Below are 55,383 nucleotides of genomic sequence, written 5' to 3' on the forward strand. Positions count from 1 at the left end.
TAACCTCAGCGGTGGAAAAATTAGAGGAAATATTCCTCAAGGACAGGATAAGTCTTCATTTGGAAAGACATGGATTAACCAAGGACTGTCAGCGTGGATTTGTTAAGGTAAAGTCATGTCTGACTAACTTGATTGAAATTTACGAGGAGGTAACTGGGACGGTCGATAAGTGAACTTATGATGTAATGTACATGGATTTTAGCAAAGCTTTTGATAAGGTCCCACATGGCAGACTGGTCACGGAATGGAAAAGCCCTTACGATCCAAAACAAAGTTACAAGCTGGAAACAAAATTGGCCCAGAGTCAGGAAGCAAATGGTAATGGTTGATGTTTGTTTTTTGACTGGAAGGCTATATCCAGTGGGGATCCGCAGGGCTCAGTGCTGGGTCCCTTTATTTCCGTGGTATATATCAATGAATTGGACTTGAATGTTGGGGTTATGATTAAAACGTTTGCAGATGGCACTGTGTTTGAAAATGAAGAAGAAAGCTGCAGACTGCAGGAAGATATCAATATACTGGTCACGTGGGCAGAACAGCAGCAAATTGAATTCAATCAGAATAAGTGGGAGGTAATGTATTTGGGGAGGTCTAACAAGGTAAGGGAATACACTTTAATAGTATGACACTGAAAAGTAGAGGAACAAAGGGACCTTGGAGTGCAGGTCCATAGATCCCTGAAGGTAGCAGGCCAGGTAGATAAGTGGGTTAAGAAGGCCTGTGGAATACTTGCCTTTATTAGTCGAGGTATAGAGTACAAGAGCAAGGAGGTTATGCCTGAACTGTATCAAAAACTGGTTAGGCCGCAGCTGGAGTATTATGAGCAGATCTGGTAGCCACATTACAGCAAAGATGTGATTGCACTGGAATGGGTGCAGACGAGATTTAAAAGAATGTTGCCTGGACTGGAGAATTTTGGTTATGGGGAAAGATTGGAGATGCTGGGTCTGTTTTCCTTGGAATAGAGGAGGCTGAGTGGAGACATGATTGAGGTGTATGGAAGTAGCTGGTGCCTAAATAGAGTGGAAGGGAAGGAACTGTTACCCTTGGCAGAGGGATCAACAGCCAGGGGGCATAGATTGAAATAATTGGGGGGAGGTATATGAGGGGAAATTGGGGGTCTGGAACTCATGGCCTGAAAGAGTGTTAGAGGGAGAAAGCCTCACCACATTTAAAAAGTACCTGGATGTGCACTTGAAGTGCCGTAGTCTACAGGGCTACAGACTGAGAGCGGGAAAGTGACATTAGGCTGGAGAGCTCTTGCTCAGCTGGCGTGGACACGATGGGCCCAAATGGCCTCCTTCGGTGCTGTAAATTTCTATGATTCTATGCTGTGGTGCTCAAGGCTCTGGAGTGGGACATGAACTTACAACCTTCGGACTCAAAGACGAGAGTGCTGCCCACTGAACCACGGCTGGCATCTGTTGTGTACCTGGCTGTAATACAGCAATTAACTCGCTATCTGGTTCTTATTAAAGAAAAAACGTAAGAGAATTGTAAAGGAGCTTATATTGCAGAATCCTCATTAAAATGGAAGAAAAAGGAACATTATATTACCTGCCTCCTGCTCTTCCTGAGTCATATGGAAACCTAAATAAGTCACAAGTCTGTAGAGAGCTGGATAGAAACATAGAAAATAGGTGCAGGAGTAGGCCATCCGGCCCTTCGATCCTGCACCACCATTCAACATGATCATGGCTGATCATTCACCTCAGTGCCCCTTTCCTGCGTTCTCTCCTTACCCCTTGATCCATTTAGCCGTAAGGGCCACATCTAACTCCCTCTTTAAAAAATCCAATGAACTGGCATCAGCGACTCTCTGCGGCAAGGAATTCCACAGGTTAACAACTCTCTGAGTGAAAAAGTTTCTCCTCATCTCAGTCCTAAATGAGCAGACAACAGCGTCACCACGAGGCAGCAATGGGAAAAACAGACAAACCGCACCTATTTTGAACCTTGAGGAGTCCCTCTGTCTGCCCGTGCGTCCGTTCACCTCTCTCTCTCTTTTATAATTCGTTCATGCGATGCAAGACCAACATTTATTGCCCATCCCTAATTGCCCCTTGAGAAGATGATAGTAAGCCGCCTTCTTGAACCGTTGCAGTCCATGTGGTGAAGGTTTTTTTATTTCAAAATATACTTTATTCATATAAAAATTTGTACAGTACATTCAAAAGCAGTTCAGTACACTTAGCTGCGGTCAGCAATCCATATACTACATTTGGGTGCTGACGGCAGTTCCGTTCGATACATTTCCCTGCTTTTCAGTTCAAGTACAATTCGGTACAATACGGGATACATTGTAGTACATTCAACAAATTACATTACATGTGTCACTATACAGTACACGGTGAAGGGATTGAAAGACTGCAAGTGGGAGCGTGTGACCTATTGCTGAGACGTCAATACATTGTGCGAGGAATCAGTGCGAATAGCACTTCAACCTGGAGGTAGAGAACTGTAGGGTTTGATAGATTCACATATGTTATCTTAACTATAACTCTGCGTTGCTGACGTTGTGTTATTACTTGCTTTGTACACTGACTTTGTATTATTACTTGTTTGATGAGGCGGAACCGTAACCGCAAGGCAAGATGGAAAGGCTAATCTAATATACTGTATGCACTTGCATTGGTGAATAAGGTTCTGCTGCAGTGTGGTGACGTGGAATGTGCATGACTGTTGCTGAGAGACATGTTTTTCAATGTTAACATTTGTGTAATAACAATGGTAGAGGCAATATAATTCACCTGTACTTGTCTGCGAGAACTGAAGATCCGAACAGAGGGTTGTGAAACCGCAGAGTGGCAGTTAGACGAATTCTGAACTTTGAGTCGCTAGCAAGATCAGAAAACAGGAACCAGCTGTACGAGGTGTACATGCTGGGACATCAGAAGAACAGGAACGAACAGCTTGCATTTATAATACAATCAATTCGACCTAAACGATCCATGACCTAATATGGTGAGGCACCAGCACCTCGAGTGGGGTGTACTTGAGGCTACAGAAAATTGGTGGCACACCAAGAGGAAGAATATCGACTACGGTCAACAGAACACAACAAGAACAGGAGATGGTGACCCAGAGAGTTTGGAAGCTGGAACCGTCGGACTCAAGTCTCGCTGTATATCTATTGCCTTTGTTGAATATTAACTTTGTATAACTTTGTGATACTCAGTCGATTCTCTGGCTTGATTAAAGAACGCGAGTCCGTACCTTGCAGGTCATAATTGGGCAAGAATCCTAGGTGAGACAGTTGGGTGTCCTCTGTATCATAAAGGTTAGTATATTGAGTGTTCTCCAGCGGTGATAACTTAGAATTGTGTTGTTATTCAGGGAACTAACCTCATCCAAGTTCAAAATTGCAACAACGTCCAGGGGTAGTGAATGTGTTGCGCCCTTTGTGCTACAGAGAATCTGGGCCAAGGGGCAGGCTAACACATAAAAAGGTATGTTCGACTTACCAAGAGTTAAACCTCTCTGTGGACTGACGAGGTCAGTAATGATTGAAAGTTCTTCCAACTGTTGAACACGGCCTCACTGCTGGGCCAGGGTCCCGGGAATATCGCCCAGTGTCTCAATCAACTTGGGGTCAGGAGGCGAGTGTCTCTGCACGTGGGATAGAGTGTGGCTGGAAATAGGGACAGAGTGTCTCTGTGAGCTGGGGGTTCGGAGGGAGAGAGGGTGGGATGTTCTGAGGGCTCACCAGCTGCAGCAGCTGTTAGGCGAGAGACGGGTTGGCTAGTGTGTTGTACAGGGATTCAAAGAAACGTCTTTTCTGTTTTGCCATTTGTAAAGATGAAAACTCCATCGCTTGTGAAGAACCAGATGCTGAAATTCTCGTGTGCACTTGCCAGAAATGCGGCGGAGTGGCTCGAGACTTCCTGCAGCCAGTCTGATCTGACGGCCAACCGGCTCCAAATGCCAGGGAGAGGGCCAATAGTAGAACAGGGATGGGAACCCGCAGTGTCAGTGTTTCATCCACAGGGGGCCATTCCGTCAGTCGCCCGGGACTTTGGGACTAAAAATAATATAACTGGGTGGTCCTGGGAAAACTTCCTTGTCGTTTTATTACAGCAAACCGACTGAAATGAGCATTGGACCCCCCGGCCCCCGCACTGCTGAAATCACTACATTTACTCTAAAGATTTTATTATTTGTTCTCGACAACAACAACAACTTATATTGATACAGGCGCCTTCAAAGCAGGATAACTTCCAACGCTCGTGACAGAAGTGTAATTAGACAAATATTGATTTAAAGCCACAAAAGGAGACATTAGGAAGGGTGACGAAATATTTGCTCAAAGCGGTAACTTTTAAGGAGCGTCGTGCAGGAGGAAAGGCACGTGGAGAGGGGAGAGGTTCAGGGGGAGGAAATGCCGGAGCTTAGCACCCAGGCAGCTGAAGGCATGGCCGCCACTGGTGGGGTGAAGGAAATGGAGGATGGGCAAGAGGCCATAATTTGTGAGACACAGATTTCTCTGAGTGTTGCACAATTAGAAAAGCAAATGGGATCTTAGACTTTATTACAAAAGATTTGGGGTGTAAGTCTAAAGATGGCTTACTGCGATTATGTAGGGCATTGCTGAGACCACACCTGGAGGAGGGTATAAAGATAGGGAGTGGTAAGGTGATGGAAAGATTTGAGCAAGTGAATGTGAATTTTAAAAACGACGTTTTGCGGTACCGGGGGATAAAATCGGTCAGCGAGCACACGGGTGATGAGTGAACCGTGCGAGTTGGCAAAGGGGCAGCAGCGTTTGGGACGCGCGCAAATTTACGGAGTGGGGAAGATGGGGAGGCTGGTCAAGAACACGTTGAAATACTCAAGTATAGAGGCAACAAAGGCAAGGGCGAGGTTTTCAGCCGCAGGTGGGCAGAGGCAGAGGAGTCGATGTTATGGAGGTGGAAGTAGGTGGTCTTAGTGATGGGCTGGATATGGGGTCGGAAGCTCCGCGCAGCGTGAAATAGAATGCGAAGTCTGAGAACAAATTGGTAGAGCCTGAGAGAGTGGCCAGGGAGCGGGATGAAATTAATAGTTCGGCAACACAGTTTGTAGTGGGAGGCCAAGGCAATGTCTTTTATTGTTGTGAGGAGGACGCAAAGAGGCTGCGCATGGACCCATAGAGTTTAAGTGAACGGAACAAGGGGTAATTTGAAGAGGTGAATTGGAGCAGATTTCTGCTTATCCAGGACTGGATATTGTCAAGCAGATTACCAACTCACAGGTAGTGGAGGCGTCGAGAGCATTAATGCTGTCGTCAGCATACACGTGGAACCTAATGTCATATCTTCGAATGGTTTATCTGAGTGATAGTATGTAATGAAATACATACTTCCTTAGGAAAGGAGTACTCAGTACTCCAGGTGTGGTCTCAGAAATGCCCTGCATAATCGCAGTAAGCCATCTTTAGGCTTATACCCCAAGTCTTTTGTAATAAAGTCTAACATACTATTTGCTTTCTAATTGTTTAACTTTGTGATTGATTCGTGTAGAAAAACTCTGAAATCTCTCTGAATAACAAGATTTCCCAATCTCCCATCTTTCAACACATATTCTGCTTTTCTATTTTTCCTACAATATTGGACAACTTCACATTTTATTCCACCGGCCATGTTCTTGTCCGTTCACTTAAAGTGTCTGTACCCAGGTGCAGCCTCTTTGCGTCCTCCTCACAACTTACTTTCCCACCCAGCTTTCTATTGACAACAAACTTGGATGCATTACACTCGGTCACCTCATCTAATTCATTGATATACATTGTGAATAGCTAATCCCAAGCAATGATTCTTAAGTTACCATACTAGTTACAGCCTTCCAACCAGAAGATGATCCGTTTATTCCAAGGGTCTATTTTCTGTTCGTTAAGCAATCGTCAATCCATGCTAATATATTAGCCACAATCACACGAGATCTAATTAAGGATAGTGTTAAAACCAAGGAAGAGGCATATCAATTGGCCAGAAAAAGCAGCAAGCCTGAGGACTGGGAGAAATTTAGAATTCAGCAGAGGAGGACAAAGGATTTCATTAGGTGGGGGAAAATAGAGTATGATAGCAAGCTTTCCAGGAACATAAAAACTGACTGCAAAAGCTTCTATATATATGTGAAGAGAAAAATATTAGTAAAGACAAACGTAGGTCCCTTGCAGTCAGATTTAGGTGAATTTATAATGGGAACAAAGAAATGGCAGACCAGTTGAATGAATACTTTGGTTCTGTCTTCACTAAGGAAGACACAAATAACATTCTAGAAATACTGGGGACCGAGGGTCTAGTGAGGAGAAACTGAAGGAAATCCTTATTAGGCGGGAAATTGTGTTAGGGAAATTGATGGGATTGAAGGCCGATAAATCGCTGGGGCCTGATAGTCTGCATCCCAGAGTACTTAAGGAAGTGGCCCTAGAAATAGTGGATGCATTGGTGATCATTTACCAAGAGTCTATCGACACTGGATCGGTTCCTATGACTGGAGGATAGCTAATGTAACACCACTTTTTAAAAAAGGAGGGAGAGAGAAAACAAGTAATTATAGACCGGCTAGCCTGACATCAGTAGTGGGGAAAATGTTGGAATCAATTATTAAAGATGAAATAGCAGCGCATTTAGAAAGCAGTGACAGGATCGGTCCAGGTCAGCATGGATCTATGAAGTGTAAATCAAGTTTGACAAATCTTCTGGAATTTTTTGAGGATGTAACTATTAGAGTGGGCAAGGGAGAACCAGTGGATGTGGTGTATTTGGACTTTCAAAAGGCTTTTGACAAGGTCCTACACAAGAGATTGGTGTGCAAATTTAAAGCACATGGTATTGGGGGTAATATACTGACGTGAATAGAGAACTGGTTGGCAGACAGGAAGCAGAGAGTCGGGATAAATGGGCCAGAATGGCAGGCAGTGACTAGTGAGGAGCCGCAGGGTTCAGTGCTGGGACCCCAGCTATTTAGAATATGCATTAATGATTTAGATGAAGGAATTTAGTGTAATATCTCCAAGTTTGCAGATGACACGAAGCTGGGTGGCGGTGTGAGCTGTGAGGAGGACACTAAATATCTGCAGGGTGAATTGGACAGGTTAGGTGAAGAAGGCAAATGTACAGAATACTCCAGGTGTGGCCTCACCAAGGCCCTGTACAACTGTAGCAACACCTCCCTGCCACTGTACTCAAATCCCCTCGCTATGAAGGCCAACATGCCATTTGCTTTCTTAACCGCCTGCTGTACCTGCATGCCAACCTTCAATGACTGATGTACCATGACACCCAGGTCTCTTTGCACCTCCCCTTTTCCTAATCTGTCACCATTCAGATAATAGTCTGTCTCTCTGTTTTTACCACCAAAGTTGATAACCTCACATTTATCCACATTATACTTCATCTGCCATGCATTTGCCCACTCACCTAACCTATCCAAGTCGCTCTGCAGCCTCATAGCATCCTCCTCGCAGCTCACACTGCCACCCAACTTAGTGTCATCTGCAAATTTGGAGATACTACATTTAATCCCCTCGTCTAAATCATTAATGTACAGTGTAAAAAACTGGGGCCCCAGCACAGAAGCTTGCGGTACCCCACTAGTCACTGCCTGCCATTCTGAAAAGTCCCCATTTTCTCCTACTCTTTGCTTCCTGTCTGACAACCAGTTCTCAATCCATGTCAGCACACTACCCCCAATCCCATGTGCTTTAACTTTGCACATTAATCTCTTGTGTGGGACCTTGTCGAAAGCCTTCTGAAAGTCCAAATATACCACATCAACTGCTTCTCCATTGTCCACTCTACTGGAAACATCCTCAAAAAATTCCAGAAGATTTGTCAAGCATGATTTCCCTTTCACAAATCCATGCTGACTTGGACCTATCATGTTACCTCTTTCCAAATGCACTGCTATGACATCCTTAATAATTGATTCCATCATTTTACCCACTACCGATGTCAGGCTGACCGGTCTATAATTCTCTATTATCTCTCTCCCTCCTTTTTTAAAAAGTGGGGTTACATTGGCTACCCACCACTCCATAGGAACTGATCCAGAGTCAATGGAATGTTGGAAAATGACTGTCAATGCATCCACTATTTCCAAGGCCACCTCCTTAAGTACTCTGGGATGCAGTCCATCAGGCCCTGGGGATTTATCGGCTTTCAATCCCATCAATTTCCCCAACACAATTTCCCGACTAATAAGGATTTCCCTCAGTTCCTCCTCCTTACTAGACCCTCCGACCCCTTTTATATCCGGAAGGTTGTTTGTGTCCTCCTTAGTGAATACCGAACCAAAGTACTTTTTCAATTGGTCGGCCATTTCTTTGTTCCCCGTTATGACTTCCCCTGATTCTGACTGCAGGGGACCTACGTTTGTCTTTACTAACCTTTTTCTCTTTACATATCTATAGAAACTTTTGCAATCCGTCTTAATGTTCCCTGCAAGCTTCTTCTCGTACTCCATTTTCCCTGCCCTAATCAAACCCTTTGTCCTCCTCTGCTGAGTTCTAAATTTCTCCCAGTCCCCGAGTTCGCTGCTATTTCTGGCCAATTTGTATGCCACTTCCTTGGCTTTAATACTATCTCTGATTTCCCTTGATAGCCACGGTTGAGCCACCTTCCCTTTTTTATTTTTACGCCAGACAGGAATGTACAATTGTTGTTGTTCATCCATGCGGTCTCTAAAGGTCTGCCATTGCCCATCCACAGTCAACCCCTTAAGTATCATTCGCCAATCTATCCGAGCCAATTCTTGCCTCATACCTTCAAAGTTAGCCTTCTTTAAGTTCTGGACCATGGTCTCTGAATTAACTGTTTCATTCTCCATCTTAATGCAGAATTCCACCATATTATGGTCACTCTTCCCCAAGGGGCCTCGCACAATGAGATTGTTAATTAATCCTCTCTCATTACACAACACCCAGTCCAAGATGGCCTCCCCCCTAGTTGGTTCCTCGACATATTGGTCTAAAAAACCATCCCTTATGCACTCCAGGAAATCCTCCTCCACCGTATTGCTCCCAGTTTGGTTAACCCAATCTATGTGCATATTAAAGTCACCCATTATAACTGCTGCACCTTTATTGCATGCACCCCTAATTTCCTGTTTGATGCCCTCCCCAACATCACTACTACTGTTTGGAGGTCTGTACATAACTCCCACTAACGTTTTTGCCATTTGTTGTTCTGCAGCTCTACCCATATAGATTCCACATCATCCAAGCCAATGTCCTTCCTAACTATTGACTTAATCTCCTCCTTAACCAGCAATGCTACTCCACCTCCTTTTCCTTTTATTCTATCTTTCCTGAATGTTGAATACCCCTGGATGTTGAGTTCCCAGCCCTGATCATCCTGGAGCCATGTCTCCGTAATCTCAATCACATCATATTTGTTAACATCTATTTGCACAGTTAATTCATCCACCTTATTGCGGATACTCCTTGCATTAAGACACAAAGCCTTCAGGCTTGTTTTTTTTAACACCCTTTGTCCTTTTAGAATTTTGCTGTACAATGGCCCTTTTTGTTCTTTGCCTTGGATTTCTCTGCCCTCCACTTATCCTCAACTCCTTTCTGTCTTTTGCTTTTGCCTCCTTTTTGTTTCCCTCTGTCTCCCTGCATTGGTTCCCATCCCCCTGCCATATTAGTTTAACTCCTCCCCAACAGCACTAGCAAACACTCCCCCTAGGACATTGGTTCCGGTCCTGCCCAGGTGCAGACCGTCCAGTTTGTACTGGTCCCACCTCCCCCAGGCATTTGAATCCCTCCCTTCTGCACCACTGCTCAAGCCACGCATTCATCTGTGCTATCCTGCGATTCCTACTCTGACTAGCACGTGGCACTGGTAGCAATCCCGAGATTACTACTTTTGAGGTCCTACTTTTTAATTTAGCTCCTGCACCTATTTTCTATGTTTCTATGTTTCTAATTCTGTACATTAGCCTCTTGTGCAGTTCACAGAAACATAGCAATACTACTGTTTGGTGATCTGTACTTAACTCTCACTTGCGTTTTCTGCTCTTTAGCGTTCTGCAGCTCTAGCCATACATATTCCACTTCATCCAAGCTAATGTCCTTCCTTACTCTTGCGTTAATCTCCTCTTTCACCAGTAATGCTACCTCACCTCCTTTTCCTTTCTGACTATCCTTCCTGAATATTGAATACCCCTGGCTGTTGAGTTCCCAGCCTTGGTCACCCTGGAGCGATGTCTCCGTAATCCCAATTACATCATATCCATTAACAGCTATTTGCGCAGTTAATTCATCCATCTTATTACAAATGTTCCTCGCATTGAGCCACAGAGTCTTCAGGCTTGTTTTTTAACACTCTTTTTCCTTTTAGAATTATGTTGTAATGTGGCCCTTTTTGACTTTTGCTTTTGATTTCTCTGCCCTCCACTTTTCCTTATCTCCTTTCTACCTTTTACTTCTGCACCCATTTACTTCCCTCTGTATCCCTGCATAGATTCCCATCCCCCTACCAGATTTGTTTAAACCCTCCCCAACAGCACCAGCAAACACTCCACCCAGGAAGTTGGTTCCGATCCTGCCTAGGTGCAGACTGTCCGGTTTGTACTGGTCCCACCTCCCCCAGAACCGGTTCCAATGTCCCAGGAATTTGAATCCCTCCCTCTTGCTCCATTCCTCAATCCTGCTATTTCTACTCTGACTAGCACGTGGCACTGGTAGAAATCCTGAGATTACTACCTTTGAGGTCTTACTTTTGAATTTAACTCCTAGCTCCCTAAATTCAGCTTGTAGGACCTCATCAAGTTTTTTCCTACATCGTTGGTACCTATATGCACCACGGCAACTGGCTATTCACCCTCCCCCTTCAGAATGCCCTGCAGCTGCTCTGAGACTTCCTTGACCCTTGCACCAGGGAGGCAACATACTATCCTGGCGTCTTGATTGCAGCTGCAGAAACGTCTATCTATTCCCCTTACAAAGGAATCTCCTACCACTCGAGTGCTCCCACTCTTATTCCTGCCCTCCTGTGCAGCAGAGCCACCCATGGTGCCATGAACTTGGCTGCTGCTGCCTTGCCCTGATGAACTACCTCCCCCAACTGTATCCAAAGTGGTATATCTGTTTTGTATGGAGATGACCGCAGGTGACCCCTGCAGTACCTTCCTACTCCTGCTCTGCCTGATGGTCACCCATTTCCTATTTGCATTTGTAACCTTTGCCTGTGGTGTGACCAACTCACTAAACATGCTATTTATGACATCCTCAGCATCGCGGATGCTCCAGAGTGAATCCATGCGCATCTCCAGAGCCACAATGCGGTCTGACATGAGCTGCAGCTGGATACACTTCCCGCACATGTAGTCATCAGAGACACTGGAAATGTCCCTGATTTCCCACATAGCACAGGAGGAAGGTGAGAGTGTGTTGGGTGTGAAAGAAGAGTGGACCAAGGTGTCACAGAAAAAGTAGTCTTTTCTGAATGCTGAAGGTGATCTGGGCTCTTCTGCCATGACTTAATCCTTAAATTAACACGATTTGGCAATAATACCAAAGATTTCTTACTGATACTAAAAGAAAAAAGACAAACTACTCACGAATCAATCAGCCAATCGCTTACCCTCTTGACTGTGATGTCACACTTTTTGATTTCTTTTTACTTCTTTGTTTTACCTTCGGCCTTGATCTCCCGCTCTCGAACAGGTGCTCCTCCTCTCGAGCTCTGTGCCCTTCTGTGAGAGCTTCGATCTCCCGAACTGCTGCTCCTACTCCCGAGCTCCGTGCCCTTCTACCAGGGCTTCGATCTCCCGAACTGCATTTCTTCCATGAATACCATGATGCCATCACTGAATATATATTCCGCCCCCTCCCCTTTTCGATACTTTATGAAAATACAAATACACCAACGTTACTGGTTCCTCCTTATCTACCCTGCTAGTTACAAACGAAATCCTCTAACAGATATATCAAACAAGATTTCCAATTCATAAATCTGTGTTGACTCTGCCAAGTCATATCATGATTTTCCAAGTGCCCTTTTTCCAGGTCTTTAATAAAAGATCCTAGCATTTTCTCTGCTACTGATGTCAGGATTTGGTTGGTAGATAGGGAATGGAAACTTTGGTGGGAAATGAAGACAATGGCATTGGTCTACCCAATATTTCTATGACTCCCCTTATCCTCACCTTCCACACCACCAAGCTTTATATTCAGTGGATCATCCTCCAGCATTTCCTCCATGTATATCATGATGCAATCACTGAATATATATTCCCCACCCCTCCCCTTTCAGCATTCAGAAAGGACCGCTTTTTCTGTGACACCTTGGTCCACTCTGCTATCACACCCAACATACCCTCCCGTTCCCCGTCACCTTCCCATGTAAGTGCAGGAGATGCAGCACCTGCCCTTTCACCTCCTCCCTTCCCACTATCCAGGGCCCCAAACATTCCTTCCAGGTGAAACAGCAATTTCCTTGTACTTCTTCCAACCTGTTATACTGTATTCGCTGCTCACAATGTGATCTGCTCGACATTGAGGAGACCAAATGCAGATTGCTGATCACTCTGCTAATCATCTCCATTCAGTCTAAATATGTGACCCTAGGCTTCTGGTCGCTTCCTGCTTTAATTGCACATCGCACACCCACTCTGTACTCCCTGACCTGGTGTTCCTAAACTCTTCCAATGCAGCTCAATGCAAGCTCGAGGAACACCATCCATCGATTCGGCACATTCCAGCTTCTGGCCTTAACACTGAGTTTTGCAACTTTAGATCTCAGCATCCACTCCCATTTTATCTCAGACAGGATGAAAGGGGAGTAGAAGAGAGACGGAGAAATTAAGCTACAAGAAACCATAGGCCTGCCTTAGTTTGGGCAATAGCTTGTGTGCAGTAATAGTTTGGGCTTGTGTGGCAAAAACAGGGAGCAAGGCTACAAGAAGTAAAGCAAAACGTGTTATTGTTAGATATACTGATCTCACTGCCAATATCGTATAATAGTTGAATGCAACACATGTGGGCCAACGGTTAGGTCAACTGTGCTGACAACAACTGTATGAAAAGTGACTGAATAACTGATATATAATGCTAACTGCAACTGCCTAATGTCTGTTATCTAAAATAAGGTGGTAACAGAAATGTCAGCTAATATTGTAAGATTAAAAGGAATGTTATAAGAACATAAGAAATAGGAGCAGGAGTAGGCCATTCGGACCCTCGAGCCTGCTCCACCATTTAATACGATCATGCCTGGATCGATTATGGACTCAGGTCCACTTCCCTGCCCACTCCCCATAACGCGTTATTCACTTATCAGTTAAGAAACTGTCTATCTCTGTCTTAAATTCATTCAATGTCCAAGCATCTACAGCTCTGTGAGGCAGCCAATTCCCCAGATTTACAAACCTGTGAGAGAAGAAATTCCTCCTCATTTCAGTGTTAAATGAACGGCCTCTTATTCTAAGATGTAAAAGATCCCATGGCACGATTTCGAAGAAGAGCAGGGGAGATATCGCTGAAGTCATGGAAAATATTTATTCCTCAATCAACATAAATAAAAACAGATTATCTGGTCATTATCACATTGCCGTTTGTGGGAGCTTGCTGTGTGCAAATTGACTGTTGCGTTTCCCACACTCCAAAGGTTTCTTCATTTTAAAAATCACTTCATTGTCAGTAAAGCTCTTTGGGACATCCAGTGGTCGTGAAAGGCGCTATGTCAATGCAAGTCATTCTTTCCTATCATTGTTTGTATTTCCACAGTTTACTGATACTATCCTGTGAGTGGATTGTATCATTTTCCCTCGACAGAATATACTATTGGATTGCGAACATATGAGATCACCAAACAGAAAAGATTGTCACGCCTTTCCACACATATCCATGCCGTTTTGGTTCCTAAAGTTTCCATCACATGAGAACATAAGAAGTAGGAGCAGGTGTAGGTCATTTGGCCCCTCGAGCCTGCTCCGCCATTCTATAAAATCATGGCTGATCTGATCATGGCCTCAACTCCATTTCCCTGCTCACTCCCCATAACGCTTGACTCCCTTATCGTACAAAAATCTGTCCATCTCCAACTTAAATATATTCAATGACCCAGCCTCCACAGCTCTCTGGGCCAGCAAATTCTAAAAATTCACGACCCTCAGAGAGAAGAAATTCCTCCTTTTAAATGGGCGACCCCGTATTCTGAAACTGTGCCTCCTAGTTCTAGATTCCCCCACGAGGGGAAACATCCTCTGTGCATCTACCCTGTGAAGCACCCTCAGAATCTTATACGTTTCAATAAGATCACCTCTCATTCTTTTAAACTCTAGGTATTATACTCCCAACCTGCTCAATATTTCTTTATCAGTATTCAACATCGTAAACCTTCTATGAACAGCCCCCAATGCAAGTCTAACTCTCCTTAAATAAGGAGACCAAAACTGTACACAGTACTCCAGGTGTGGTCTTACCAATGCCCTGTACAGTTGTAGTAGGACTTCCCTACTTTTATACTCCATCCTCCTTGCAATAAAGTCCAACACTCCATTTGCCTTCCTAATAAATTGCTGTACCTGCATGCTAACTGTTTGTGTTTCATGTACAAGGTCCCCCAGATCGCTCTGGACCTCAGCATTTTGTAATTTCTCCCCATTGAAATAATAATTTGCTTTTTTATTTTTCCTACCAAAGTGGATAACCTCACATTTTCCCACATTATAGTGCATCTGCCAAGTTTTTGCCCAGTCACTTAGCCTGTCTATATCCCTTATTGGAATATTTGCGTCCTTCTCACAACTTGCTTTTCCACCCATCAATGTAACTTCAGCAAATTAGGCTACAATACATTCGGTCCCTCCATCAAACTCATTAATCTAGATTGTAAGTAGTTGAGACCCCAGCACTGATCCCTGTGGCACCCCAATAGTTACAGTTTGCCAACCTGAAAATGACCGATTTTTCCCTAATCTCTGCTTTACAGAGACACTGCAACCCACAGGGAATCACATAATCTCCTGTGAGAGGGAATAGGGGTGAGAGCACCAGAAAAATTCCTCTTCAGTTCCTTTCGGTGATGTAAAGTAACCTAGGAGCTCACACTGTTCCTGACCTTCAGGGTAGCTATCTCTGATACGCGACTGTCCCCTCCCCACCTAGAAACATGCGCAGCTCTCTCCTGAAGGAATACCACTAATCAGCGCCCACCGTAAGCGGGCACCTTAATTCACAGGTCTACGTTCTCTGGGAAGGAAAGAAACGCTTAACCTCCAATTGGGAAATCTCCACACACACAATGCTCAATCTTTTCCCTCATGTGTTCGAATGTGGGAGTTTACACTTGTGCACTGATAAACATCTCAGTGCTGAAGAGGTACGTGCCGAAACTCGCTCGGGATCCACCCTTTAACAAACATCGAAACTCAGTTCGAATGAGGAAGTGCTGGGAGTGAACATGGCTTCCAAACGGCAGTCGGAGAGTTTGGCCGAGGAGGCAATTTGTCTCATTTGTCTGGATTTCTTCACTGACCCGGTAATACTGGAGTGTGGGCACAACTTCTGCCGCTCCTGTATCACACAGTGTTGGGAAAAGAAGGAGACAAACTCCTGCCCGGAATGTAGAGAGGAGTTTCCGGAAATAAACCTCAGGGATAATCGGGCCTTAGCGACTCTGACCGAGAAAACTCAAAAACTAACCATGAATCCGGAAGAGAAGAAATGTAAACCTAGTAGTGAGGAACTTCAGAAAAAACTGACGCAATTTAGTGAAACTGACAAGAAACTGATCTGTTTGAGGTGTCTGGTCGCGACAGAGGGACGGAGTCACAAGACCCACAACTTCATGCCGATAGACAAGGCTGCGCAGATGTACAGGGTAACATAGAGGGTACAATCTCTGGCAACATTTTTAAATTCTGTTTTGTGTTTAAACTTTACATTCAGTTAATTTCTAATTCCAGGATAAATTGACATTATCCCTGGAATCGGCTACAAAGAGAAAGGATTCGGCTCTGGACACCGCACTGCGGCAGAAACAGCAGATTTCCGGAGTTCGGGTAAGATTTCCGTGAGCTGATTTTCGGGGATCTCGGTTAGTTTTGTTCCCTCTATCGCGGTACATTAATTATGTTTCACATTTCATTTGATAGAAACAGTCGAGCAGTCTGCAGACCCACATCACATCCGAGTTCGCTAAAATGCACCAGATTCTCGCTGAGAAAGAGCAGCGTTTGATCAGCGACCTCAGGGAACAAGAGGTGAAGATTCTAAAATCAATGGAGGAAAATGTCCGTGGAATCCAACAGGAGTTAGATTGCATTAATCGAGAGATATCAGAGTTAATGAGACAGATGGAGGAGCAAGACACAGTCTCATTTATGAAGGTAATACCTTGTTTTATTTAAACACATTCTTGCCCTCGGTGACATCATCCGAAAACACAACGTTATGTGTGCTGACGACACCCAGCTCTACCTTATCACCACCTCTTGCGACTGTCTCTGATATGTCACTTTGCTTGTCCAACATCCGTATTGGATGAGCAGAAATTTCCTTCAACTAACTTTCGGGAAGCCCGAAACCATTGTCTTTAGTCCCCGCCACAAACCTCGTTCCCTAGACTCCGACTCCATCCGTCTCCTTGGCTGCTGTCTGAGGCAGATCCAGACCATTCACAACCTATTTGACCCTGAGTTGAGCTCTGTACCAATATCTGTGCCAGGCCCAAAACCGCCTCCTTCCACCTCCATAACATCACCTGTCTCAGCTCCTGCCTCAGCTCATCAGCTGTTGAAACTGTCATCCATGCCTTTGCTACCTATGGACTTGACTATTGCAATGCTCTCCTGGCCGGCCTTCTATTTTCCAACCTCCATACCAATCTCCGTGCTCTTGAGGTCAGGCAAAAGGCTGCTGCCCATATTTGAACTTTGACCGACTTCTGCTCACCCATCACCCCGGCACTCACTGACGTTCATTGGCTCCAGGATAAGCAACATCTCAATTTTAACATTCTCATCCTTGTTTTCAAGACCCTCCTTGGCCTCGCCCCTCCCCATCTCTGCAACATCCTCCATTCCTACAACCCAGCAAGATGGCTGCGCTCCTCCAATTCTGGCCTCTTGCACATCCCCAATTTGAATCGCTCCACCATTGGCGGGCGTGCCTTCAGCTCATCCATTGTTTGTTTCTACAATCTTGTCAAGATTTAAATAGTCAATGATGTGCCATCATATTGTCCCATAATTATATATTTTTCAAAAGAAAATTGCCCCATATTTTTAATCTGTCTTCATATTTGCATTTCCTAATAGCAATATCCTCTGTAAACCCACAATATCGTCGCTCTAGCGTGGAGCCCAATACTGCCCCATTCACTCTGGGATTTTACATTCTATACATCTTGTCATACAAACTATTATGTTGATAGTTTTAGATAACGAAAGATGGGAGAAGGCTCGAGTGGAGTATAAACGCCGGCATGGATTGGTTGGGCCGAATGGCCTATTTCTGTATCATACAATCAATGTAATCCTATTTAAACAAGAAGCCTATCAGTTTCTTTAAACAACCTTATCAACCTGTGGAGCTGCTTTTAATGCTCTGTGAACCTTTACCCCCAAATCCCTCTGCTCTTCTACCGCACCGAGCCATTTGGAGTAGAATTCCTGCTGTTAGTCCCCCTGTCTCAGCCCACACTTACTCGTAGATAATTCTGTCGACCAAGATTTAGCCCATCCCCTCATCTTATTAATATCCCTTTATCGCTTCCTTTGGTCTTCCAAAAAATCATTTTTAACATAGGCAGTCCCTCGAACTCGAGGGCGACCACTCAAAAGTGAGTTCTCAGGTGACTGTACAGTCCAGTGCGGGAATTACAGTCTATGTCACAGAAGGGGCAAACAGTGGTTGAAGGAAAGGTTGGGTGTGGAGCCTGGTTTGCCACACGCTCTTTCCGCTGCCTGCGCTTGATTTCTGCATGCTCTGGGCGATGCGACTCGAGGTGCTCACTGCCCTATCGGATGCTCTTCTTCCACTTGGGGCAGTCTTTGTCCAGGGATGCCCACCTGGTGCCCGATTGCCATGTCGGAGATCCAAGTAGAGCGCCTGCTTCGGGAGTCTTGATTGGGGCATGCGGACGATGTGGTCTGTCCAATGGAGCTGGTCGACCGTGGTCAGTTAACCTCCAGAACGGAACCCTGTGGGACCCTACTACCTACCTCTAATCACCCTGAAAACCAATCCTTAATCCCTTATCTCTGATTTCATCCTTCTAACTAATTTCTAAATCAGTTTGTTATCCTCCCCGAATTCCACACCGCATGAGCTCCTTTAGTAATCGCCTGTGTGGTACCTTATCAAGGCTTTAGTAAATCCACGTACACTGCATTGTCCCATCTACCATGCCTATTTTCCCCTCAAACAAATCTCTGATATATTTCCAGCAAGATCACATTTTTTTAAACTGTGCTTTAATGTCATTTGGTTTCTTGCTTCATTATTGTTCCAAAACTAACCTTCTAAAACTACTATACCTTCTTAAAACTACAAGCAGTTTCCTTCTTTTTACCAAAATATACTTATCCTATATATTCGGAATCCCTTGTTAAATACATAATTAAATATGATGCTCTTCTATCCTGTGTATTAATGTCTTCTATCACCTCACCTTGGTTAGATTGAACCTAATTTCACTAAAATCTGCCTTACTCCATTCTCATTTATTACTGACCTTAGAAACATAGAAACATAGAAAATAGGTGCAGGAGCAGGCCATTCAGCCCTCAAGCCTGCACCGCCATTCAATGAGTTCATGGCTGAAGATGAAACTTCAGTACCCCCTTCCTGCTTTCTCGCCATACCCCTTGATCCCCCGAGTAGTAAGGACTTCATCTAACTCCCTTTTGAATATATTTAGTGAATTGGCCTCAACTACTTTCTGTGGTAGAGAATTCCACAGGTTCACCACTCTCTGGGTGAAAAAAGTTTCTCCTCATCTTGGTCCTAAATGGCTTACCCCTTATCCTTAGACTGTGACCCCTGTTCAGCCATGAACTCATTGAATGGCGGTGCAGGCTAGAAGGGCCGAATGGCCTATTCCTGCACCTATTTTCTATGTTTCTATGTTTCTATGTTTCTGGACTTCCCCAACATTGGGAACATTCTTCCTGCATCCAACCTGTCCAAACCCGTCAGAATTTTAAACATTTCTATGAGGTCCCCTCTCACTCTTCTGAACTCCAGTGAATACAAGCCCAGTTGATCCAGTCTTTCTTGATAGGTCAGTCCCACCATCCCGGGAATCAGTCTGGTGAATCTTCGCTGCACTCCCTCAATAGCAAGTTAGGAGACCAAAACTGTACACAATACTCCAGGTGTGGCCTCACCAAGGCCCTGTACAACTGTAGCAACACCTCCCTGCCCCTGTACTCAAATCCTCTCGCTATGAAGGCCAACATGCCATTTGCTTTCTTAACCGCCTACTGTACCTGCATGCCAACGTTCAATGACTGATGTACCATGACACCCAGGTCTCGCTGCACCTTTCCCCTTCCTAATCTGTCACCATTCAGATAATAGTCTGTCTCTCTGTTTTTACCACCAACGTAGATAACCTCACATTTATCCACATTATACTTCATCTGCCACGCATTTGCCCACTCACCTAACCTATCCAAGTCACTCTGCAGCCTCATAGCATCCTACTCGCAGCTCACACTGCCACCCAACTTAGTGTCATCCGCAAATTTGGAGATACTACATTTAATCCCCTCATCTAAATCATTAATGTACAATGTAAACAGCTGGGGCCCCAGCACAGAACCTTGCGGTACCCCACTAGTCACTGCCTGCCATTCTGAAAAGTACCCATTTACTCCTACTCTTTGCTTCCTGTCTGACAACCAGTTCTCAATCCACGTCAGCACACTACCTCCAACCCCATGTTCTTTAACTTTGCACATTAATCTCCTGTGTGGGACCTTGTCGAAAGCCTTCTGAAAGTCCAAATATACCACATCAACTGGTTCTCCTTTGTACACTTTACTGGAAACATCCTCAAAAAATTCCAGAAGATGTGTCAAGCATGATCTCCCTTTCACAAATCCATGCTGACTTGGACCTATCATGTCACCATTTTCCAAATGTGCTGCTATGACATCCTTAATAATTGATTCCATCATTTTACCCACTACTGAGGTCAGGCTGACTGGTCTATAATTCCCTGCTTTCTCTCTCCCTCCTTTTTTAAAAAGTGGGGTTACATTGGCTACCCTCCACTCGATAGGAACTGATCCAGAGTCAATGGAATGTTGGAAAATGACTGTCAATGCATCCGCTATTTCCAAGGCCACCTCCTTAAGTACTCTGGGATGCAGTCCATCAGGCCCTGGGGAATTATCGGCCTTCAATCTCATCAATTTCCCCAACACAATTTCCCGACTAATAAAGATTTCCCTCAGTTCCTCCTCCTCCTTACTAGACCCTCTGACCCCTTTTATATCCGGAAGGTTGTTTGTGTCCTCCTTAGTGAATACCGAACCAAAGTACTTGTTCAATTGGTCTGCCATTTCTTTGTTCTCCGTTATGACTTCCCCTGATTCTGACTGCAGGGAACCAACGTTTGTCTTTACTAACCTTTTTCTCTTTACATACCTATAGAAACTTTTGCAATCCGCCTTAATGTTCCCTGCAAGCTTCTTCTCGTACTCCATTTTCCCTGCCCTAATCAAACCCTTTGTCCTCCTCTGCTGAGTTCTAAATTTCTCCCAGTCCCCAGGTTCGTTGCTATTTCTGGCCAATTTGTATGCCACTTCCTTGGCTTTAATACTATCCCTGATTTCCCTAGATAGCCACGGTTGAGCCATCTTCCCTTTTTTATTTTTACGCCAGACAGGAATGTACAATTGTTGTAATTCATCCATGCGGTCTCTAAATGTCTGCCATTGCCCATCCACAGTCAACCCCTTAAGTATCATTCGCCAATCTATCTTAGCCAATTCACGCCTCATACCTTCAAAGTTACCCTTCTTTAAGTTCTGGACCATGGTCTCTGAATTAACTGTTTCATTCTCCATCCTAATGCAGAATTCCACCATATTATGGTCACTCTTCCCCAAGGGGCTATGCACAATGAGATTGTTAATTAATCCTCTCTCATTACACAACACCCAGTCCAAGATGGCCTCCCCCCTAGTTGGTTCCTCGACATATTGGTCTCGAAAACCATCCCTTATGCACTCCAGGAAATCCTCCTCCACCGTATTGCTTCCAGTTTGGCTAGCCCAATCTATGTACATATTAAAGTCACTCATTATAACTGCTGCACCTTTATTGCATGCACTCTTAATTTCCTGTTTGATGCCCTCCCCAACATCACTACTACTGTTTGGAGGTCTGTACACAACTCCCACTAACGTTTTTTGCCCTTTAGTGTTCTGCAGCTCTACCCATATAGATTCCACATCATCCAAGCTAATGTCTTTCCTAACGATTGCATTAATCTCCTCTTTAACCAGCAATGCTACCCACCTCCTTTTCCTTTTTTTCTATCCTTCCTGAATGTTGAATACCCCTGGATGTTGAGTTTCCAGCCCTGATCATCCTGGAGCCACGTCTCCGTAATCCCAATCACATCATATTTGTTAACATCTATTTGCACACTTAATTCATCCACCTTATTGCGGATACTCCTTGCATTAAGACACAAAGCCTTCAGGCTTGCTTTTTTAACACCCTTTGTCCTTTTAGAATTTTGCTGTACAGTGGCCCTTTTTGTTCTTTGCCTTGGGTTTCTCTGCCCTCCACTTTTCCTCATCTCCTTTCTGTCTTTTGCTTTTGCCTCATTTTTGTCTCCCTCTGTCTCCCTGCATAGGTTCCCATCCCCCTGCAATATTAGTTTAACTCCTCCCCAACAGCACTAGCAAACACTCCCCCTAGGACATTGGTTCCGGTCCTGGCCAGGTGCAGACCGTCCGGTTTGTACTGGTCCCACCTCCCCCAGAACCGGTTCCAATGCCCCAGGAATTTGAATCCCTCCCTGCTGCACCACTGCTCAAGCCACGTATTCATCTGCGCTATCCTGTGATTCCTACTCAGACTAGCACGTGGCACTGGTAGCAATCCCGAGATTACTACTTTTGAGGTCCTACTTTTTAATTTAGCTCCTAGCTCCTTAAATTCTTTTCGTAGGACCTCATCCCTTTTTTTACCTATGTCGTTGGTACCAATGTGCACCACGACAACTGGCTGTTCTCCCTCCCATTTCAGAATGTCCTGCACCCGCTCCGAGACATCCTTGACCCTTGCACCAGGGAGGCAACATACCATCCTGGAGTCTCAGTTGCGGCCGCAGAAACGCCTATCTATTCTCCTCACCATCGAATCCCCTATCACTATCGCGCTCCCAATCTTTTTCCTGCCCTTCTGTGCAGCAGAGCCAGCCACAGTGCCATGAACTTGGCTGCTGCTGCCCTCCCCTGATGAGTCATCCCCCCCAACAGTACTCAAAGCAGTGTATCTGTTTTGCAGGGGGATGACCACAGGGGACCCCTGCACTATCTTTCTTGCACTACTCTTCCTGCTGGTCTTCCATGTCCTATCTGGCTGTGGACTCTTCTCCTGCGGTAAGACCAACTCACTACACGTGACACTCACGTCATACTCAGCATCGTGGATGTTATGGTTTATGTTTATGGTTCGAAATTGCACCTAATGATAAGTTGTGCACCAACCTTTGGCTCATATACCTGGTCAGTTCTTACAACCAGAGCAGGAAAAATGGCAACAAACTGACTTTCAACACACTGAATCAAAGCAGTGTGCGATCCCCAGGGAGAAGTTACTCTCTCGGTGCTACCTGCAAAGTGTAACTTCTGGTGGTCCAGATCAAAAATTGCTGAGGAGGTTCTTCCATCTCTTGGTTAGTTTGTGTAGCAAGTACAATCCATCACTTTCTAGATACCGTGATGTTATCTCACTGCACCTGAGACAATTTGTATGTGTATGGACAGAGAAGTAATCGTGCTTTGGTGTGGAGTCCCATTATATTACAGTCCACAGCTGGCCGACTGCAGTTGTGAAGCTGCTGACTGCTAACCCCACATTGTACAGGGATAGAGCACACATGCACAAAACTATGCTGTTGATAGGTTGCCTTATAAAACCAGGCGAGAGGCGGCATGCATGCAAGCTCTCTGCTTGCATCATTCTATCTTCTACTATGTAAGATATTTAAAATGTTCTGCTCTATCTACCATTATAAATTGCTGTGTTCACACCTATATTGGCATTGTATTAGGTAGACATGTCAGGTTGAGCAGAGCAGAGCAGAGCCGTGTTTTAGGTAAAAATAAGCGGAGTGGATCAGGAAGTGACAGAGAGAGTATCAAAGATAATAGACCATAACTGACGAAGGTGACATCAGGGAAAAATAGAAAGAAGTCAAAGCTAAGTGGACTATATCTGAATGCACAAAACATTCACAACAAATTAGATGAATTAACAGCGGAGCTAGATATTAATATGTTTGATACAATAGCAACCATGGAGACGTGGTTCCAAATTGACCACTGTTGGGAAATAAATATTCCAGCATAGATAACTCTTTAGAAGAGATAGGCAAACTGGAAAAGGAGGAGTGGTATCTCTGATAATGAAGGATGGGATAAAGAAAGTAGAGAAAGGATGTTAGTTCAGAAAATCAAGAGGTCGAATAAGTTTGACTGGAACTAAGAAACTGTAAAACATTGGTGAGGTTTGTTTATAGGCCTGTAAACAGTAGTGGTAATATATGGCACAGCATAAATCAGCAAATTAGAGGTGTGTGTAACAAACTCATGGGGGACTTTATTCTACATATAGACTGGGCATAGTAAATTTACAGTAATATTGTGGAGGACGAATTCATGTAATGTATAAAAGATGGTTTTCTAGATCTGCATGCTGAGAATCCAATTGGAGAACAGGTTATTTTAGATCTAGTATTGTGCAATGATAAAGGGTTAATTAAAAACCTTCTTGTAGAGGGGCACTTAGGGAAGAGTGATAATAATAGAATAGAATTTTACATAACGTTTGAAAATGATTTAGTTAAATCCGAAACTAGGGTCTTAAATCTAAACACTTGAAACTATATATGAACATAAGAACATAAGAAATAAAGCAGAAGTAGGCCATATGGCCCCTCGAGCCTGCTTTGCCATTTAATACGATCATGGCTGATGTGATCCTGGACTCAGGTCTACTTCCCTGCCTGCTCCCAATCGGTTAAGAAACGGTCTATCTCTGTCTTAAATGTATTAAATGACCCAACTTCCACAGCTCTCTGAGGCAGGGAATTCCACAGATTTACAACCCTCTGAGGGAACAAATTCCTCCTCATCTCAGTTTTAAATGGGCGGCCCCTTATTCTAACATTATGCCCCCTAGTTCTCGTCTCTCCTATCAGTGGAAGCATCCTCTCTGCATCCACCTTTTCGAGCCCTTCATAATCATATACACTGCCATAAGATCACCGCTCATTCTTCTGAATTCCAATGAGTAGAGGCCCAAACTTCTCAGCCTTCCTCATAAGTCAACCCCCTCATCTCTGGAATCAACCTAGAGAAACTTCTCTGAACTGCGTCCAAAGCAGGCATATCCTTTCTTAAATATGGAACCCAAAACTTTACGCAGTATTCCAGGTGTGGCTTCACCAATTCATTGTATAACTGTAGCAAGACTTCCCTGCTTTCATACTGCATAATAATCTTTTGTGTTTCATGCACGAGGACCCCCAAGTCCCGCTGTACTGCAGCACTATGCAATTTTTCTCCATTTAAATAATAACTTGCTCTTCGATTTTTTTTCTGCCAAAGTGCATAACCTCATACTTTCCAACATTATATTCCATCTGCCAAATCCTTGCCCAGTCACTTAGCCTATCTGTGTCCTTTTGCAGGTTTTTTGAGTCCTCCTCACACATTCCTTTTCCTCCCTTCTTTGTATCATCAGCAAACTTGGCTTCATCCAGGTCGTTAATACAGATTTTAAATAGATGGTGTCCCAGCACTGATCCCTGCAGCACCCCACTAGTTACTGATTGCCAACCCGAGAATGAACCATTTATCCCGACTCTGTGAGTCGAAATTAAGGATAGTGTTAAATCCAATGAAGAGGCATATAAATTGGCCAAAAAAGCAGTAAACCTGAGAACTGGGAGAAATTTAGAATTCGGCAGCGGAGGACAAAGGGTTTAATTAAGAGGGGGGAAATAGAATACGAGAAGAAGCTTGCCAGGAACATAAAAACTGACTGCAAGAGCTTCTAGGGAGATGTGAAGAGAAAAAGATTAGTGAACACAAACGTAGGTCCCTAGCAGTCAGATCCAGGTGAATTTATAATGGGGAACAAAGAAATGCCAGGCCAATTGAACAAATACTTTGGTTCTGTCTTCATGAAGGAAGACACAAATAACCTTCCGAATGTACTATGGGACAGTGGGTCGAGTGAGAAGGAGGAACTGAAGGCTATCCTTATTACGTGGGAAATTGTGTTCGGGAAATTGATGGGATTGAAGGCCGATAAATCCCGGGGGCCTGATAGTCTGCATCCCAGAGTACTTAAGGAAGTGACCCTAGAAATAGTGGAAGCATTGGTGATCATTTTCCAACAGTCTATCGACTCTGGATCAGTTCCTATGGACTGGAGGGTAGCTAATGTAAAAGCGGGTGGGACAGATAAAGCGGGAAATTATATACCGGTTAGCCTGACATCAGTGGTGGGGAAACTGTTGGAATCAATTATTAAGGATGAAATAGCAGCGTATTTGGAAAGCAGTCACAGGGTCGGTCGAAGTCAGCATGGATTTATGAAAGGGAAATCATGCTTGACAAATCTTGTGGAATTATTTGAGGATGTAACTGGTAGAGTGGACAAGGAAGAACCAGTGAATGTGGTGCATTGGACTTTCAAAAAGCTTTTGACAAGGTCCCACACAAGAGATTGGTGTGAAAAATCAAAGCACATGGTATTAGGGGTAATGTACTGACGTGGATAGAGAACTGGTTGGCAGACAGGAAGCAGAGAGTCAGGATAAACGGGTCCTTTTCAGAATGGCAGGCAGTGACTAGTGGAGTGCCGCAGGGCTCAGTGCTGGGACCCCAGCTCTTTACAATATACATCAATGATTTGGATGAAGGAATTGAGTGTAATATCTCCAAGTTTTCAGATGACACTAAACTGGGTGGCGGTGTGAGCTGTGAGGGGGATGCTAAGAGGCTGCAGGGTGACTTGGACAGGTTAGGTAAGTGAGTAAATGCATGGCAGATGCATTATAATGTGGATAAATGTGAGGGTTATCCACTTTGGGGGCAAAAACGCGAAGACAGAATATTACCTGAATGGTGCAGATTAGGAAAAGGGGAGGTGCAACGAGACCTGGGTGTTATGGTTCATCAGTCATTGAACGTTGGCATACAGGCACGGCAGGCGATAAAGAAGACAAATGATATGTTGGCCTTCATAGCTAGGGGATTTGAGTATAGGAGCAGGGAGTTCTTACTGCAAATGTACAGGGCCTTGGTGAGGCCTCACGTGGAATATTGTGTACAGTTTTGTTCTCCTAATCTGAGGAAGGACGTTGTTGCTATTGAGGGAGTGCAGTGAAGGTTCACCAGACTGATTCCCGGGATGACTGGACTGACATATGAGGAGAGACTGGATCAACTGGGCCTTTATACATTGGAGTTTAGAAGGATGAGAGGGGATCTCATAGAAATATATAAGATTCTGACCGGAAGGGACAGGTTAGATGTGGGTAGATTGTTCCTGATGTTGGTGAAGTCCAGAACCAGGGGACACAGTCTAAGGATAAGCAGTAGGCCATTTATGACTGAGATGAGGAGAAACTTCTTCGTTCAGAGTTGTTAACCTGTGGAATTCCTTGCTGCAGAGATGTTGATGCCAGTTCAGTGGATATATTCAAGAGGGAGTTAGATATGACCCTTACGGCTAAGGGGATCAAGGGGTATGGAGAGAAAGCAGGAAAGGGGCACTGAGAGAATGATCAGCCATGATATTATTGAATGGTGGTGCAGGCTCGAAGGACCAAATGGCCTACTCCTGCATCTATATTCTATGTTTCTATGTTTTCTGTTAGTCAATCCTCTATCCATGCTAATATATTATCACTAACCCTGTGAACCTTTATCTTGTGAGTAAACTTTTATGTGGGACCTTGTCAAATGTCTTCTGGAAGTCCAAATACACATCCACTGGTTCCCCTTTATCCACCGTTATCCATCATTACATCCTCAAAAATTCCAGCAAATTTGTCAAACATGAATTCCCCTTCATAAATCCATGCTGACTCTACCTGACTGGATTATACTTTTCCAAATGTCCTGCGTCTGCTTCTTAATAATGGACTCCAACATTTTCCCAAATAGAGATGTTAGGCTAACTGGTCTATAGTTTCCTGCTTCTTGTCTGCCTACTTTTTTACATATGAGGGGAGAATTGGAAAACGATATTAAATGCTATGATGGTAGACAAGCAATGACTAGCATTTAAAGAAATGTTACATAATGTACAACAAAGATACATTTCTTTCACAGGAAAAGTGGTCCAACCATGGCTAAAAAGAGAAGTTAAAGATGGTGTTACATGAATGAAAGGGGCTTATAATATTGCCAAGAAGAGCAGTAAACCTGAGGATGTGGAGGAAATTAGAATTAAGCAAAGGAGGACCAAGAAATTGACAAAGAAATGGGAAATAGAATATGAGAGTAAACTAGCGAGAGACATAAAAACAGACTTTAAAAGCTTCTAAAGGCATGTTAAACAGGAAAAGATTAGCAAAAGTAAACCTGGTTCCCCCGCAGGCTGAGACAGAAGAAATTATAATGGGGAATGGCAGAGAAATTAAACAAATACTTTGTGTCTATCTTCATGGGGTAAGACACAAATAAACTCCTGGAAATAATGAAGTACCAAGGGTCTAGCGAGAATGAGGAACTGAAAGAAATTATTATTAGTAAAAAATAGCATTGGGGAATTTAATTAGACTGACAGCCGATAGATCCCTTGGACCTGATGGCTGACATCCTAAGTTTTGAAATAGGTGGTTACAGAGATAGTGGATGCATTAGTTGACATGTTCCAAAATTCCATATATTCTACAACGGTTCCGCAGATTGAAGATAGCTAATATAACCCTGGTATTGAAGAAAGGGGAGAGATAGAAAACAGGGAACCGCAGATCAGTTAGCCTGACATCAGTAATAGGGAACATGCTAGAATCTATTATTCAGGACGTGGTAACAGGGCACTTAGAAAACAATAACAATCTGATTGGGCCAAGTCAACATAGATGTAGGGAAGGGAAATCATGTTTTACAAATCTGTTAGTGCTTTTTGAGATTGCAACTAGCAGAATAGATAAGGAGTGAAGAGTGGATGTGGTGTTTTTCGATTTTCAGAAGGCATTCGATAAGATGCCACACAAGAGGTCCTTGAACAACATTAGGGCTCATGGGATTGGGGGTAAGAAACTAGCATGGATTGAGGATTGGTTAATGGACAGAAAACAAAGAGTTGGAATAAATGGATAATTTTCAGGTTGGCAGGCTGTAACTAGTAGAGTGCCGCAAGGATCAGTGCTTGGGCCCCAGCTATTCACAATCTATATCAATGATTTGAATTAGGAGAGCAAATGTAATATATCCAAGCTTGCTGGTCATACCACACTAGGTCAGAATGTAAGTGGTGAGGAGAATGCAAAGAGGCTTCAAGGCTAAGTAAGTGGGCAAGGACTTGACAAATGGAATATAATGTGGAGAAATGTGAAGTTATCTACTTTGTTAGGAAAAATAGAATGCAGAGTATTTTTTAAATGGTGTGAGATTGGGAAATGTTGGTGTTCAGAGGGACCCGGCTGTCCTTGTATGCAAATCACTGAAAGTTAACATGCAAGTACAGCAAGAAATTAAGAAATCAAATGGTATGTTGGCCTTTATTATAAAAGGATTTGAGTATACGAGTAAATATATTTTACTACATTTATATAGGGCCATGGTGAGAGTGCACCTGGAATATTGTGTACAGTTTTGGTCTCCTTAGCTCAGGAAGGATATACTTGCCATAGAGGGAGTGCAGCGAAGGTTCACCAGACTGATTCGTGGGATGGAATGATTGTCCTGTGAGGAGAGATTGACTAACCTAAGACTATATTCTCTAGAGTTTAGAAGAATGAGAGGTGATCACATTGAAAAATACAACATTATTACAGTGCTTGACAGGGTATACTCCTCTAGCCGAGGAGTATAGAACCACGGGTCACAGTCTCAGAATAAGGACATAGATGAGGAATACATTCTTCACTCAGAAGGTGTTGTATCTCTGGAATTCTCTACTCCAGAAGGCTGTGGAGGCTCAGTCTTTGAGTAAATTCAAAATAGAGATAGTTAGATTTTTGGATAATAATGGAATCAAGGGATATGGGGATAGTGCAGGAAAGTGGAGTTGAGGTAGAAGATCAATCATGAGCTTATTGAATGGCAGAGCAGACTCGATGGGCCGAATGGCCTACTCCTGCTCCTAAATCTTATGTTCTTATGATGCAATTAGATACAACTACCAGTGGAGGCACTTTGGCACCAGCAGTGGGTGACTGTGTAACGACAGCATGACAGACTGTAGGTATAATTTGATCCTTTAATACCTAAAGTTGAATTAGTTTACATTTGTCGGTTTTAGTGCCGCTTTAATAAGGGGGCACTTGATTATTGTTGCAACTTAAAAATAGTTGCATAGCTTTTACTGTACCTATAGGCGTAGCAAATCATCATAGAAGTGTCAAAATGCACACAAAATGACGGTAAAATGGGGGTTGAAGTAAGGCAGTGCATCCTCATAACTCTTCAAATTATCATGAAGTCACTGTGCAACAAGTTGAAATATCACAGTTAGGGTCTGGTTATTGCCACATTCAAACCTGTAAGTCCCAGAAACCGTACATGGCTGTTAAATAATATATAGTCACACAGCCAGGATTTCAACATTATTCAATATATTTATTCTTCTCAAGTTTGGGGACAACCACCTCACTCACAGTTTTCCACGACTCCATCAGCTGTCGAGATTCAGTTGTCACAGCGCTGCCGCCTAAGGAATGAATCAATAAACTGTTCATGACAACAACACATCTTTACTGAGAAGTATAACCTATCTGACTTCAAGTTTTAGGTTGTGCATTTCCTGAAATAGTAGCTGGTAATGTTCCTTTACCAAGTGTGTATGCGAACACCTCACTCTTTCTTCTGGGCTGTTCCTCCCACTGACACAGCTGAAATATTTCACACTTGGTATCGTGTTGCAATGTGTGCCGCTGAATTCTGAACTTCTGCTCCCAGACCCTCGGTGTGAACTTAGGTCTGTGTTTCTGTTTTATTTCAGGAGGCAGTTTCCCGGAAGAGAAGGTATGAGGTTCTCTCTACTGAAGTGTTATTTAATCTGTTAAAGAAACAAACGGTGAGAATTCTAGAGCTGAATGTTTGCTATTTTCAGGATGAGTGAAGAGAAAAGTGTCCTTTCATTGGACAGCCAGAAACTGCCGCTGGGAATATTCAAAGGCCCCCGACAGTACACAGTGTGGAAAGAAATGTTAGAGAACATCAGCCCAGGTAAAACGTTTTCATCGCCCCTGTTTCAGACTTTGTAAAAGCCTCGTTGTGTGAACGCATCAATATAATGAAATACAGCTACAGTATTCAGACAAAAAAATCATGAAATAATCTCCACAAAGACTTTGAAACTGTTTTGTGAAATCAGTGTTAATGTCTTTCACCCCACATCAGATCCAGGAGTGAGGGTGCTGTACAGAAGCAGTGTATATTATTTCTGACACAGAACAATGTTCTCACCCTTCAGACTGACGGGTGACTGTAGTATCAGAAAAATACCCAGATTGTGAGACACAAAACAGCTTCAGTATATAAGGGAATCAGTGATACCTCTTCCCCTGGCAGTAACTCCCCACCCCCACACCAGGACCCTACACCGCCTTTTAGGGACTCCATCCTATACCCCAACCATCCTCCCACCACGCCGCATCCTGTTCCCTCCTGGGATCCACCCCCGCCTTCGTGGCACCCTGTTTTGCTCCTTTGATTCCTTAACAATGCTTCGATGCCACAGCCTGATGTTTTATTATTGCGCAGAATTTACAGCAAGAACCAGGCCATTCAACCCAACAGATCCACGGTAGTGTTTATGTGCCACACGAGCTTCCTTGCACCCCTCTTCATCTAACCCTATCAGCATGTCCTTCTATTCCTTGCTCCCTCGCGTGTTTACCTAGCTTCCCTTTAAATGCATCTATGCTATTTGCCTCAACTGTTTGATGTGGTAGAGAGTTCCACAGTCTCATCACTCTGTAGTTTCTCCTGAATTCCGTGTTAGATTTATTAGTGACTCTATTATATTTATGATCCCTAGTTTTGGGCTTCTCACAAGTAGAAACATCTTGTCTACAGGTACCCTATCAAACCCTTTCGTAATTTTAATGAAATCTATCATGTCACTCCTCAGCTTTTCCCTTTCTAGAGAAAAATGCCAAGCCTGTTCAATATTTCCTGATATTTATAACCTCTCACCCTTGGATGCTATCATGCTTGTAAATCTATTTTCCAAATTCTCAAACGCATATTATAATCCATTTTATAATTTAAAAACCAGAACTGTTCAAAATATTCTAAGTGAGGTCTAACCAAAGTTCTATACACGTTTAATATGACTTCTCTAGCTATTCAATTCTAGCCCTCTGGAAATGAACCACAGTGATTAATTTGCCTTTTAATACCTTATTATCCTGCATCGATAGTGAATAGTGCTGTGTATCTGTACCCTCAGACCTCTTTGCTCCTCCACCCCATTTACATTCTTATATACAAGGAGAATGTAGCCTCCTTACACTTCCTACAATTCAGCACCTGACATTTATATTTAATGAAATTAATTTGACAATCATATACACATTCTGCAAGTTCATTCATTCTCCTTGTATTGCGTCGCAGTCCTCCTCTGTACTAACTGCACCCACAAGCCCTATTTAGTGTCGCCTACAATTGTACATATTATTCAAGAGTCCAAATCGTTTCTGTAAATATGAACAGCAGTTGTCCCAGCATAGATCCTTGTGGAACACCACTTCCCAATGTTTTGCCAGTCTGAGTAGCTACCCTTAACTCTTTCACCCTGTTTTCTGTTTTGTAGCTAACTTGCTATCCATTCTGCTACTTGTCCCCTGACTCCACATGGTCTGACCTGAGTCACGAGTCTATTATGTGATACATGGCCTGGAAATACCGGCCTCCACTGGTCCATATGGAGCATGCACGGACCCGGAAAGGCATCGCAAAAGCCGGTTTTCAGCGCACAATGCTCCAGCTGGACAGATCCTCCACATCTCCATTACAAGGACATTTGCAGGGGCAAGATTGCAGTAATTACCCATATATTGTCCAGCCAATGTCCTCAAACCTCTTGTGCCTGATTAAAGCAGGCTCATAGGCAACTTTAACAGGTATAAGCATTTTAAAACATACAAAAACACAAAAATATTAAATTAAAAATACATTTTATTGTTAAAATCTCTGCCCACTACTATAAGTTTATTTCAAACATAATTTAAAAAAACTTTTTAAAACTCGGAAATGTTTTTTCTAAGACATTTATAATTTTAATTAAGTGAGGTGTGTTTTTTATTTATTATTATGGAGTTCAGTGAGTTTGTTTTTTCCCCTCATTAAAAACAATGAGAACTCCTAGATACAGAGTCCTCATTGCTATTAATGAGAAAGCTGTGGAATACTGTACCTGATTGGCTGTTCAGTGAAATGTGACTGCACCTCCTGCATTCAAACCTCGAGGACAGGAGCGCGCTTCCAAGCGTGGGCAGAAAAGGCCTCCCTATCGGAATCCCACGCTCCCCTGGGATCACCGGGTACATTCATAAAAATTCCCCGGTCAGTGGTGTTCATCTGAAAGAAGCCTCCACCCGGAATTTCAGGACCATTATCTAAGGAGGTTCAAAAATCCAAATATAGTACATCTACTTATTATCATCATCATCATCATCATAGGCAGTCCCTCGGAATCGAGGAAGACTTGCTTCCACTCTTAGAATGAGTCCTTATGTGGCTGAACAGCCCAATGCGAGAGCCATCGTCGCTGTCACAGGTAGGACAGACAGCCGTTGAGGGTAAGCGAGGATGGGACTGGTCTGCCGCTTGTTCCTTCCGCTGCCTGCGTTTGTCTTCCGCATGCTCTCGCCGACGGGTCTCGAGGCGCTTAGCACCCTCCCAGATCCACCTCCTCCAGCCAGGACGGTTTTCGTCGAGGGACTCCCAGGTGTCGGTGGGGATGCTGCACTTTGCCAGGGAGCCTTTGAGGGTGTCCCTGTAACATTTCCTCTGTCCACCTTTGGTTTGCACATGAAGGAGTTCTGCGTAGACTGCTTGCTTTGGAAGTCTCGTGTCTGGCACGTGGACAACATGGCCCATCCCAGCGGAGCTGAGCAAGTGTGGTCAGTGCTTCAATGCTGGGGATGTTGGACTGGTCGTGGACGCTGATGTTAGTGCGTCTGTCCTCCCAGGGGATTTGTAGGATCTTGCAGAGGAAGCGTTGGTGGTATTTCTCCAGCGACTTGAGGTGTCTACTGTACATGGTACATCTACTACATTATCCTCATCTGTTCTTTCTGTTATTTCTTCAAATAATTCAATACGTTTGGCATCCATTTTCTTATCCATACTGACTAGTTTATAATACTTTCTGTTTCGAGATATTTTTCAAATAATATTTGAGTAAAGGTCTATAGCTTTTCTCTTCCGCCATTGGAAGAAGAAAGAAGCTCAGTGCGTACTGTGACTACATCCGTTAGTATATTGACGGAGTCCTGGGAGATTCTGGGTGAAGCTCTCCACCTTTGTGCAGTCGTTACCAATGTTTGCCTCACCTCAAAACTATAGAACACTGAGAGAACAAATGTCAAAATAAATTTGAGCATGGTCCCTTTCAGGGAAAGTGTGGGTGAAAGTGTGGAAATGGGACATGTTGTCCGCATTGTAAAATGACACCTGTTGCCCTCATAGTCCAGGTACACCCCGATCTTCCGGGGCTTCACACTTACGGTGAGGAGGGTCCATGACGGGGAGCTGGCATGTCATGTCATCAAATGACGTCATCAGACCCTCTGCCTTCAATTGGACGACAAACGCGCTGGGTGTCGCTTAACATGCAAAATCAGCGGATGTCATTTTGGACATAGGGATGGAGCCAGCAGCGAGGTCTGGACCCGCCACTGGCCCGCCGGGGTAGGTGAAATCGCGGCTTAAATCGCTGACTGTGTTATTTTAACTTTCCCCCAGCTCCAGCCTCTCTGACTCTGGATCCGAACACCGCCCACTCCCAGCTCATCCTGTCTGAGGACCGGACCAGTGTGAGATTCGGAGGCAAACGGCAACAGCTCCCTGACACCCCGGAGAGGTTTGACTACTGGGCCTTTGTGCTGGGATCGGAGGGATTCACATCAGGGAGACACTACTGGGAGGTGGAGGTGGGGGACAAGACTGACTGGGGTCTGGGAATAACCGAAGAACCTGCTGGGAGGAAAGGGGCATTCACTGTCAGGCCTGAAGCCGGATACTGGACTGTGTGGCTGAAAACCGGAAGAGACTATGTTGCCGCCAGCTCCCCGTCATGGACCCTCCTCACCCCGAGTGTGAAGCCTCGGAAGATCGGGGTGTACCTGGACTATGAGGGCGGACAGGTGTCATTTTACAATGCGGACAACATGTCCCATCTCTACACTTTCACCCACACTTTCGCCTACACTTTCACTGAGAGAATCTTTCCCTTCTTCTTCCCCGGACGGAATGGCGGTGGGAAAAACACCGCACCGCTGACAATCTGCAGGGTTAAAGGTTGCTAAAGGGTCGGTTTCCATCATTTTCCCTCCAATTCCAGTTTCTGACTCCATTTCCTCCCCGGGTGTGTTTGTGTGATGAACATTTCCATTTGTATCTCAGTCTGTAATCAGTGTTTGACTGTAACCCCAGCAGGGCCGGGTCACTCAATAACCCTCCCATCCTCACCCTACAACATATCACCCCCGCCCAACCTGTACTGGGATAGAGTCTCTCCCCTCCAGGGACACAGCCTGGCATTCCTCTGGAGATATTACCCAGATCAACACTTCACTTTATTCCCTGTGACCTTCCTTTGACTGCGGTTTTAGCGGAACCGTCAACTCATTGAATATTAACAGCTCAGCGCCTTCATTAAGGAGCAGAGAGTGTGGGGTGTTGGTGCAATCTGTGCAGCACTCACTGGGGAACATCACAAACTAGGCCCCGTTCCTAGTACGGGGGGAGTTCATTCTGAGGAGGGAGAATTAGCCCAGAATTCCCGAGTGGGCGAAATCGTGTTATCAATTGGGGGAGAAGCGCATCTTAAGGCGGAAACCAGGCGGATGTAAAGCCGGGCTGAATGAAGCTGGTGTGGAACGGGGAATTGGGGGATCTGGATCAGAAGGGCGATCGATTGGGGTTAGGGAAGTGGCTGCCGCCGAGCGGAACCCGAAAATATAATCTTCACTCTTGAAGCAGAATGGCGAGCCTTTGACCAGAAATTGCCCTCCGGGCAATGTCTAAGTTACGCTCCAGCCGCACCGAGCGAGTTTGGAACAGCCACTGATTGAAAGCCCCCAAAATAGATTCTATACTTTCCTTTCACCCTATCCCATGTTGTAAGATGTACTCACCTGTATGTTGTGACAAGGTTTTAACGTGTAATAATGTTTTTAACTAGTATATGATATAAGTAACTGCAATGTGTGTAGGCTTAGCCAAAGAACAAGGCCAAGAAGCAAAGCATGATGGTAAATTGAGTCAATACAACATTAACTGCTATAAATATGCTGAAGTAGTTTAAAATGCGTGAGAAACACCAGAACATAGCCAAGGACAGGACATTAATTAGCCACAACGTAAGATAATGTGGCTGCAGCATATATCATTTCTTATCGCTAGAGTTGCAGACCATGCTAGGCAGTGAACTATGTGAAGTTGTTTGTGTAGTACCTGGAGAAGAATAGCTTATTCTTAAAAGAGGTAACAGGAAGGATAGCAAGATAACTGTAGACTGTCTTATTGAAGGTCAGAGAATATTTGAATTAATAACTGGAGTGTTGGAATGAGATGAAGTGGGAGCCCAGGCAGCGGCAAGCTGTCACGAGTGTTTGTTCGGGAAAAGGGTATAAAAGAAGTAGCATTGGAAGACTAAAACAGCGCAAACACACAGGAAGATAAGAGAAATTACAGTCAATAGAATACTACAAGGGACCGCAGCATAGTCACTGACAGGGCATCCGCTGAGATTCCAAGAAACAGGCTGTCGACTATCGCCCTGTTAAATATTACTTCTTTGTACTGGATGTAAAGTGCTTAATAAACCTGTTATGCTTATAAACAATCTACCTGTAGCCATCGTGGTTTGTTGTGTTCAGGAACAAGTCGCTTATGTCAGATTAAGCTGAGAAAGTTACATGGTGCTATTGCTGCCCTCTCTAGCCTGGGGACCACCCATGGTCTCTGCCAACATGTGACACTTGCTCTATCCTCCGCTGCTGTGATAATGTTATGTATTAACCAGCAAGTGTCCACATGGCTGTAACCGGATGTTAATCTTGTGTAGAATTTGATGAAACTGAAATGCGAAAGAATGTGTCATGGTATTTAGAACCATGGCTTAGAATGAAAGAGCACAGAATATTCTGACCACTTGCTGATCGTGTTTGAAATAATATCTTGATATTAAGAAAGACACAGTGGATTTGCCAATCCCAAAGGCAGCACCTCCGACAGTGCGGTGTTCTTCAGTACTGCACTGGGTATGTCCATCTGGATTAGGTACTCAACTCTCTGGAGTGGGACATGAACTCACAACCTTCTGACTCAGAGGCGAGAGTGCTGCCCACTGAGCCACGGCTGGCATCTGTTGGTCACCTCGCTTTAATACAACGATGAACTCGCTATCTGATTCTTGTTAAAGTATAATAAACGCGAATTGTAAAGAAGATTATATTTCAGAGCCTTCATAAAAATGGAAGTTAAAGGTTACTACCTGACTCCTGCTTTTTCTGAGTCATAAGGAAACCTAAATAAGTCACCAATCAGTAGACAGCTGGTTGGGTTGGTCTCCGTTACCTGTTTAATTTCAAGGTTCTAAGTGGGAAACGACCGAACCATTCTTGAAAATGTCAGTCCGCAGACAGGATGCTATGATTTGTCACCACCCCCAATATTGTTCTAGTATGTGACAGCCGCGATGGTAGAAGTGAATCTTGGTGGGCCTCAGTCCTTTTTGGCTTGCGGTTCCTATGTCCCTTTGTTTGCATCGGGATAAACAGAAAATACCTGTCTCTGGGCGAGTTTGCCTCCCCCGGTTCCTGAGTTTTGTACATTACTGGGAACCGCTGCAGGAATCTCTGGCAGAACCGAGCGCCTGCTGTAATTAAACAGACGACAGCGTCACCACGAGACAGCAATTGGAAACACAGAAAAAAGCACCTTTTTAATGCTTTGAGCAGTCCCTCAGTCTGCCGATCTGTCCGTCTCTGTATCTATCTATTATTCGTTAACGTGATGTGGGCGTCATGGCCAAGGCCAACATTTATTTACCATCCCTAATTGCCCTTGACAAGCTGGGGGTGATCCGCTTTATTGAACCGCTGCAGTCTATTTGTGAAGGTTCTCTCTCAGTGCTGCTGGAGAGGGAGTTCCAGGATGTTTGGCCCAGCGACGATTGAGGAACGGCGATTTATATCCAAGTCAGGAAGATGTGTGACTTGGAGGGAACATGCAGGCGGTGGTGTTCCCATGCACCTGCTGCCCTTGTCTTCATCGCAGTGAAGGCCTCCTACGGGCCAAGCACCCAAGGCCCCGTTTTCCAAAAGGCATTCGATAAGGTGCCACACAAATGGTTACTGCAGAAGATAAAGGTACGCGGAGTCAGAGGAAATATATTAGCATGGATCGAGAATTGGCTGACTAACGGAAAGCAGAGAGTCGGGATAAATGGGTCCTTTTCAGGTTGGAAATTGGTGGTTAGTGGTGTGCCACAGGGATCGGTGCTGGGACCACAACTGTTTACAATATACATAGATGACCTGGAAGAGGGGACAGAGTGTAGTGTAACAAAATTTGCAGATGACACAAAGATTAGTGGGAATGCGGGTTGTGTAGAGGGCACAGAGAGGCTGCAAAGAGATTTAGATAGGTTAAGTGAATGGGCTAAGGTTTGGCAGATGAAATACAATGTCGGAAAATGTGAGGTCATCCACCTTGAAAAAAAAAACAGTAAAAGGGAATATTATTTGAATGGGGAGAAATTATAACATGCTGCGGTGCAGAGGGACCTGAGGGTCCTTGTGCATGAATCCCAAAAAGTTAGTTTGCAGGTGCAGCAGGTAATCAGGAAAGCAAATGGAATGTTGGCCTTCATTGCAAGAGGGATGGAGTACAAAAGCAGGGAGGTCCTGCTGCAAATGTACAGGGTATTGGTGAGGCCGCACCTGGAGTACTGCGTGCAGTTTTGGTCACCTTACTTAAGGAAGGATATACTAGCTTTGGAGGGGGTATAGAGATGATTCACTAGGCTGATTCCGGAGATGAGGGGGTTACCTTATGATGATAGATTGAGTAGACTGGGTCTTTACTCGTTGGAGTTCAGAAGGATGAGGGGGTGATCTTATAGAAACATTTAAAATAATGAAAAGGATAGACAAGATAGAAACAGAGAGGTTGTTTCCACTGGTCGGGGAGACTAGAACTAGGGGGCACAGCCTCAAAATATGGGGGAGCCAATTTAAAACAGAGTTGAGAAGGAATTTCTTCTCCCAGAGGATTGTGAATCTGTGGAATTCTCTGCCCAAGGAAGCAGTTGAGGCTAGCTCATTAAATGTATTCAAATCACAGATAGATAGATTTTTAACCAATAAGGGAATTAAGGGTTATGGGAAGCGGGTGGGTAAGTGGAGCTGAGTCCACGGCCAGGTCAGCCATGATCTTGTTGAATGGCAGAATAGGCTCGAGGGGCTAGATGGCCTTCTCTTGTTCCTAATTCTTATGTTCTTTTGCCCCACCCCACTGCTGGCCAAGAAATGGGAAACACTCATCAAGGACACCGAGGCAGTCAGGGCCCACTGGAAGGAGCACTTCGAAGATCTCCTCAATCGAGACTCTGTCTTTGACTCGAATGTTCTCGACTCCATCCCGCAGCATGCTACCCTCCTCCAGCTCAGTGAGACCTCAACACTGCACGATGTAGAAAAAGCCATAAGACAGCTTAAAAACAACACAGCTACGGGTGTGGACGGAATCCTGCTGAGGCATTGAAGTTTGGCGGAGAGGTACTGCTGGCACGAATACACAACCTCATGTCTCTCATCTGGAGGGAGGAGAGCATGCCGGATCATCTCAGAGATGCAGTAATCATGACCATCTTTAATAAAGAGGACAAATCTGACTGCGGCAACTACAGAGGAATCTCCCTGCTATCAGCCACTGGGAAAGTTGTCGCTAGAGTCCTCTTCAACCGACTTCTTCCCATGGCCGAGGAGCTCCTCCCGCAGTCACAGTGCAGATTTCATCCCCTGCAGGACACGATGGACATGATTCTTGCAGCGCGACAGCTACAGGAAAAATGCAGGGAAGAGAGCCAGCCCTTATAGATGGTCTTCTTCGACTTTACAAAGGCCTTTGATACTCTCAACCGCGAGGATTTATGGAGCATCCTGCTCCATTTCGGACGCCCCCAAAAGTTCGGCACCATCCTCCGCCTGTTCCACGATGACATGCAGGTCGTGATCCTTACCAATGGATCCATCACAGACCCAATTCATATCCGGACTGGGGTCAAACAAGGCTGTGTCATCGCCCCAACCATCTTCTCAATCTTCCTCACCACCATGCTCCACCTCACAGTCAAAAGCTCCCCGCTGGAGTGGAACTAAACTATAGAACCTGTGGGAACCTGTTGAAACTGCGCCATCTCCAGGCCAGGTCCAAGACCACCCCAACCTCTGTCGTCGAGCTACAGTTTGCGGACGACGCCTGCGTCTGCGCACATACAGAGGCTGCATTCCAGGACATAGTCGACGTATTTACTGTGGCATATGAAAGCATGGGCTGAACATCAGTGAGACAAAGGTCCTCCACCAGCCTGTCCACACCGCACAGCACTGCCCCCCAGTCATCAAGATCCACGGCGCGGCCCTGTACACTGTGGACCACTTCCCTTATCTCGGGAGCCTCCTATCAACAAGAGCAGTTATTGACGACCAGATTCAACACCGCCTCCAGTGCACCAGTGCAGCTTTCGGCCGCCTGAGGAAAAGAGTATTTGAAGACCAGGCCCTCCAAATCTACCACCAAACTCATGGTCTACAGAGCTGTAGTAATACCCGCCCTCTTGTATGGCTCAGAGACATGGACCACGTACAGTAGACACCTCAAATTGCTGGAGAAATATCACCAGCAATGTCTCCACAAGATCCTACAAATCCCCTAGGAGGAGAGGCGCACCAACATCAGCATCCTCATTCAGCTAACATCCCCAGCATTGAAGCACTGACCACACTTGTTCAGCTCTGCTGGGCAGGCTACATAGCCCACATGCCGGACATGAGACTCCCAAAACAAGTACTCCACTCGGAGCTCCTTCATGGCAAGCGAGCCAAAGGTGGGTAATGGAAACGCTACAAGCTCCCGTCAAAGCCTCCCTGATAAAGTGCAACATCCCCACTGACACCTGGGAGTCCCTGGGCCAAGACCGCCCTAATTGGAGGAAGTGCATCCGAGAGGGTGCTGAGCACCTCGAGTCTCAATGCCGAGAACATGCAGAAAACAAGCGCAGAGAGCGGAAAGAGTGTGCGGCAAACCAGTCCCACCCACCCCTTCCTTCAACGACTATCTGTCCCATTTGTGACAGAGCCTGTGGCTCTCACATTGGACTGTTCAGCCACCAAAGAACTCACTTCAAGTGTGGAAGCAAGTCTTCTTCAATTCCGAGAGACAGCCATGAACTCATTGAATGGCGGTGCAGGCTAGAAGGGCCGAATGGCCTACCGCTGCACCTATTTTCTATGTTTCTATGTTTCTATTCAATATATTGCAAACGTTATACACTTTCTCCCATTTTAAATTACTGTATCCACACTTACATTCGCTTGTATTATGCAGACATGTCAGGTTGCAATTACACGGAGTTGCCAGTGGAGGTGTTGCATCACTACCAATGGGCGATTGCGTAACTACAACATGGCAGGCTGGATGTATACAGAGCTTTGACTGTAAGCGTAGGCATAGCATTTCATCATAGAAGTGCCAAAACACGGTCTGAATGACAATTAACTGGAGATAGAATTAACTCTGTGCATCCTCACAGCTCCTGAAATTATTGTGAAGTTCAGTTGCAAGAAGTTGAAACATCGCAGTTCGTCTCTGTTTACTGTCCCCTTCAAAACTTTGCATGGCTGTGAAATCATGTACAGATACACACCCAGGATTTTGACATTATTAAGTATATTTATTCTTCTCAAGTTTAGGGATAGCCACCTCTGTCACCATACTTAGTATAATGTTGCAGTATGTGATGCTGAATACTGAATTTCTGCTCCACACCCTCCCTGTGAACTCAGATCTGTTTTTCTGATTTATTTCAGGAGGCAGCTTTCCGGGAAAAAAGGTATGAGTTTCTCTCCACTGAAATGTTATTTAATCTGTTGAAGGAGCGACCAGCACAAATTCTAGAGTTGAATGTTTGATATTTTAAGAATCAGTGAAGAGGGACATGTCCTTTCATTGGACGGCCGGAGTCTGCCGCTGGGAATATTTAAAGGTCCCCAACAGTACACAGTGTGGAAAGAAATGAAAGAGAACATCAGCCCAGGTACAGTATTTCAGACTTTGTAAAAGTTTTGTCGCATGAATACATCGAAATAATGAACTCCAGCTACAGTATTTGGAATATTAGGAACAGAAAAAACACGAAAAAAATCTCCACAAAAATGTTTGAAACTGTTTTGTGAAATCAGTGTTCATGTCTCTGAACCTACATCAGTGTGCGGGTACTGTGCAGAAGTAATGTATGTTATTTCTGACACAGAACAATGTTATCACCCTTGAGACTGAAAAATGACTGCAGCATCAGAAAAATACCCAGATTGCTCGTCACAAATCAGGTTCAAGATATAACGCAATCCGTGATTCCTCCTCCTCCCCCGGCAGAACCTCTCCACCGCCCCATCCCATGGATCACCGTGCCTTTGAGGGGTTCCATCTGACCGCACCCGACCACCAACATGTTCCCTCTAGGGGTCTGCCCCCCTCTTCCTGGCACCTTGTTTTGCCCCTTTGTTTCCCGAGCTATGCTTCGGTGGCCCAGCCTAATGATTTATTTTTGCTCATAATTTACAGCACAGAAGCAGGCCATTCGGCCCAACACGTCAATGTCGGTGTTTATGCTCCATACGCGGCTCATCCCTCCTCTCGTCACCTAACCCTATCAGCATATCCTTCTATTCCTTGCTCCTTCGCCTGTTTATCCAGCTTCCCCCATAACTGCTTCTCTGCTATATGCTTCAATTGCTCCATGTGGTAGCGAATTCCACATTCTCACCACTCTGGGAAAAGGAGTTTCTGCTGAATTCCTCAAGTTTTGGTCTCCTCACAACTGGAATCATCTTCTCTATGTCTACCGTATCAAAGCCTTTCATAATATGCCAGAGCCAAATCCACAGCACCAAGGTTGGCTCAACTGCACAGGGTGGAGGAAGAAGAATGTAAGAATGTGGTCGGGGTTTCAATAGTCAGGGGGACAGACAAGCATTTCTATGGCCACAAACGTGACTCCAGGATGGTATGTTGCCTCCCTAATGCTAGGATCAAGGATGTCACTGAGCAGCTGCAGGGCATTCTGGGCGGAGAGGTTGAACAGCTAGACATTGTGGTCCATATCGGGACCAATGACATAGGTAGAAATAGGGATGAGGTTCTGCAGGTAGAGTTCAGGGAGCTAGGAGAGAGATTAAAAAGCAGGACTTCAGAGGTAGTAATCTCCGGATTACTCATGGTGCCATGAGCTAGTGAGTACAGAAATTGGAGGATAGAGCAGATACATGCGTGGCTGGAGGGGTGGTGTAGGAGGGAGGCCTTTAGTTTCCTGAGGCATTGGTACCGCTTCTGGGGGAGGTGGGACCTGCACAAGTCAGATGGGATGCATCTCAACAGAGCCGGGACTAATATCCTCGTGGGCGGGGCAGGGGGGCATGGGGGAGATGTGTGGGGGGGGGGGGGGGGGAGGCTGATAGTGCTGTTGGGGAGGGTTTAATCTAGCTTGGCAGGGGGGATGGAAACCTGAGAAAAGTTTCAGTAGGGAGAGGAGAAATGCTGGAATTACTCCTGGGAAAAATAATTCTAGAGCTCCATGGATGTCTCGGGATTACAGGTGAGGATTAAGAAAAAAAGGGATGCTTATGTCATATATCAACGGCTAAATGCTATAGAATCTTTAGAGGAATATAGAAAGTTAAGAGGCAAAATTAAAAAGGATATTAGGACTGCTAAGAAAGAGCACGATAAATTCTTGGCCAGTAAAATTAAGGAAAATCCTAAGATGTTCTATAAATATCAGTAACCTTGTTTAAGAAGGGAAAATGGGATAGGCCGAGTAATTCCAGGCCTGTCAGCCTAACCTCAGTGGTGGGAAAACTATTGGAAAAGATCCTAAAAGACAGGATAAATCTGCATTTGGATAGGCAAGGATTAATTAGGGAAAGTCAGCACAGATTTGTTAAGGGAAGATCATGTTTGACTAAACTGATTGAATTTTTTGAGGAGGTAACCAAGAGGGTCGATGAGGGCAGTGCATACGATGTAGTATATATGGACTTTAGCAAGGCTTTTGATAAGGTCCCGCATGGTGAACTGGTCATGAAGGTTAAAGCCCATGGGATCCAGGGCAAAGTAGCAAGTTGGATCCAAAATTGGCTCGGAGGTAGGAAGCAAACGGTAATGATTGATGGATGTTTTTGTGACTGGAAGGATGTTTCCAGTGGAGTTCCGCACAGCTCAGTATTGGGTTCATTGCTTTTTGTGGTATATATCAACGATTTAGATTTGAATATAGGGAGTATGATTAAGAAGTTTGCAGACGACACTAAAATTGGCTGTGTTGTTGATAATGAAGAGGAAAGTCATGGGCTGCAGAAGGATATCAATCTACTGGTCAGATGGGCAGAATAGTGGTAAATGGAATTTAATTCAGAGAAGTGTGAGGTGATGCACTTTGGGAGGGCTAATAAGGAAAGGGTATACACATTAAGCGGTAGGCCACTTAATAGTGTAGATGAACAAAGGGACCTTCGAGTGCTTGTCCACAGATCCCTGAAAGTAGCAGGCCAGGTGGATAAGGTGGTTAAGATGGCATACTTGCTTGCCTTTATTGGCCGAGGCATAGAATATAAGAGCAGGGAGGTTATGCTTAAATTGTATAATACTTTGGTTGGGCCACAGCTGGAGTACTGCGTGTAGTTCTGCTTGCCGTATTATATAAAGGATGTGATTGCACTAGAGAGGGTGCAGAGGAGATTTACTAGGATGCTGCCTGTAATGGAGAATATTAGTTATGAGGACAGATTGGATAGGCTGGGTTTGTTCTCATTGGAACAGAGGAGGTTGAGAGGAGACCTCATTGAGGTGTACAAAATATTGAGGGGCCTGGACATGGTGGATTATAAGGGCCTATTGCCATTGCTGGAGGGGTCTATTACATGGGGCATAATTTTAACGTGGTTGGTGGAGGGTTTAGAGGGAATTTGAAGGGGGGCTTCTTTACACAGAGGGTTGTGGGGATCTGGAACTCGTTGCCTGGAAGAGTGGTGGATGCAGAAACCCTCACCACTTTTAAGAGATGGTTGGATGGGCACTTAAAGTGCAGTAACCTGCAGGGTTATGGACCAAGAGCTGGTAATTGGGATTAGACTGGATGACCTTTTGTTGGACGGCGCAATATAACGGTAAGTACAGCAGTGAATAAAATACGGCCAGGGTGATCTCCTGGACTAGTTTTGATTACCTGGAGGGGTCGAAGAGGAACTTTCCCAGATTTTTTCTCCCTAAAAAGGTCTGGGTTTTTATCTCTCCCAGGAGATCACATGGCTCCAGTTGGGGTGGAGTGTAGAATGTTTCAGTATAAGGGGTGTCGCAGTTGTGTGAGGCGTACTGGTTGGGCTAGGTGCTCTTTGCCCTTCCGTCGTTGTTCATAGGTTTATATGTAACCTTCAGGGCTGCTGAACAAGGGCCGTGCGGCTCTTTGTCGACTGGTGCGGACACGATGGGCCGAAATGGCCTCCTTCTGCTCTGTAAATTTCTATGTTTCGATGTTTCTATGAATTAGAAAGCAAAAAAGAAAGTGAGTTTGAAGGACAGAGGAAAGTAGCAGGAAAAAAGTGTAAAAAAAACAAATTTAAAAGCTCTTTGTCTAAATGTGCGTAGCATTCGTAACAAAATAGATGAGTTGACGGCACAAATAGACACAAATGGGTATGGTCTGATAGCCATTACAGAGACGTGGTTGCAAGGTGACCAGGACTGGGAACTAAATATTCAGGGGTATTTGATAATTCGGAAGGACAGTCAGAATGGAAAAGGAAGTGGGGTAGCTCTGTTGATAAAGGATGGAATCAATGCACTAGTGAAAAATTATATTGGCTCAAATGATCAGGATGTTGAAACAGTTTGGGTGGAGATAAGGAATAATAAGGAGGAAAGGACACTGGTGGGTGTAATCTATAGCCCCCTAAAAGTTGCATCTCTGTTGGTTGGAGTATAAACCAAGAAATAGTGGGGTTTTGTAAAAAGGGAACAGCAATAAGCTGGGTGATTTTAACCTCCATATTGATTCGAAAAATCGCATTGGTCAGGGTAGCCTTGAGGAAGTGTTCATAGAGTGCATAAGAAATGGATTCCTTGAGCAGTATGTAATGGAACCAAACAGGGGGCAGGCTATCTACATGTGGTCCTGTGTAATGATACATTATTGATAAACAATCTCCGAGTAAAGGATTCCCTTGGAATGAGTGATCATAGCATGGTTGAATTTCAAATTCAGATGGAGGACGAGAAAGTTGGATCTCAAACCAGCGTACTAAGCTTAAATAAAGGAGACTACAAAGTTATGAGCGCAGAGTTGACTACATTGGACTGGGAAAATAGATTAAAGTGTAGTACGGTTGATGAACAGTGGCGTACATTTAAGGAGATATTTCATAACTCTCAAGAAAAATACATTCCAGTGAGGAGGAAAGTGTGTAATAGAAAGATAGTCAGCTGTGGCAATCTAAAGAAATAAAGGATGTTATCCAATGAAAATCCAGGGCATACAAAGTGGTCAAAACTAGTGGGAGGACAGAAGATTGTGAAGCTTTTAAAAGCCAGCAAAGAATGACATAAAATGATTAAGAAAGGGAAGATAGATAATGAATGTAAACTAGCACGAAATATAAAAACAGATAGCAAGAGCTTCTACAGGTATATAAAAAGGAAAAGAGTGGCGAGAGTAAATGTTGGTCCTTTAGAGAACGAGACCGGGGAATTAGTAATGGGGAACATGGAGATGGCAGAAACTCTGAACAAATATTTTGTATTAGTCTTCACGGTAGAGAACACTAAAAATATCCCAACAGTGGATAGTCAAGTGGCTGTAGGGGAGGAGGAACTTAACACAATCAAAATCACAATCACTAAGGAGGTGGTACTCAGTAAGATAATGGGACTAAAGGCGGATAAATCCACGGGACCTGATGGCTTCCATCCTAGGGTCTTAAGAGAAGTAGCGGCAGGGATTGTGGATGCATTGGTTGTAATTTACCAAAATTCCCTGGATTCTGGGGAGGTCCCAGCAGATTGGAAAACTGCAAATGTAATGCCCCTATTTAAAAAAGGAGGCAGACAAAAAGCAGGAAACTATAGAGCAGTTAGCCTAACATCTGTGATTGGGAAAATGTTGGAGTCCATTATTAAAGAAGCAGTAGTAGGATATTTGGAAAAGCATAATTCAGTCAGGCAGAGTCAGCATGGATTTATGAAGGGGATGTCATGTTTGATAAATTTGCTGGAATTCTTTCAGGATGTAATGGACAGGTTGTACAGACGGGAACCAGTGGATGTGGTGTATTTGGACTTCCAGAATGCATTTGACAAGGTGCCACATAAAAGTTTACTGCACAAGATAAAGGTTCACTGGCTTGGGGGTAATATAATAGCATAGATAGACTATTGGCTAACAAACAGAAAGCAAAGAGTCAGGATAAACGATTCATTCTCATGTTGGCAATCAGTAACTAGTGAGGTGCCACAGGGATCAGCACTGGGAGCCCAACTATTTACAATCTATATTAACGTCTTAGATGAAGGGACCGTGTAACATAGCCAAATTTGCTGATGATACAAAGATGGGAGGAAAAGCAATGTGTGAGGAGGACACACACAAACTGCAATAGGACATAGACAAGATAAGTGAGGGGGCAAAAATTTGGCAGATGGAGTATAATGTTGGAAAGCGTGAAGTTTTACAGTTTGGCAGAACAAAATCGAAGAATAAGTTATTATTTAAATGGCGAAAAATTGCATAGTGCTGCAATATAGCAGGACCTGGGGTCCTGGTGCATGAACCACAAAAGGTTAGTATGCAGGTACAGCAAGTGATCAGGAAGGGCAATGGAATCTTGGCTTTTATTGCAAAGGGGATGGAGTACAAAAGCAGAGAATTCTTGCTACAGTTATACAGGGTATTGGTGAGGCCACACCTGGAATACTGCATGCAGTTTTGCTTTCCATATATAAGAAAAAGATATACTTGCTTTGTCAAACAAGGTTCACTAGGTTGATTCCGGAGATGAGGGGGTTGACTTTTGAGGAATATTTAAGTAGGTTGGGCCTCTACTCATTGGAATTCAGAAGAATGAGAGGTGTCTTATCGATACTATAAGATTATGAGGGGGCTTGACAAGGTGGATGTAGAGAGGATGTTTCCACTGATAGGGGAGACTAGAACTAGAATAACGGGCCGCCCATTTAAAACTGATAAGAGGCAAAAATTCTTCTCTCAGAGAATTGTAAATCTGTGGAATTCGCTGCCCCAGAGAGCTGTGGAAATTGGGTAATTGAATAAATTTAAGAGCGAGATAAACAGTACCTTAACCGATAAGGGATTAAGGGGTTATGGGGAGCGGGCAGGGAAGTGGACCTGAGTCCATGTTCGGATCAGCCACGGTCGTATTAAATGGTGGAGCAGGTTCGAGGGGCCGTATGGCCTACTCCTGCTCCCATTTCGTATGTTCTTATGTTTAAGACCTCAATCATGTCACCCCTCAGCTTTGCAATTTCTAGACTAAAATTCCCCAGCCTGTTCAATCTTTCCTGATAACTATAACCTCTGACCCTTTGAATATTATGATCCTTGTAAATCTATTTTGCACCTCCTCCAATTCCTCTATATCCTTTTCATAACATGAAAACCTGTAATATATAATAGGGCCATATCTTTGCTCATTTCTTATAATGCACGTGGGTGCATCTGATCCATGGGTTTCATCTTCTCTGAATTTGAATCGTTTATCAATTAACTTGCGTTTTCAATCTTAAATGTCTTTACATCTGATTTGATTTATTTTTCTACTGTCAGGTTCAGCTTGCCAGACGTGCTGTTCAATACTGAGACAAAGTAATTATTCAATAATAGGCAGCAAGGCTGAGGAGTGAAAAAGGAATGTCACTCGGAGTTTGTTCCGATCACAGCAGGAAATTATCGGGAATTTTTCGGTGGGATATCGGGTGCGTTTGCTGTCCGGTGGTCCGGGAAAATAACATTTTGACAGTGGGTCAAAGGTCACCAGACGTCATCAGATCCGCTGCCTTCAATTGGCCGGGAAAAGCGCCGGGCGGGGCATAATAGGGCCAATAATTACGGCCAGCGGGCTGGAGCCAGCAGCGAGTCCGGGACCTGTCACCGACATCGCCCGCCACCGACCCGCCGAGGCAGCGGAAATCGCGGCTTAAATCACTGACTGTGTTATTTTAACTTTCCCCTAGCTCCAGCCTCTCTGACTCTGGATCCGAACACAGCGAGTCCCTGGCTCATCCTGTCTGAGGGCCGGACCCGTGTGAGACTCGGAGACAAACAGCAGCCGCTCCCTGACACCCCGGAGAGGTTTGATCTCTGGCCCTGTGTCCTGGGATCGGAGGGATTCACATCAGGGAGACACTACTGGGAGGTGGAGGTGGGGGACAAGTCACAGTGGGGTCTGGGAGTGACCCGAGAGTCTGCCGGGAGGAAAGGGCCAATCACCCCGAGCCCAGAGACCGGATACTGGATTGTGTGGCTGAGACGCGGAAGTGAATATTTTGCCCGCACCTCCCCCTCACAGACCCCCCTCACCCCGAGTGTGAAGCCCCGGAAGATCGGGGTGTACCTGGACTATGAGGGCGGACAGGTGTCATTTTACAATGCGGACAACATGTCCCGTCTCCACACTTTCACCCACACTTTCACTGAGAGAATCTTTCCCTTCTTCAATCCCGGATGGAATTACAGCGGGAAAAACTCCGCACCGCTGATAATCTGCGGGGTTAAATGACACTAACATTAATGGGTCTGTTTCCATCATTTTCCCTCCAATTCCAGTTTCTGACTCCATTCACTCCCCGGGTGTGTTTGTGTGATGAACATTTCCATTTGTATCTCAGTCTGTAATCAGTGTTTGACTGTAACCCCAGCAGGGCCGGATCACTGAATAACCCTCCCATCCTCACCCTGCAACATATCACCCCCGCCCAACCTGTACTGGGATAGAGTCTCTCCCTCCAGGGACCACAGCCTGGCATTCCTCTGGAGATATTACCCAGATCGACATTTAACTTTATTCCCTGTGACCTTCCTTTGGCTGCAGTTTTAGCGGAACCGTCAAGCCATTGAATATAAACAGCTCAGCGCCTTCATTAAGGAGCAGAGAGTGTGGGGTGTTGGTGCAATCTGTGCAGCACTCACTGGGGAACATCACAAACTAGGCCCCGTTCCCAGTGCGGCGGGAATTCATTCTGAGGAGGGAGACTCTGTCCAGAATTCCCGTGTGGACGAAATCAGGATGTCAATTGTGGGAGGAGCGCAGCTTGAGGTGGAAACCGGACGGATGTAAAGCCGGGCTGAATGAAGCTGGTCGGGAAGGGGAATTTGGGGAGCTGGATCGGCAGGGCGATCGATTGGGGTTAGGGAAGTGGCTGCTGCCGAACGTAATTCCAAAATATAATCTTCCATCTTGAAGCAGAATGACGAGCCCTTGACCATGAATTCCTGGCTCTCCCGGCAACGCCTGAGTTACGCTCCAGCCGCACACGAGCGATTCCGGAACCGCCACCGATTCATAGCCCACATAATCGATTCTTTCCTTTCCTTTCACCCTATCCCCTGTGCTATTGTTGTGCTCTCTGGCCTGGGGACCACCCATGGTCCCTACCTACATGTGACCCTTGCTGGATCCCCTCTGCTCTGATAATGTTGTGTATTAATCACCAATTTTCAACATGGACGTAAATCTTGTGTAGAATTTGATGAATCTGATATGCGATTGTTTAGAATGAAAGAAGTGTACAGAATATTCCGACCACATGCTGATCGTGTTTCAAGTAATATCGTGATCTTCAGAAGAAACAGTGGATTTGCCAATCCCAGCGTAAGCACCTCCGACAGTGCAGCGCTCTCTCAATACAGCACTGGGAGTGCCAACCGGATTCGGTGCTCAAGTCTCTGAAGTGTGATATGAACTCACAGCCTTCGTACTCAGAGGCGAGAGTGCTGCCCACTGAACCACAACTGGCACCTGTTGTGCCCCTAGCTTTAATGCAACAATTAACTCGTCATCTGATTGCCATTAAAGCAGAATGCAATATAGTTATAAAGAAGATTATATTGCAGAATTTTAATAAAAACGGAATTAAGGGAACATTATACGATCTGTCTTCTGCTCTTCCGGAGTCATACGGAAACCTAAATAAGTCACAAATCAATAGAGAGATGGTTGCGTTGGTCTCCGTTTACTGGTTATATTCATGGTCTAATTGGGAAAGGGCTGAATCATTCTTGATTCTGTCAGTCCGCAGACATGTTCGCTGTAATTAGTCACCATCTCCAAAATAGTTCTATTATGCAACAGCCACGATGGTAGAAGCGGAATTTGGTGGGACTCAGTTCTTTTCGGTTTGCGGTTCCTATGTCCCTTTGTTTGCATCGGGCTAAACTGAAAATACCTGTCTCTGGGCGTGTTTGCCTCCCCCGGTCCCTGGGTTTAAGGCAGGACTACTTTCATTGTACATTACTGGGAACCGCTGCAGGAATCTCTGGCAGTACCGAGCGCCTGCTGTAACTGAGCAGACAACAGCGTCATCAGGTGGCAGAATTGGGAAACACAGTACCTATTTTAAGTCTTCTAAGTCCCAATTTTTGCCTATCCGTCTGTCTGCCTCTCTCTCACTCCACCTATCCTTTTTTTTTAATTCATTCACAGGATGTGGGCGTCACTGCCATGGCCAGCATTTATTGCCCATCCCTAATTGCCTCTTGAGAAGGTGGTGGTGAGCCACCTTCTTGAACCGCTGCAGGCCGTGTGGTGAAGATACTCCCACAGTGCTGTAAAGGGGGGAAGCCCAGGATTTTGACCCAGCGACGATGAAGGAAAGGCGATATACTTACATGTCAGGATGGTGTGTAACTTGTCGGGGAACTTGGAGGTGATGGAGTTCGATTGAAACTGCTGCCCATGTCATTCTTGGTGGTAAAGGTCTCAGGTTTGGAAGATGCTGTTGAAGAAGCCATGGTGAGTTGCTGCAGTGCATCTTGTCGATGGTACACACTGCATCCATGGTGCGTCGCTGTTGGAGGGAGTGAATGTTAAATGTGGTGCTTTGGGTGCCAATCAAGCGGGCTGCTTTGTCCTGGTTCATGTCGAGCTTCTTATAAGATCATAAGAAAATAAGTAATAGGAGCAGGATTAGACCATTTGACCCCTCGAGCTTGCTTAGCCATTCAATACGATCATGGCTGATCTGATCATGGACTCAGCTCCACTTCCCTGCCCACTCCCCATAACCCTTTCGCTCAAAAAATCTGCCTATCTCCGCCTTAAATATATTCAATGACGCAGCCTCCACAGCTCTCTGGGGCAGAGAATTCCACAGATTTGCAACCCTCTGAGAGAAGAAATTCCTCCTCATCTCAGTTTTAAATGGGCGGCCCCTTATTCAAAGACTATGTCCCCTAGTGTTACTTTCCCCTATGAGTGGAAATATCCTCTCTGCATCCACCTTGTCGAGCCCCTTCATTATCTTATAAATTTCAGTAAGATCACCTCTCATTCTTCTGAACTCCAATGTGTATAGGCCCAACCTAATCAACCTATCCTCATAAGTCAACTCCCTCATTTCCGGAATCAGCCTCGTGAACCTCCTCTGAATGGCGTACAATGCAAGTATCCTTCCTTTTAAAAAAAGAGACCAAAACTGTAAGCAGTACTCCAGGTGTGGCCTCACCAATGCCCTGTACAGTTGTAACAGGACTTCTCTGCATTTATACTCTATTCCCCTTGCAATAATTGCCAACATTACATTTGCCTTTCTGATTACTTGCTGTGTTAGTTCACTTCTTGACTGTTGTTAGAGCTGCACTCATCCAGGCAAGTGGAGAATATTCCATGAAATGTGTCCCTGGCTGTTAAGAGAAGCAACAGTGGAGAAAGCAGAATGACTGTCATTTTCCAGTTTTCTCTGGCAACAAATGTGGTGCCAGAGGACTGGAGGACTGCTAATGGTGTACCTTTGTTTCAAAAGGGAGAAAGGGATTGACCGAGTAATTACAGGCCAGTCAGCCTAACCTCAGCGGTGGAAAAATTAGAGGAAATATTCCTCAAGGACAGGATAAGTCTTCATTTGGAAAGACATGGATTAACCAAGGACTGTCAGCGTGGATTTGTTAAGGTAAAGTCATGTCTGACTAACTTGATTGAAATTTACGAGGAGGTAACTGGGACGGTCGATAAGTGAACTTATGATGTAATGTACATGGATTTTAGCAAAGCTTTTGATAAGGTCCCACATGGCAGACTGGTCACGGAATGGAAAAGCCCTTACGATCCAAAACAAAGTTACAAGCTGGAAACAAAATTGGCCCAGAGTCAGGAAGCAAATGGTAATGGTTGATGTTTGTTTTTTGACTGGAAGGCTATATCCAGTGGGGATCCGCAGGGCTCAGTGCTGGGTCCCTTTATTTCCGTGGTATATATCAATGAATTGGACTTGAATGTTGGGGTTATGATTAAAACGTTTGCAGATGGCACTGTGTTTGAAAATGAAGAAGAAAGCTGCAGACTGCAGGAAGATATCAATGTACTGGTCACGTGGGCAGAACAGCAGCAAATTGAATTCAATCAGAATAAGTGGGAGGTAATGTATTTGGGGAGGTCTAACAAGGTAAGGGAATACACTTTAATAGTATGACACTGAAAAGTAGAGGAACAAAGGGACCTTGGAGTGCAGGTCCATAGATCCCTGAAGGTAGCAGGCCAGGTAGATAAGTGGGTTAAGAAGGCCTGTGGAATACTTGCCTTTATTAGTCGAGGTATAGAGTACAAGAGCAAGGAGGTTATGCCTGAACTGTATCAAAAACTGGTTAGGCCGCAGCTGGAGTATTATGAGCAGATCTGGTAGCCACATTACAGCAAAGATGTGATTGCACTGGAATGGGTGCAGACGAGATTTAAAAGAATGTTGCCTGGACTGGAGAATTTTGGTTATGGGGAAAGATTGGAGATGCTGGGTCTGTTTTCCTTGGAATAGAGGAGGCTGAGTGGAGACATGATTGAGGTGTATGGAAGTAGCTGGTGCCTAAATAGAGTGGAAGGGAAGGAACTGTTACCCTTGGCAGAGGGATCAACAGCCAGGGGGCATAGATTGAAATAATTGGGGGGAGGTATATGAGGGGAAATTGGGGGTCTGGAACTCATGGCCTGAAAGAGTGTTAGAGGGAGAAAGCCTCACCACATTTAAAAAGTACCTGGATGTGCACTTGAAGTGCCGTAGTCTACAGGGCTACAGACTGAGAGCGGGAAAGTGACATTAGGCTGGAGAGCTCTTGCTCAGCTGGCGTGGACACGATGGGCCCAAATGGCCTCCTTCGGTGCTGTAAATTTCTATGATTCTATGCTGTGGTGCTCAAGGCTCTGGAGTGGGACATGAACTTACAACCTTCGGACTCAAAGACGAGAGTGCTGCCCACTGAACCACGGCTGGCATCTGTTGTGTACCTGGCTGTAATACAGCAATTAACTCGCTATCTGGTTCTTATTAAAGAAAAAACGTAAGAGAATTGTAAAGGAGCTTATATTGCAGAATCCTCATTAAAATGGAAGAAAAAGGAACATTATATTACCTGCCTCCTGCTCTTCCTGAGTCATATGGAAACCTAAATAAGTCACAAGTCTGTAGAGAGCTGGATAGAAACATAGAAAATAGGTGCAGGAGTAGGCCATCCGGCCCTTCGATCCTGCACCACCATTCAACATGATCATGGCTGATCATTCACCTCAGTGCCCCTTTCCTGCGTTCTCTCCTTACCCCTTGATCCATTTAGCCGTAAGGGCCACATCTAACTCCCTCTTTAAAAAATCCAATGAACTGGCATCAGCGACTCTCTGCGGCAAGGAATTCCACAGGTTAACAACTCTCTGAGTGAAAAAGTTTCTCCTCATCTCAGTCCTAAATGAGCAGACAACAGCGTCACCACGAGGCAGCAATGGGAAAAACAGACAAACCGCACCTATTTTGAACCTTGAGGAGTCCCTCTGTCTGCCCGTGCGTCCGTTCACCTCTCTCTCTCTTTTATAATTCGTTCATGCGATGCAAGACCAACATTTATTGCCCATCCCTAATTGCCCCTTGAGAAGATGATAGTAAGCCGCCTTCTTGAACCGTTGCAGTCCATGTGGTGAAGGTTTTTTTATTTCAAAATATACTTTATTCATATAAAAATTTGTACAGTACATTCAAAAGCAGTTCAGTACACTTAGCTGCGGTCAGCAATCCATATACTACATTTGGGTGCTGACGGCAGTTCCGTTCGATACATTTCCCTGCTTTTCAGTTCAAGTACAATTCGGTACAATACGGGATACATTGTAGTACATTCAACAAATTACATTACATGTGTCACTATACAGTACACGGTGAAGGGATTGAAAGACTGCAAGTGGGAGCGTGTGACCTATTGCTGAGACGTCAATACATTGTGCGAGGAATCAGTGC

At 44.7% G+C, this 55,383-nt stretch overlaps 1 protein-coding gene across 1 annotated transcript; it reads left to right on the forward strand.

Annotated features, from left to right (window-relative positions):
• Nucleotides 1-15,392: 15,392 nt before the first annotated feature.
• On the forward strand, nt 15,393-49,673 carry LOC139229619 (nuclear factor 7, ovary-like). The gene is made up of 6 exons (XM_070861131.1): nt 15,393-15,812; nt 15,898-15,993; nt 16,087-16,320; nt 30,371-30,393; nt 30,482-30,597; nt 49,129-49,673. The coding sequence occupies exons 1-6, from the start codon at nt 15,393-15,395 to the stop codon at nt 49,671-49,673; spliced, it is 1,434 nt and encodes a 477-aa protein (XP_070717232.1).
• The last annotated feature ends 5,710 nt before the right edge of the window (nt 49,674-55,383 follow it).

Source organism: Pristiophorus japonicus, chromosome 19 (assembly GCF_044704955.1).
Source record: "Pristiophorus japonicus isolate sPriJap1 chromosome 19, sPriJap1.hap1, whole genome shotgun sequence".
NCBI lineage: Eukaryota > Metazoa > Chordata > Chondrichthyes > Pristiophoridae > Pristiophorus > Pristiophorus japonicus.

Excerpts from the sequence above, each read along its gene's own strand:
- LOC139229619 (XM_070861131.1), top strand. The coding sequence starts at position 15,393 with ATGGCTTCCAAACGGCAGTCGGAGAGTTTGGCCGAGGAGGCAATTTGT. Across the intron at positions 30,394-30,481 it reads GCAGTTTCCCGGAAGAGAAG|GATGAGTGAAGAGAAAAGTG; the intron begins GTATGAGGTTCT and ends TGCTATTTTCAG. Across the intron at positions 30,598-49,128 it reads GTTAGAGAACATCAGCCCAG|CTCCAGCCTCTCTGACTCTG; the intron begins GTAAAACGTTTT and ends ACTTTCCCCTAG.